The sequence below is a fragment of the Hyperolius riggenbachi genome, chromosome 8 (genome assembly GCF_040937935.1).
Source record: "Hyperolius riggenbachi isolate aHypRig1 chromosome 8, aHypRig1.pri, whole genome shotgun sequence".
NCBI classification, from domain to species: Eukaryota; Metazoa; Chordata; class Amphibia; order Anura; family Hyperoliidae; genus Hyperolius; species Hyperolius riggenbachi.
Window position 1 is genome coordinate 260,264,014 of NC_090653.1, and position 59,995 is coordinate 260,324,008.

Sequence of the window (59,995 nt, forward strand, 5' to 3'; positions counted from 1 at the left end):
ATTTTTGCCAATTTGGCAAAAAAAATTACCCGCCAGGGAGGTTAAAAGAGCCTAGTTGGATTCAGTAACTGTTTTCTCCGATAACTGGCATCTGATTAATTGGCTGCTGGCTCAGCTCATTGATAGTTTCTGGATTTGATGAGACCCTCTCAAAGCACCTGTCCCACCAAGTCAAGTTTCTGCCAAGACAGAATTAGCAGGTTGCTTGAAAGAGAAGGCTAATAAGATCAAGATAATACAGGCAAATTCAATGCAAAGTGGCTAAAGCTCTGACCTTTACCATTTAAATTAACTTCTGCTTTTCCTGTTTTTAGTGATTGTCATCAGTCCATTGATGCCTCACAACTGCAGATATTCACTTTTAAATGTGCCAAGTGGGGACGGTCAATATGATGCTAAATTGAGTTGATACTAATTGTATTCAAATTCTTCTGCATTTGATGGGTCTCTTACAAAGCTGAAAACATTTTTGCACAATTTGCATAATTATGGAAATATTAGCATCTCATTGACAATGCTTAAAGAGAAACTGTGACCAAGGATTGAACTTCATCCCAGTCAGTAGCTGATACCCCCTTTCCCAAGAGAAATCTATTCCTTTTCACAAAAGATCAGGGGCTCTGTATGACTGATATTGTGGTGAAACTCCTCCCACAGTGTGATGTCAGGACCATGGTCCTGACAGTTTCCTGTCTGTGAACCTCATTGCATTGTGGGAAATAACAGCTGTTTACAGCTGGGTCCAACTGACAAAAAAACAGCAAGCAGCAACTCCTTCCACTGAAATCACCTGCCGGCAGTAAAAATGTCACCATGTGTTAAATGTCAGAATGTAAATCGGGGAGAGGAAAGCTTTTACAATGGGAAATCACTGACTAAATCATTTATACAGAATTATTGTAAAAAAGTTTTATTTTATTTGGCCTGTTGAAGGTGGTCATCACGTATGCTGGTCGCAGGCTGTACAAACTGTATAGTAAATGAATAAAGGTACTTTTCTGGTGATCATGATGATGCCATTGCATACAAAAGAGCAGAAGTGGTTGGTGTTAGATGGGGTGATTTATGGCATTGCCAGCCGCGAAGATGCAGTGTTTTAGTAGGGGCAATTAGGTTAAAGAAGTTTTTATAGTAAAAACCTCATTTTTAGGAGACTTCAGAGTCTCTTTATGGCTTCGTTCACAGTGGGCATTGCGGTCCCTGTAAAAGTAGTAAAGTTGCATTGCGTCACGTGGAGTAGATAGTCAATGAAAAGTATATTTCCCTGTTGTTGGGTGTGTTTTTTGTTTGTTTTTTTGCACCGGGCTGTGGAGTCGGTACAAAAATCTTCCAACTCCGACTCCTCAGTTTCTGAAACCATGATTCCGACTCCTCAGTTTCTGAAACCATGATTCCGACTCCTCAGTTTCTGAAACCATGATTCCGACTCCTCAGTTTCTGAAACCATGATTCCGACTCCTCAGTTTCTGAAACCATGATTCCGACTCCTCAGTTTCTGAAACCATGATTCCGACTCCTCAGTTTCTGAAACCACGATTCCGACTCCTCAGTTTCTGAAACCCCGACTCCTCAGTTTCTGAAACCCCGACTCCTCAGTTTCTGAAACCACGATTCCGACTCCTCAGTTTCTGAAACCCCGACTCCTCAGCCCTGGTTTTGCAGTAGTTCCCTGCTTTGGGGTGCCACAACCCATTACACCACACTAACTGCACTGCACTGTACGTTGCATAGGTGGTGCATTGCAATGCAACGTTCCAGGTTACAATGCGGTCGTTACGCTGCAATTCACCACTGTGGACTTAGGCTGATGGTTTGTGTTGAAACCATTGGCATCAGAGGCTGAAAATAAGCTACTTTATTTGGTTCCAGAAAGGAACGTGCAGGTAAATGGCAACGGGCTGCCTGTCCCCTTGTCTGCTGTTGTCCAGTGGATCGCCCTGATAATCGGGGGTCAGAGATTTTTGATAAAGCAACTATTGTAAAATGACCATACAATTCCTCCACTACTACGGTTTACATTGTCCTGTTGTGGAACAAAGTCAGTACTTTCCCTGGTGTCTCCTGAATGTATAAACAGGAACCAACAATCCACATCAGTACAGATCTTATAGAAATGCAGCACAGTGCCATCTACAGGCCAGATATATGAACACCACACTTTCAGTATATTCTGCGCCTGACCTGAACGCTTCTCTTGCAGGCACGAATGGAAGTGGACGCTGATGGGAACGGTGCAAAGATATTCGCTTACGCTCACGAGAAGTTCAAAGGAAGAGGGTCCGGCCGGCTGCTGCATGAACTGCTGTGGTGAGTATTGAAGTGTGGTGAATTTTGGGGCTTATCCTGGAGTCACTGATTGTGTGACTAATCCATAGGAAGTTTACAGTACATTGCCTCTCCTTGTGTTTGGGTTGTATATACCTCCTCAAAGCTAAAGGTGGCCACTCATATTACAATTTATTTTTTTTTCAGACTAAACTGATGCAATTTTTAGATTGAAACCTCTAAAGTGATGCCACACACTTGTTCGAGATTGCCACAATTTGGTTAAAAAAAAAGAAAAGGCAAAGTTGGATTGAAAAAACTTTCACGTGTTCAACTTCTTACCTGTTTGACGCAACATCTGTACATTAATATCTCGTGATCATCCTGCTCTGTTTAGCATTACAAATACCACTGAACTACACATTGCTACTTACAGTGGGGTGTAACATCTCTGTACATCTATCAATATCTCCTGCCATCCTCATACTCTGTTTAGCACTGAATCACCACTGAATGGTTCTGTATAATTTATTCATTACAATTTGACAATCTATCACACACCGTACAATTCCTGGTAAAGTTGGTGTGAAGTTTTCAACATGCCCAATCGAGAAATTTAACATTCGCTAATATTTCTCAGTAAGATAAACTTTAAAGAAAAGATTTTTCTGTACTACCGATCGTTTTTATGGAACAGAAAAATTGTAAGGTGTGTGTGGCCCTTTGAAGAGGGAGACTGTAGTTTGGGCCCTCGTCTGCTACAGCCACAGTACATTATGTCTTTGACATACTGAGGCCAATGAGCATTGTGGGAATGGGATCTGCAGAACTGGCCTGAATTTATTAAGATTCAGCTATTAGGTGCAGACGGTGCTCTGAGTCTCGCCTGGATACTAGTGAAGTATAGAGTGATTTGCTGCGAGGATGTTGGAAGCATATGGGACCTTTATCTCCACACACAGTATAGCTGATTTTTCTCACGACTCTGCACATTTGTATGCAGTAGAAGCCATGTGTGCACCAGGGGATTTTGGTTGCCCAGCAGGTAGTAGTGCTGTGCCAACTATGTGTCACTAGCCTCCAGGCTAGTGGTATCTGTTCCTTTAAAGGGGGAGGGAGGGATGGATGGGCAGTGCACAATGTGGCTTCCCACGAGCAGGAAAGTGGGGTGAATAATTCAGTCTGGGAGTTCTCAAGATCATGGTCGGTCAATGAGATGAGAAATGATTGTGTTCATGGATTATGCAAACTTTGAATGCAAATGTATGCAGCCGGAAAATGAAGCACTCAAATCCATCTGAGGTAAAATTCACTTAGTCCGTTTTTGGTTTTTTTTGAAGCTACATAAATTTGCATACAAAATTTGCATAATCCCGCATTAACATGAAATTTGCATCTCATTGACATCTCTACTCGGGATCGCAATAGACGTGCCATGCTGGATCTTTAGCGGATTTTGGGCGGCAGCTGTACTCTTGCTGGAGTCAGTCACGAGTCTCGGTTGAGACACTTTATCATCTGCCATGGGGCCAAGTTAGCAGGCACAATGGTGGCCGACCAAAAGATGGTGCTGGAGGGAAAATACAGGTAGCGGAGGGGGCAAATTGGAGAACAGAGGAGCGATGAGCATCAGGCCAGCTCCCCATACATGCCTGCTCCCCTGACCTCCCCCAGCCCCCCCCGGGTTTCTCATATTCATTTGGGATCTAGTATCCTCTAAGCTGCATAACTTTACTGTAAATAGTTCAGGGGACTTGGCATAACCTTATCGCGTATTGTCTGTTGCAGGCAGCGGCACAAGGGCGGCATAGCTCCCGGATTCCAGGTGTTTCATCTAAACGGCATCACGGTGGATAACCGACTAGATAATCTTCAAGTGGCACCTCGGGGCTGGAAACCTGAGGTGGAAGAAGTATCCGGAAAGCAGAGGTAAGGAATGGTGCAGAATTGAGGCCACAGATCGCTCCCACGCCGCTGTCCCCAGACTTGTCCAGTACCGGCTTCCGTAACTTCCTCCAGTCCCGGCCAGTCTACGCAGGAGAAGTGCGCCCTCTACGTATCTCACCGGTGGCTGCTGGAGAGTAAAGAGCGCACTACGCTTGCGTCATTTTTTTTTTTAGATATAAAATTAATTTGCCTAAAAGCTTTTGTTTTTGTTTTTTGTTTTTGTTTGCTTATTTATTTTTTGCTAGTAAAAGCAAATCATTGACTAATTTATAGAGGAATACTGGTATACTGAGCAGGTGGCGACATGGGCATTAGTTTTACACCCATGTTTTCTATTCCAACATAACAAACTAATGCCTTGTTCACATTGGTTGCATTAAGAAAAGTATTTAAAGCGGATCCGAGATGAAAAACTAACTAACTATAATAAGTAACTTGTCTATATATCTTATGTAAAGTTTAGTTTACACAGCAAATCTAGCTGCAAACAGCTTTAATAGAAAATGATTATTTATTCCTGTGATACTATGACAGCAGCCATGTTTGTAAAAATTACAAACAGGCAAATTTTTTTTCACTCAGCCTGTGAAAAAAACTTAATCCCCCCCCTAATCCCTCCTCCCTTCTGAAATCAATGGCTAGTAACACCACCTCCTCCTGCCCAGACTGAGCTCCCATGAGCCCTTGCTACTGCCAAGGCTCTCTGAAAACCTGTGGGCGTGGTTTATTTAGTTTATAGGGAATTAGAGTATTAAAACAAACAAAATTATTTGGCTTGAGAAATACCCTATAAATAATAGGAAAGGAACACTATTATGCAATGATTAAAAGTTCACCTCGGATCCACTTTACGCTCATGATAAACACATGATGCATGTTTCAGTGAGTTGCAGGGTTTTTTTTTTTTTTTTTTTTTCTAAAGCAGACCCAAGCCTTTACATGCACTTAAACGTGTTTTTGTTAAGCGTATTTTGCGTATTTGATGTAGCAATTGTCAGATTTAAATTTTCATTTTAAAGGTTTTTTTTATTTAGGGGTAAAAGCGCATTGCTGTGCGCTTCTATGCACTGAAAAAGCGCACCCACTTGCATTGCTGTGCTGTATGCAACGCATAGAAATGCAAGCAACAACACCTTAACGCTGCGCATGGATGTGAACGAGGTACATTAGAATCAATGGAGATAGCTGTACCTAACAAAATGCACAGCACAATGCACTGTGAAAGGCGTACAGTTAAGTCCCTAGTGTGAACAAGGCCAAATAGTTTGAAACCGAAAATGGTTGCATTTTTCATCTGTCCAGTGTGATCCCAGCCTTACTCCTGTACCAAACAATAAGTGGGGCTTCTTCCAGCCCCTTGAAGCCTGTGTCCCTCGCCGCAGCTCCGGGCTCAGCCAGTCTGCTGGACTGGAGCGCATGCGCACAAGCCACAGATCTGGCCAGGAAGGGACCCCAGGACCCTGGATGAGAGAGAGCTGTAGAGAGGGGCACAGAGGCTTGACTTTAGTGATGATTTATGTTAGATGTATATGACTGACAAACCTGTGTATGTCTTCATGGTAATGATGGCAAATGTCTTTTGTAGGCTTGAGCAAATGTCCCCTTCATACATGGGGGAGGGGGGGAGGAGTTGGGGTAGAAGGACTGGGTTTCTGACGTACGGGTTTTTGTGTTGCAGGGAACAGTCGCTCTATTGGCTGGCTATACAGCAGCTTCCCACTGACCCCATAGAAGACTTATTTCCGTTGCTGAACGTTGCCCGATGTTACAACGCTAATGGAGAGGTTGTGCAGGAAGAGGAGAACGCCTGCACCTACTATGAATGTCACTATCCACCTTGCACCATGATCGAGAAACAGGTAATTGGACTCCTGATCTTTGCAGTAGTAACTACCGAAACACACCCAACAGCGGGACAGGGAACTGATCTGAATACTGCAAGCTCCAAAAGTACGAAATACAGCAGACTGAGGATGAGTCTCTCTTCCCAGCTCTCCTCTGCATAGGCCACCCCAGGCATGGGCAAACTCGGCCCTTCAGCTGTTACAGAACAAGTCCCACAATGCATTGCAGGAGTCTGACAGTCATGACTCATAAAGGCAAATGCATTGTGGGACTTGTAGTTCCGTAACAGCTGGAGGGCCGAGTTTGTCTGGGCCACCCACCGCACCTCACTCGTATCGTCGGAGGTTTAAAGGTGTCAAGGAATCAATGCAGTAGATCTGGCTTTCAGACGCTGTTGGCAGATCCTGGGAGTTGGTTGAAGTCAAACTCTTCAACAGAATTCAGTGCAGCTGCTTTGGTCTGGTGCCCACTAATGAAAGGCTGTGAAACATAAGTGCCCACTAATGATACAATCATTGATTGTACAATCGTATTCACTCTATGAAGCAGAGTAAACTGTACAATCTTTCCAACTCTATGTAATATGAGGAAATGTTCAGTTTACTCGACTTAATAGATTTGGTAAGATTGTACAATCAAGATTGTATCATTAGTACTTATGTTTCACAGCCTTTTGTACATGCCTTTCTGCAAATGCCAAGGTTCAGTGCTCATCAGACCTCTATCGAATGCTTGAGGGCTAGTTCACAATCGGAATGCAAATTGTGATTACGTCCCAATTTTGCCACAATTTGCGTTGATTTCCATTCAATAGAACATAAATCACATCGCAACCTCCCCCAAAGCACCGCATGCAGCACAATTGCGATTGATGCACATTGCAAAGGCTGCAGTGAGAATGATCCCATAAAGGATACAGGTGAAACTTGAAAAAATTAGAATATCTTGCAAAAGTGCATTTATTTCAGTAATTCAACTTCAGAAGGTGACGCTAATATATGCAATGGACTCACTAAATGCAAAGCGAGATATTTCAAGCCTTTGTTATAATTTGATGGTTATGGCTTACAGCTTATGAGATGCCAAAAACCAAAATCTCAGACCGTTAGAATATTGTGAAAATGTTCTAGGCTTAGTGTCATGCTGGGCATACACGGCTGGATTCTCCCGCTCTATTCCGCAGGCAATCCTCATCTTCCGCTCGTTTTTTTCTTATCTTTTTGCATTATTTTCAATGCGGAATCGAGCAGCGAAACGATTGGGCCGGAGACCGGACATGTCGGAAATGATCCATCGAGCCATCTAAATGGCTCAGAATCGAGCTGTGTATTCCCAGCATCAGACTCTACACTGTATTCCGCTAATTAATCCAAAATACCTGCAGAGGGTTCCTATTTCATATATTAGTTACACCTTTTAAGTTGAATTATTGAAATAGGGCTTTTGCACGAGAGTCTTAAGTTTTCGAGTTTCACCCGTACATTATTAGCAGCGCTTTGCTGATCGCCGGCGAACGGCAAAGCGATGAAAAACATCCAAGTGTATACTCAGTAAAATGTTCCTCAAAGTTGCACACAATCGTGTCCGCGTTCCCATTCATTGATCTAAGTCCGCGGTAGAAAAACCGACAGCTTCTCATCAGAAGCCACGGTCTTTCTGGGGAAAAAAGAGCACGTCCTCCTTATAGTTCCTGTGAGCGAGCGAGCTCGCTTGCAGGATAGAAAAACAGAAAAAAATCACTGGCCAAATAGTAATGCTTACATTTTTAGCACAAAAAGACACAATAAATTACATTTAAAATTAACTGTTCACCTCCCACACCCAAATACTCACAATTTTTAACCAAAAAATAAATTACAATTTAAAAAATAAAAACAGTTACCTAAGGATCTGACCATTTTTAATATGCATGTGAAAAGGGTATACAACTAATAATTTTTAAATTTATAAGCTTGTAAATAGTGATGGATGCAAAACTATAAAAAAAGAGAACTTTCTTTCCAAATAAAATATTGGCGCCATACATTGTGATAGGGACATAATTTAAATGGTGCAATAACCGGGACAAATGGGCAAATACGTAGGTTTTAACCACTTAACGACCAGCTAACGCCCATAGGCGTCAGCAGGTCTTAAGTGGGTTACCATGGAAACGGCCGCTCGATCGAGTGGCCTTTCCATGTCAGTTCACGGAGGGTGTCTCCGTGAACAGCCGGAGAGCCGCCGATCGCGGCTCGCCGGCAAAATGTAAACATGCGGGGAAGAAATCCCTGCTGTTTACATCATACGGCCGTAAGGCAGATCGGCAATCCCCGGCCTCTGATTGGCCAGGGATCGCCGGCATCTGATAGGCGGAAACCTATCCTTCAATGCGCAGGACAGAATTCCGTCCTGCGCATTACGTAGGGAGAGGAAGGTAAGGAGCGTGAGGGCGGAAATGGCTGCGGAGGGGGGCTTTGAGGAGCCCCCCCGCAAAACGCAGATGGCCGGCGGCGATCAGTCCCCCCTAGCAGGACATCCCCCTAGTGGGGAAAAAAAGGGGGGGGGGGAAGTCTGGTCGCCCTGGCTTCAAAGTGATCTGTGCTGTGGGCTGGAGAGCCCACGCAGCACAGATCGGATCAGCATAGGCTGGTCCTTAAGTGGTTAATTATGGTAGCATGTATTATTTTAAAACTATAATGGCTGAAAACAGAAATCATTTTTTTCCTTAAATATTCCTGTTAAAATGCATTTAGAAAAAAAATAATTCTTAGCAAAATGTACCACCTAAAGAAAGCCTAATTGGTGGCGGGAAAAAAACAAGATCTAGATCAATTCATTGTGATAGTTATTGGCGAATGAATGAGGTGAAAATTGCTTGGATGCATAAGTTGAAAAATGACTGAAGGCTAAAGTGGTTAATTTTGCCAACTATTTTTTTTCTTCCAACCCCCCTTGCAGTTGCGTGAATTTAGTATATGTGGAAGATGTCAACAAGCAAGATACTGTGGTACACAGTGCCAACAAAAAGACTGGCCCGCTCACAAAAAGCACTGTGCGGAGAAGGTGCGCATCTCTCAGTATGAGCCGGAACCAGAGCGGTGACCTCAGCCGCTTCACTACAGATGCCTCCGTTTGTGGGAAGGGGACGTGTTTTGCACACACAAGTGACTGGTCACTGTCGCCAGACGCACTGAAGAGAATCCTGTGATGCTTGAATGGAAGCAGGGTGATGCTGGACTACACTGCCTCTGTGGTGGGGCAAGGACTGGGGCCTTCCATTCCAGTATTGCATCTCACAGGCTACTGTGAAAGCCTTGGCCCGGGGCCTGTAATTTATGTTTGTAAAAGTTTATTATTGTACAGTTTTCGGTTTGTTTTTGTTATGTTTGAGGTTTTAAGCAGTTGATCCCCATGTCATGGACTCAAATCACTTTACAGATCTCGCTTGTCCGCCGCTTGCAGATTTTATCATTGGCTTAATCGGTTTCTGAGGAACAATGCAATGTGTGGTGGGATGTGTATGGTCTGAGCTGCTGGGATAGTACAATGTTATGCATGGAGATTATTAAAAAAACAAAAAATGTCTGTCGGTTGATATTTGCAATTGGAGATGTTTTGCAGAAGGCAAAGAATTAAACCTTTTGGGAAGACTGCACCTGTTAAAACCTTGTTTTACTTGCCGACCGCTCCGCACCAATTGCGTGAGCACGGCGGCAGACCCAGGACCGCTCCACGCTGATTAACGTGAATGGCCTTCAATGGGGCTAGCAGGAGATTGCGTGTGCCGATGCGCCGCTCGGAGACTGTTAGATGGCGAAACCGCTGTCTGATTACCCTGTACAGCGCTGCGAACAACCGTGTGACACGGCAGGGAAGTGAATATGGGGACTGGCATATTTATTCCTTTTTAAACCGTACCAGTTGCCTGGCAGCCCTGCTGATCTATTTGGCTGCAGTAGTGTCTGAATAACACCAGAAACAAGCATGAAGCTAATCTTGTCAGATCTAACAATGTCAAACGCTTGATCTTCTGCATGCTTGTTTAGGGGCTATGGCTGAAAGGGGCAAGAGGATCAGCAGGACAGCCTGGCAACCGGTATGGCTTAAAAGGAAATATGTCAGCCTCAATATCACTCTCACCTTGGTTTTGCTTTAAATGGTTTCCAAGTTACAGGAAGGGTTAATACAGAAACTTCTACCCCACTCAGAAGCTAATTGATATGATTGCCATAACAAAATGATCAGATTTACTTTAGCTATACTAAGCTGTGTGAATGATGCAGAATAACTTCTGCTGTACCGAGGTGGGGAGGAGAGAATGTTCGCTCTACTTTGTTTACACAGCATTACTTAGCGTATATACTTGAATATAAACCAATCTGAGTAGAACACAAGGCACTTCTTTTTTTTCCTTCAGGCTAGGTTCGGAGTGTTCAGTTGCATAATGCACATTGAGTGTGAACTGCAGTGGAGACTGGACGTAGACTTAATACAAAGCCTGCATTCAACGAGTTAGAATCGTGATCAGTTACATAGCAATTATGTGAAGAGCCCCATAGAACTGTATGGGCAGTGAGTTGACATGCAGAATTATTCTGAGGCCTGCTTCACATTAGTGTTTCGAGCCAAAAGGATCCGGTGAGCAGATCCGGTCTCCGCTTCACCGGATCCGGATGGCTGTCCGCAGCTCGGCTCACATAGCGAAAACTGATCTGATCAATGATTGATCGGATCCGCTTTCACTCAATTTCGCCAGCAAATACATACATAATATTCTGTAGCAGCTGGCGGTAGAGGCTTCCCCTTCCGCTGTAACTACACAGCGCGTCATGTGACTAGTCACATGACGTGGAAGACGACGGACGCCTCTACCGCCGGCTGCTACAGAAGATTAGGTATGTATAAACCCTCCCTCACCCACCTGGCTGCTGCACCCTTCCTCACCCTCACCGTCGCACAGGTCTGTGTCGGCACATGCCTCCATTCCCTGTGGAACGGTCTGTTTCTTCACTAGTGTGCTCCAATTGCTGCAGCATTTTTTTTTTTTTTTTTTTTTTTTTTTTGTCTGGATCCGTTCTGCTGGGCAGAACGGTCCGGAAAATTAGGGCCTGCAGCAATTTTTAGATCCGGGTACCAGAACGTATCTGTACCAATGGACGCATGTGAATGGATCCTTCCACATCCATTCCGTTTGTACAGTATACTTTCCGGTTCCGATCCGGAAAAAACGCTAATGTGAACTGGGCTGAAAAAAGCACTGTGAACCAGCCCTTAAATACCAGAAAAAAATGTTTTGCCTAGTATAAACCTAAGCAACAAATCCAGGCCACTACTTTTAACATCCCCATATTGCTTCTTTAGTGGTTCCCCCCCCCCCCCCCTCCCTCCCTAAAAATATAGCAGTCTATGGTGTTTCCATCTCCCATACAGTGTACCTGGTGACCACTTCTCCCATAGCTTGTTTCCCTGGTGTCTAGTGACCACCCAACCTCCTCTATGTACCCTTGCAGAGGATTGACTGTGGAAAAGCATGTAACCTGATCGAAGGCAAGACGCGTCACACGACTCCTCCTGGTCTCCCTTTGCTGTGGACTTGTTTCTAGTGTTTAGTGAGTAAACCATAGAGGCCAAATCCTACATAGAGGAAGGTGTGGAGGAGTTCCGTGCAGCGTGTCTTGCTCCAGGTCAGGTAAGATGCTTTTCCATCACCTTCACTGGCAATATATGTAAGAGGGAGGAAGATCTGGGGACACTAGACACCAGGGAAACTAGCTATGGGAAGAAGACCACTGGGTATACTGCGTGATGGAGGAAGGGGACCACTAGACACCAGATATGGACTGGCCTGAGTCTGGTGGAGGCATTTTAGGAGAAAATCTATGCTAGAGACTCCCAAGTTCTCACTTTATACTCAAATATATGGCAATTACAAGTAGATAGCCCGAACGGTTTGCAATCGAACATGAACTTCGGTGGTTTGCGATCGACCGTGACCTATATGCGAGTTTGACCTGCCCCCTATACTACATCATTAGGCTCAACTTTGACCCTCTACATCAGTCAGCAGACACATGGTAGCCAATCAGGCTACACTCCCTCCTGGAGCCTCCCCCCCCCCCCCCCCCCCCCGCCCGCTTTACCCTTATAAAAGGCAGGCAGTGTCGGCCATTTCCCTGACTCGTGTGGCTGCAGTAATTAGAGAAGGGAGAGTTGCTGCAGAGACATAGGAAAAGCTTAGTTATGCTTGTTAGCTTATCAATGTAACATTGCTAAAAAGCACCCCTTAACAGCTCTTTTTAGAGCTAATGTTGTTGTGATCCATAATTTGTGTGTGTGTGTGTGTGTGTGTGTGTGTGTGTGTGTGTGTGTGTGTGTGTGTGTCTGTCTCCCACTGACACTTACATGTACAGCCCCGTCAGTTGCAGCTGGCCCTTTGCTAATTCCTACTGTGCCACTGCCAGGCCCAGCACATTCAGTGCCTACTTTTTCAGTGCACGTGTGTGAGACAGCTGCACATTTGTAATACCAATCACTGCATACCTGTTCATGTTTACTGCTGCTGTGTGACAGAAGCACGCAATGTTATACCAGTCACTGCACCTGTTCACGGTACCTGTATGTGTGACAGCTGCACATTGTATTGATACCAGTCACTGCATACCTGTTCAGTGCGCCTGTGTGACAGTACGCAGTGTTATATTATATCCTAGTCGCTGCATAAGTGTTTACGGCACCTATGTAACCGCACATTGTTGTACCAGAAGTCACCTTTTCACTGTGCCTGTGTAACCGCACATTGTATTAGTCAAGTCAATGCATTCCATTCCCCCCCCCCCCCCCCCCCCAATATGGACAAAACAAGAGGCAGGCCACCCGGAAGGTCTGTTCGAGGTTGTGCTGTCGTGATTTCTTGTGGCCCTCGTTGACCAAAGTACAGTGTTCAGAAGAAGGAACGTACTATTAACCCCCAATATTGTCAGGATGTAGTTGACTAACACAGAACACCTCAGCTTCCGCACGGAAGCGTGACATATCTGCCTCCTCCTGTTTTGATTCTGGCACCCCACTTAACACTCCGTTGGCAACCATCCCCAAAGTGCCATCATCCCAGGGCTCAGTGGTGTGGACATTTTTTTTGTGTGTCTGCCTCAGATGAGAACAATGCCACCGAAAATTGAGGGCTTGTTTCCACTGTAGCGGTGCGGAATCGCCTGGATTCCACCGCTGAAGAAATCGCATGCGGCTGCGTTTCCGCATGCAGATTTACCCGCGATTTCGCATGGCAAGGAGCCATGCGAATTTAACCATGTCACTGCCTGTGTTAAGTTCCATTGGCTTTCATGCGAAATCGCGGGGAAATCCGCATGACAAAGCCGCATGCGATTTCCCTATTGAATACATTAGCGGCGATTCGCCCGCATTCCTGCTGCACGCGAATCGGTCGTGCAGATTTTCCCTGCACCGAAAAACGCCGCCGCACACGTGGAAACAGCCCCATCCACTAACATTAAGTATGCGAATCCGCATGCAGTGCCCGCATGCGGATTCGCTATAGTGGAAACGAGCCCTGAGCCGTGGAAAGACCAAGACCTGCGTAGGGACAACTACCTTATGAAGGCACATGATTACAAAGCACAAACTACAATGGGATGACCACCTGAGGAAAAGCAGCACACAAAAGCAAAGCCACACACCGCAGTGTAAGATACAATACCCAAACTGTACCGTGATGTTGAAAGGCAAGTGGTGTCATCTCTGGCACACAGTGTTGGGTCAAGGGTCCATCTGACCACGGATGCCTGGTCTGCAAAGCATGGTCAGGCCTGCCCCACTTTCGTAACAATAGGGGGTGCGACCCCTACCGTCGCTGGGGGGCTCTGGGCCCACTCAGGGACTTTTGGGGGGCAGGAGGGGTCGCAGCATAAGAGGAGAGTGTGGCAGATCGGTGGGGAGGGGGGAAATTGCCCCATCTCACCTCGGGTTCTCCTCTCAGCGCTCCTCCTCCTGCAATCATTGGTGGTGTTTGTGGCAGCGGCGGCGGTGGTGGCAGGATGACTCATTACCTCCTTCTCGTTGGAGGACTTCCGTTCTCTAAGTGCTTCATTCAACTTCCTGTGTAAACAGGAAGTTGCACTTAGAGAACGGAAGATTTTGGCATGTATCCCACTTCGCTATGCCCACCTCCAGGTGTTAAACCCCTTGAAACATCTTTTCCATCACTTTTCTGGCCAGCATAAATGTTTCTAGTTTTCAAAGTTCGTCTCCCCATTGAAGTCTATTGTGGTTCGCGAAAGTTCACGTTCGAGGTTCATGAACTGAAAATCGGAGATTCGAGCCATCTCTAATTTCAAGACAAAGTGATCATTTGTCCTGCAACAGGCAACGTTATCCGTTCACTTCAGTTACTTATAAAACAGGTGTTCGAGTTGACATATCATCGGTCTTTTACGGTTTTCTGCTATTTGTTGTTTAACCACTTCTGGATTCTCGGTGCGTATATATAGGCCCCTGAATCCTGAAGTGTATACGAGCGGCCGTTCCATGTCAGTTCACGGAGGGTGTCTCCGTGAACACCCTGCGAGCCGATCGGCGGCTCGCAGGGTAAATGTAAACACACGAGGAAGATCTTCCCCGGTGTTTACATGCATACGGCGCTGCTGCGCAGCAGCGCCGTAGAGGAGATCGGGGATCGCCGGCATCTGATAGGCTAAAGCCTATCCCAGCAGGCGCAGGACGGAAATCCGTCCTGCGCCGCTCACAGGGGGAGGGAGAGGGAGGGAAGGGGAAGGAGGCCAGGAAGCGCTGCGGAGGGGGGCTTTGAAGAGCCCCCCCCCCGCAAGCGCAAGCAGCCGGCGGCGATCAGACCCCCCCAGCAGGACATCCCCCTAGTGGGGAAAAAAGGGGGGAAGTCAGATCGCCCTGGCTGCTAGCTGATCTGTGCTGTGGGCTGGAGAGCCCACGCAGCACAGATCAGCACACAATTTCATGGTGTGGAAGTGGTTAATGGTTTACAGCAAAAAGTTTTGTACAGTATGTGTAACTGAGTACAGTATGTTTACATGTGAACATCTTTTAAATACGTTTAAAAATTGTCTTGTAACCTGCTGCATTCGTTTAGATCAGGGGTGCCCAAGGTAGATCGTAAAGAACTGGGTGAATTCCATGAATCCATGAATGAAGTTGTTTTAATATTGATGATTATTTTGGCATACAGCTCATGAAAACCCAAATTTCCTATCTCAAAAAATTAGCATATTTCATCCGACCAATAAAAGAAAAGTGTTTTTGAAACAAAAGAAGTCAACCTTCCCTGATGCTGTGCAGAGCATGATGGGATTTCCTATGTTGTTATTCACGTTGCCTAGCAACTGGGAGAGGCGCTCAGGACAGTTGGAACTGTGTCTCATGCTCCCTGTCACCTCCTTTCAACCAAAAAGATGGCTGCCATCATGAAATCAAACATTTGCCTGTTCTTTTAAAACAGGGTGGGTAAGAGATTATATTAACTATCTATTTTAATTAACATAACTAATGTAACTTAATGACAGTATGTTTGTTTAGGCTGAAGTTCCTCTTTAAGCTCATCCAGAGTGTTGGGTCTTGCGTCTCTCAACTTTCTCTTCACAATATCCCACAGATTCTCTGTGGGGTTCAGGTCAGGAGAGTTGGCAGGCCAATTGAGCACAGTAATACCATGGTCAGTAAACCATTTACCAGTGGTTTTGGCACTGTGAGCAGGTGCCAGGTCATGCTGAAAAATGAAATCTTCAAAAGCTTTTCAGCAGGTGGAAGCATGGATTCACTTTTGAACCAGAAACAGCGGCAGAAGCACCTGACCTGGGCTACAGAGAAGCAGCACTGGACTGTTGCTCAGTGGTCCAAAGTACTTTTTTCAGATGAAAGCAACTTTTACATGTCATTCGGAAATCAAGGTGCCAGAGTCTGGAGGAAGACTGGGGAGAGGGAAATGCCAAAATGCCTGAAGTCCAGTGTCAAGTACCCACAGTCAGTGATGGTCTGGGGTGCCATGTCAACTGCCGGTGTTGGTCCACTGTTTTATCAAGGGCAGGGCAATGCAGCTAGCTATCAGGAGATTTTGGAGCACTTCATGCTTCCATCTGCTGAAAAGCTTTATGGAGATGAAGATTTCATTTTTCAGCATGACCTGGCAGTGCTGGCACCTGCTCACAGTGCCAAAACCACTGGTAAATGGTTTACTGACCATGGTATGACTGTGCTCAATTGGCCTGCCAACTCTCCTGACCTGAACCCCATAGAGAATCTGTGGGATATTGTGAAGAGAAAGTTGAGAGACGCAAGACCCAACACTCTGGATGAGCTTAAAGGGGCCCATACACTCAGCCGATTTTTTGGCCGACCGATCGATCCCGATCGATTGATTGCAAATCGGTTGGCCAATCGACCGATCGATGGCCGATGTCGATCGATTTCGATGGATTTCCATCGAACTAGCAGGGTGGAAAATTTAGGTCGATCTGATGAGATTGCTTATCAGTTTGCATTGGCCTTAACCTGCTGAGCGGTCTGGACGAGCTCAGCTCGTCCAACACCGCCAGAGGCTGCCGCTCAGGCCCTGCTGGGCCGATTTTTGTCAAATAAAAAGTAGCACACGCAGCCGGCACTTTGCCAGCCGCGTGTGCTGCCTGATCGCCGCCGCTCTGCGGCGATCCACCGCGAGCAGCGGCGAAAGAGGGTCCCCCCAGCCGCCTGAGCCCAGCGTAGCCGGAACAAAAAGTTCCGGCCAGCGCTAAGGGCTGGATCGGAGGCGGCTGACGTCAGGACGTCGGCTGACGTCGATGACGTCACTCCGCTCGTCGCTATGGCGACGATATAAGCAAAACAAGGAAGGCCGCTCATTGCGGCCTTCCTTGTTTATTCTGGGCGCCGGAGGCGATCGGAAGATCGCCTCCGGAGCGCCCTCTAGTGGGCTTTCATGCAGCCAACTTTCAGTTGGCTGCATGAAATAGTTTTTTTTTTATTTAAAAAAAACCCTCCCGCAGCCACCCTGGCGATTTAATCAGAACGCCAGGGTGGTTAATGGAAATCTGATGGCAAAAAAATGCCATCAGATCGAATTTCAATAGATTTCAAACTGAAATCTATTGGAATTCTATCCTGGTAAAAAATGTTCTAAAAACGCATCAGATAGATCATCAGATGCATTTCTTATCTATCTGCTGCCAATCTGACGAGTGTATGGGCACCCAAAGGGAACCTTAACTGAACGCGGGGTAAAGAGTTTCACTTACCTGGGGCTATTACCAGCCCCCTGCAGCAGTCCTGTGCCCTCTGCGCCGCTCTGGAATCCTCTGGTCCCCCGTTGTCACTTAGTTTCGTTTTTGACGACTCACCAGTCGCCGGCCGCCATGCGTATTATTGGACGCATTCACCAATGCAATTAGCGCTATTGCGGACCGCAACGCGTACAAAAATACGCGTTGCCGCATATCTACGCGTCCGCAATAGCGCTAATTGCATTGGTGAATGCGTCCAATAATACGCATGGCGGCCGGCGACTGGTGAGTCATCAAAAACGAAACTAAGTGACAGCGGGGGACCAGAGGATTCCAGAGCGGCGCCGAGGGCACAGGACTGCTGCAGGGGGCTGGTAATAGCCCCAGGTAAGTGAAACTCTTTACCCCCCATTCAGTTAAGGTTCCCTTTAAGTCCGCTATCGAAGCATCCTGGGCCTTCATAACACCTGAGCAGTGCCACAGTCTGATTGCCTCCATGCCACGCCGCATTGAAGCAGTCATTTCTGCAAAAGGATTCCCGACCAAGTATTGAGTGCATAACTGAACATAATTATTTGAAGGTTGACTTCTTTTGTTTTAAAAACAATTTTCTTTTATTGGTCGGATGAAATATGCTAATTTTTTGAGATAGGAAATTTGGGTTTTCATGAGCTGTATGCCAAAATCATCAATATTAAAACAATAAAAGGCTTGAACTACTTCAGTTGTGTGTATTTGAATCTAAAATATATGAAAGTCTAATGTTTATCAGTACATTACAGAAAATAATGAACTTTATCACAATATGCTAATTTTTTGAGAAGCTCCTGTATATATATATAAAATCGGATGTGTGTGTGTTTGTGTGTATGTATGTATGTGCCGCGATCACTCGAAAACGCGTTGACCGATTTGAACGAAACTTGCTATAGAGATCCCTTACTACCTGGGATGATATGTTCTGGGGGTCTCGCGTCTCCCCTGCACACCTGGGCGGAGCTACAAACAGCAAATCAAATTTCACCCATTCATGTCAATGGAAAAAATGTAAAAGGCTGCCATTCTCACAGTAATTGAGCCAGAGTCCCCACACTTGGCACAGTTGGTCACTTGGTGACCGAGGTTACACATCCAGGAAAAGTGGGCGGAGCATTAAACAGCCAATCAAATTTCAGCCATTCATTTTAAATGGGAAGATGTAAACTACAGCCATTCTTAGACTGTAAATCGCAGGGTTTTCAAACTTGGCACACTTGGCCACTGAATGGCTGGGATTAATATTCCAGAAAGTGGGTGGTGCTTACAACAGCCAATCAAAATTCAGCTACTTATTTTCAAGGGGAATATTTAAACTGCTGCTATTCTTACACTGTTCAAACTTGCTACAGTCGATGATTGGGTGACTGGGGTCCAAATTCAATAAAGGGGCAGGGCCACAAACAGCCAATCAGATTTCTTTGGAGGATAAACTGCTTCCATTCACACATTTTTGATGCCAGGAACCTGAAAGTTCACAAACTTGGTCATTGAGTGACTGTGTGTTCAGTTTACAAAAATTGGGCAGAGCCAAAAACAAATTTTCAACAAGGATCACTCCCAGGAGAGGAGAAAAGGACAGCGCTCCACAGTAATATAAGTATAAATATATAAATTTGCACCAATGTCACCAATTATTGTATTGGGGATCCGCAGACTTCAACCGAGTACACACACTCTCCAACAAATTCCAGTCCACCAAACGAAGTTGCGATCACAATCCTGCCTCCCCAATAGGAGCCTAGGATTTCCCTTTTACAGGGAAATCCTAGGCTCCTATTGGGGAGGCAGGATTGTGATCGCAACTTCGTTTGGTGGACCAAAAACAAATTTTACTGGGAAAATATAAACTGCAGCCAGTCTTACACCGTTAATGGTAGGGTTCTCAAACTTTGCACAGTTGGTCACTGAGTGAATGAGATTAAGATTTTGGAAGGTGGGTGGAGCCTACAACAGCCAATAAAAAGTCACCTTTTGACTTTCAAACTGAATATTTAAGCTGCTACCATTCATATACTCTTAATAGCAGATGCCTCAAACCTGGTACAGTTGGTCACTGGGTGACTAGGGTTCAAATTCAGAAAGGGGGCAGAGCCACAAACAGCCCATCAGATTTGTTTATTTTTCAATGGGAATATACAAAGTATTGATACCAATGACCCCAAAGCTGATAAACTTGATAATTGAGTGACTGTATGTCAAGGTTAGAAAAAGTGAGCGGCGCCAACAACTTAATTTTTTGTATGGCAGCGGTCCCAAACTTGACACAATTGGCAACTGGGTGACTGGGATTAATATTCAGAAATGTGGGTGGAGCCTACAACAGCTAATCAAAATTCACCAATTGATTTTCAAGGGGAATAATGGCAGAGGCCTCAAACCTGATACAGTCAGTCATTGGGTGACTGGGGTCCAAATTCAGTAAAGGGGTGGAGCCACAAACAGCCAGATTTGTTAGAGTGATTTCAGTCATTCTGTTATTGGCAGGGTTCTCAAACGTGACACAGTTGGCCACTGGGTGACTGGGACTAATATTCAGGAAAGTGGGTGGAGCCTACAGCAGCCAATCAAAATTCACCTTTTGATATTCAAGGGGAATATTTACATTGCTGCCATTGATACACTCTTAATGGCAGAGGCCTCAAATCTGGTACAGTCAGTCAATGGGAGACTGGGGTTTAAATTCTGAAAAGGGAGCGGGCCAAAACAGACAATCAGATTTGTTTAATTTCAATGGTAAAATGCAACTTATTGATGCCAAAGACCCCAAAGCTCATAAACTTGGTCATTGAGTGACTGTGTGTCAAGCTTAGAAATAGTGGGCGGAGCCAAAACAACTAACTTTTTACATGGGGAAATATAAACTGCAAAAGTGGAGAAAAAAGAGCGCCACTTTAATAAAACAAATTGCGCAAATTAAAATACACTTACTAGATGTAAGATGAGTACAAACATGTAGTTAGGCTAAAAGCCTTAAAATCCTTCCTAGGTGGGAACACCCTCAGACTGCCGTGGCCATCGGAGTAGAGTGGATCTGGTGGAAACTGACCCTGAATTCCCCACCAAGGAATATACGTGTGCTGGTGGCGTTATTACGCGTTTCGGCGTTCCACGCCTTCATCAGATAATGCCGCCAGCTCACACACAAAGGGCCAGATGCAATTTACTTTTTCTCCTGAGTTTTCTCCTAGGAGATCATTTTTTATCTTCAGTTTAAAACAACTTTTTAGCACTTTGCAATGGAAAAAGTACCAAACAATTGGTGAAAAAGTACTGCCAAAATAATTTTGAGCATTTGTTTGCTTTCTGGTGGTTGAAAAGAATTTTATTTACAAGTTATGAAAATATCACTTAGGAGAAAACTCAGGTGAAAAAGTGAATTGCATATGGCCCAAAGTGTTTATATACTTGAAGTTGGAGGGAAAATGGTGGTGGGGGCCGGGAAATAACCTGGCCCCTCCCTACTGGGTGGGAATGGGGCTGCACATTTTGATAGGTGGATTGAACTGTCATACAACCACTGAAAAAGTCCCATCCCAGCGAGGGATAAGCAATAACCCATTGTCAGTACAATCTAAATAAGTATGAGCTGCAGGATCTTACCTGAAATCTGAAGCGGAGTATCGCTTTGTTGGAAAGGAGATAAGGATCTAAAGTAGAGCTTCAATAAACGCTCAGCATGGAGCTCATAAAAATATATGTATGTCCGCTACTGGCTGATGGACTGTCACTGTGCATGTGCTGTAGTTGTGCCAGTTGACTTCTGTGCTAAAGCTCCTCCTCAAAGACTAAAAGTCATTGGCCAAGAATGAGCGAATAGATTCTGCAACTCTGGTGTGATTCCGCTGGCTGCACGCTTGCTGCAGGTGTGTGACTCGAACACAACTGAAGCCAGAAGCTTTGCATGAGTCAGGCAACTGGCCTTGTTTACTAGGGAATGAAGCCTCCATATATCTCTCACTTTAGGTTCCCTTTAAAAGGATATCTTGGGGCAAAAGCAATTTAAAAATGAAGGGGGGGGGGGGGGAGGAGGGAGGAGAAGCATATTTAGTTGGCTTTCCTCATGCCCTCTGTTTCCTCCATTCTCCTCTGTCCCCCTCCCATATTGCTTACCGATCCCCCAAACGTCCTGGTCAGTGTGGTTGTGGCTGACTGTGCAGGCTCTGCCCGGCAACACGCGTCCTGGAGGGCTCTGCGCATGCGTACTATGTAGCTGTGACTTAGTGCGCATGCGCAGGGCACTTGCGGGCGCGTGCCGTGACCAGGAAGTAAGTTTGGGGGATTGGTACGTGGTAGTGGAGGGGGACAGAGGAGAATGGGGAGTGGTGGGCATGAGAGCCCACTACGCATGCCTGATCTCAACAATTCCCCCCGCCCCTCCCAAAATAAGTGCTGGCAGCGTGCTCTAGCATTAAGTCTTGCAAACTGACATCTTGTAGAAGGAAGAAAGCTGACACTACTGTAAAGCACTAGACTTAATTCATTAAAAAGTTTAGTGCATTACAGCAGTGCCAGCTTTCTCTTTTCTACAAGATGTCAGTTTGATTAAACTGGACTGAGGACTGAGTCTTATGCTGGGTACACAAGTTATGGTTTTTCATGCGAATTTGCGACCCGATCATATTTTTGGCACGATTCCACACTCGATTCACTCAAGAAGTGATTGGAAATCAGATCGGTCATGTTGGAAATAGTTGAACTGGTAGTAAATCTCATCATGTGTACCATGCATAGTTGAAAATTGTATACTTACCTAACAGTAATTTTCCTTTCCTGATGCATCCATGGCAGCACATTGGGTAGTTGTCCCCGCCCCCCTACCCCATTGGACCAGTGAATATTTAAATAGAATTAAGAGGTGGTGCTCGCTGTCTTTGTAACTATTACTCACTGTATAATGGGGAGGGATCCATGTGCTGCCATGGATGCATCAGGAAAGGAAAATTACCGTTAGGTAAGTATACAATTTTTTCGCTTTCCTTATGCCTCCATGGCAGCACCTACGGGATCTAACTAGCATAATAATAAGGGAGGGAAAAACCAAGTTTGCTGGTGAAACAAAAATAAATTTATTCCATATTCAACATAGAGGAGGAGATGACTGCTCTCCCAAATTGCACCGAAGTGCTTGCAGATACATCTACTTTGTAATGAGAAATAAAAGTGTTAATTGACGACCAATTTGCCACCTGACATTTTCGATGCTGAAACATTACAGTAGGCCGCCCAGGACGATGACATGCCTCTGGTAGAGTCCGCCCTGATGTCGTCTGGAGGCTTCACATTGATAGCCCGATAGGTGCCTTGAATTACTTTCACAAGCCAGGAAGCAATAGTTCTGGATGAGACCTCATGGCCTTTACGGTACCCTGCCGGAACAAGGAACAGATGATCCGATTTACGGATTTCCTCTGTAGCATTTAGATAGGCTTTTAAAACTTTTGACACATCAAGGGAATGTAAAGTATTATTTTCCTCATTATGGAAAGCAGGTAGAGACCATTCCTGGTTAATATGGTATGTCCTTGTTACTTTGGGAAGGAAAGAGTCCATAGGGCGAAGCTGAACCCAGTCACGAAAGAATGACAGGAAAGGTTCTCTGCAACTCAGGGCTTGTAGCTCCGAAATTCTTCGGGCAGATGTTATCGCTACCAAAAAATATGTTTTTAAGGTTAGATGCCATAATGAACAGTCCTCCACAGGTTCGAATGGCGCAGAAGAGAGGTAAGTAAGTACCAATGGTAGATCCCATTTTGGAAATATGGCTTTCCTTGGAGGTCTTATTTTGATAGCAGCTAGCATAAACTGTTTTATTAGAGGGTGTAGAGCCCAACATTGATCTGTAAGGGCAGAGATAGCCGAGATCTGTACTTTTAAGGCATTGTAAGACAACCCTTTTTGAACACCCGTCTGTAGAAAGGCAAGGAGGTATTGAGGTGATGGATGTAATGGATCAAAAGAAGAGGATTTGGCAAAGTCATCAAATCTGTTCCAGATCCTGTAGTATGAGGCGTTTGTTGAAGGTTTTCTGGCTTTCAGTAATGTTTCAATCACTTCTGAAATACATCCTAGACTCTGTAGTTTCCTCCTCTCAACCTCCATACCGCTAAGTTCAATCGCGCCGGATTGGGATGTAATACTGGACCTTGGGTTAGGAGGAATTTGCTGTAAGGCAGAACTAGAGTGTCCTCCGTTGCCAACTGGTGGAGCATTTCGGGATACCCCCACTTCCGGCAGATCAGATCAAAGGAAGATTGGTTTGGTGACCATTTGTTGTTGTCCAACGAAGTCCGACTCAGAAAGTCTGCTTCCACATTCAACTTGCCTGGTATATAAACCGCTTTCAGAGATAGGAGATTGTTCTCTGCATTGATAAAAATCTCATCTGTTACTTTGAGGAGAGATTGACTGCGTGTGCCCCCCTGTCTCTGAATATATGATACTGTTGTGCTGTTGTCAACCCTCACTAAACAGTTCTTGTTGGAAATTAATTTCTGAAAATGGTGAAGGGCACATAGAACTGCTGTTAATTCTCAATGATTCGATGACTGTCTCGATATCTTCAAACCCCAGAGTCCCTGGGCCAGTGCTGCTCATCCGGATTCCGGATATCCGGTTAACCCGCATATCCGACCTTTTTTCAGCTATCCGATTCTGTTTCAAGATTCTGGATTTCTGTGGAAATCCGGATAGCTGTCTGCGGATAGTTGGCTGGCAATGCGGATATCCACAGAAATCTGACTATTCAGATACTGTATGACATCAGTAATCTTGCAAAGATTTTTATCTGATGGGGAGTTCAGCTCAATAGAATAGACTGTGTAGAGTATGGCTCTCCTACCACATGGAAGGGGGTAAAATTGGTCTGTGATCTTTTCCAAAGACTTTTATCTCAAGTGTGTATGTAGCAATAGTCTATGATATCTGCAGATCCTCATACACACCTTGTTTAACAGACATTCATCTGCAGATCATCTGCAGATCAGGTCCACCAGGATGGATTTTTAGATCTGCATATGATTGTCAGATATGCAGATGAAGTCTGTTAAAGTGAACCTTAAAGGGAACCAGAGACGTTGGGGGAAAGGTTTTATACATACCTGGGGCTTCCTACAGCCCGATAAGCCTGGATCGCTCCCACGCCGCTGTCCTCCGCTGCCTGGATCCGCCGGTACCGGGTCCCATCATTTCCGCGAGTCGGCCAGTCGGCTGGCTGACGCGGCCAATTGTCCGCATCACAGGGGCTCCCTCCATATACCTACGTGTGCGGCTGCATACTGCGCAGCCGCATGCGTAAGGGTATGGAGGTAGTCCTGTGCATACGGACAATTGGTCGAGTCCGCCGGAAGTGACGGGGCCCGGTACCGGCGTTACAGGAAGCGGAGGATTGCGGCGTGGGAGCGATCCGTGCGTATGGGGCTGGAGGAAGCCCCAGGTATGTATAAAACCTTTTCCTATTTTTCCCTATCCTTCCTCTCTGGTTCCCTTTAAGCCAACAAAAAAAAATGAGTTTTACACACCTTGGGCTTCCCTCAGCCCCCTGCAGCTGTCCGGTGCCCTCGCAGCCTCGCTCCAATCCTCCTGGACCCGACGGCGACCACTTTCGGTTTCACCATTCGGACCCGATAAGCTGGGAAGAGAAGGGAGAGAGAGAGAGAGAGAGAGAGAGAAGGAGAGAGAGAGGGAGAGAGAGAGAGAGAGCGAGAGGGAGAGAGAGGGAGAGAGAGAGAGAGAGAGAGAGAGAGAGAGAGAGAGAGAGAGAGAGAGAGAGAGAGAGAGAGAGAGAGAGAGAGAGAGAGAGAGATGTCATGTTCAAGAAACCAATTTGCAATGATTCGAGCTTTGTGACATGGTGCATTATCCTGCTGGAAGCAGCCATCAGAGGATGGGCACATGGTGGTCATCAAGGGATGGACATGGTCAGAAACAATACTTTACTGTAACAATATTTGAAATCTGCTACACAAAAACGCTCCAAAAACCGCTTTCAGAGCAGTTTGAGCTTTTCCTATACTTTACATTGAGGCAGAAACGCATCTGCAAACCACAAAAAAGCTGCAGGATCCACGTTTGCGGTTTGCTAAAAACCTCAAACCGCTGGTGTGCACCAGCCCATTGAGATACATTAGCCAAGCGTTTTCACAGGTGGCAGCGGTTTTAAAAAAGGGTACCAAAAACGCTTGGTGTGCACCAGCCCTAAGAAGGATTTCAGTGGCGTAACTACATTTCATAGGGCCCCCCAGCGAAACTTTGATGGGCCCTACCACTGGTCACACCCCTTCCCTTGCCTCCCCCTGGTGACCCTCACGGCCTTGGGGCCCATCTCACAAGGGTCATAAAACAAGTGTGGTCATCATGGTCTTCCCACCCATAACAAGTGTAGCCACAAAATCACCTGATCTGTAGTACAGCCCCCTGTATCGGAGGCAGAAAAAGTCAGTAGTTGGGGCCCCACACAGCTCTGGGCCACCCTGCGACCACAGGGCTGCACCCCTCTAGTTACACCCCTGGAGGCATGTCACAAGGGCACAGCAGGCACCCCCTGGTGGGGATGAAGACAGAAGGTCACAGACTGGAGGTAGTTAGTGTTGTAACAGAGCTGATTAACTACCTCTGTGGATTTCTACAAAACATGCACTGTTGGTGGGCCTTGAGGACAGGGATGGGGAACACTGCGCAATATCACTTTGAGCTTGAGGACGAGTGATATGAGACTCCATATTTTTTCCCTCTTAACCACTTGAAGACCGCAGTGTTAAACCCCCCTAAAGACATACCTCCCAACTTTTTGAGATGAGAAAGAGGGACACTTAGGCCACTCCCCTGCCACACCCCTAGTCATGCACACCATAAAGATTTCATAAGAAAAATATGTTGTTTTGTAATTTAAATCACACTGGTCCTTTCTACCCTGGTTCAATTTCCTTCATACTAACATTGAAATTAAGAAATACATCAATCTAAAGGATGGGAATGACAATCAACCACATTTTTTAGTAGAGAAATGTATATCTTTACATAGAAAGAGGGACAAAGTCCTGAAAGAGCATAGCTCACAAGTGTCCCTCTTTTGGAGGGACAGTCCCTCTTTGGGAGCCCTGTCCCTCTGTCCCTCTTTCCTCCTCATTTGTCCCTCTTTCTATGTAAATATATATATACTTCTCTACTAAAAAATGTGTTTGATTGACTCTTAACTTTATTCCCATCCTTTAAATTGTTATATTACTAATTTTAAAATGTTAATATGAAGGAAAATGAACCAGGATGGAAAGGACCAGTGTGGTTTGAATTATAAAACAATATGTTTTTCTCATGAAATCTTTATGGTATGCGTGACTAGGGGTGTGTCGGGGGCGTGATAAGGGGCATGGCTTAAGTGTCCCTCTTTCTCATTTCAAAAAGTTGGGAGGTATGAAAGAGGGACAAATGAGGAGGAAAGAGGGACAGAGGGACCGGGCACACAAAGAGGAACTGTCCCTCCGAAAGAGGGACAGTTGGGAACTATGCCTAAAGACCAGGCCATTTTTCAAGAAATAAGCCACTGCAACCTTAAGGCCCCGCTGCAGGGCCGCACATGTCAGCACACAAGCGACCCCCCCCCCTTTCTTCCCACCAACAGAGCTTTCTGTTGGTGGGGTCTGATCGCCCCCAAGATTGTTTATTTATTGTAAATATTTATATGATTATTTTTATGAAATGTCCCTATTTTTGTTTTTTATATTCCCCCTCCCTCCCTTCGCCGTCCAATCCCCGTGGTCAGCTGTCATAGGCTTCAGCCTATGACTGCCGATCACCCCTGAGCCTCTGGAATGGACAGCCGTGTTACACGGCTGTCCCCAGTACAGCACTGCCTTAGGTTAGATCGCAGCGCTGTACGGGGTAATTAGACGGCAAATTAGATGGGATTTCGCTGTCTAACAGTCTCCAAGCGGCGATCGCTGTTGGGAGACGAAGGCGGGGCGGAGCTCTGCCTACCAAGTGGAGATTCGTGCGAACTCCTGCAAAACAGGCCAGCGGGACCTTACGCCTATCGGCGTTAAGGCGGTCATGGGGCTGCCACTGCGGCCATGCCCATCGGCTTGACGCGGTCGCCAACAGGTTAAACCACACTAGTTGCCTGGAATCCTGCTAGACTCTTTGGCTGCATTAGTGTCTGAATCACACACCTGAAACAAGCATGCAGCTAATCCAGTCAAATTTTAGTCAGAACACCCGATCTGCATGCTTGTTCAGGGTCTATGGCTAAATAAGTACGGTATTAGAGGTAGAGGATCAGCAGGTTAGCCAGGCAATGTGTATAATGCATAAAAGCAAATAAATATGTCAGCCCTGACTGAGCCTTCATATCCCTCTCACTTCATGTCGGCTTTAAGGTTAGTTTAAAAACTATCAGCTGGATTAAAATGAAAATATAATTATTATTAACACAGGCTTGTTGCAATTCACTTCTATAAGGAAAGTGACATTTCCCTCCATGCAGCTACCCTGAATCAGCAGTGCTGCAGGAAAGAGGCGGCTATTGGCTGAGGCGGCTGTCAGTCAGTGCGGGGGGCGGTCCCCTCGCCGTGCAGAGAGCCGGAAGTAGAGGAAGCTTTGCTGGCAGCTGCTTGCAGGTGAGTCACGTGTGTGTAGTGTGTGTATTATGTGCACATGTATGTACTATGTAGTGTGACTGCAGTGATCTGTGATGTGCTTGGGATACAGACCCTCCTCACAGCTCTGTCTACACTCTCCACCAGCAACATTATCACTTACTTATATTTATGTACAAGGCCCATTCAGGCAGCAGGGATATGGTGATAGTCATTCTAAAGGCTGCCCATGCTCAGCATACCTGCGAGTGAATGTTCTGCTGCACTGATCTTTAATATTATCATGTATATATATATATAGCACTGTCATCCTCTGCAGCACTTTACAGAGTACATAGTCATGTCACTGACTGTCCCCAGGGAAGCTAACAATCTAATCCTGTTATAGCCGAATGTCCTATTGTATCATTATTATGTATATAGCACTGGCATCTTCTGCAGCACTTTACAGAGTACATAGTCATGTCACTGTCCTCAGAGGAGCTCACAATCTAATCCTATTATAGTCTAATGTCCTATTGTATTATTATTATTATGTATTTATATAACACTAACATCTTTTGCAGCACTTTACAGTGTACTAAAGGTGGCCATACACTTATAGATTTGCAGCAGATTTGACCATCAGATTTCTGTCACATGCCTGTCAAGTTGAATCTGACAGGCATCTATCTGATGTGTGCCACACACTAGGAACCGATTTCCAATAGATTCCGAAATCTATTGGAAATCTATTGAAAATCGATCTAAATGCATTATTGGACCATTAATCCCAATCTACACGATATGATTCTTTGTGCGATTCGATTGTGATTCTATTTACGTTTCAAATAAATCCGACATGTTCTGGATTCGATTAAATTTGATTTGTCATTGCAAAACAATGGCAAATCAAATTGAATCGAATCCAGATCGGATATGTCGGATTTAATCGGATCGTAAATACAATTGTAATCGAATTGCACAAAGAATCGTATTGTGTAGATGGGGCTTTAGATCCAATGTATACACCATGGCCATACACTTATAGATTTGCAGCAGATTCAACCATCAGATAGATTTCTGGCAGATGCCTGTCAAGTCCAATCTGAGAGGAATCTATCTGATGTGTGCCACACACTAGGAACATATTTCCAATAGATTTCAGAATGACATCTATTGTAAATCTATTGAAAATTGATCTAAACTCATTACTGCACCATTAGATCCAATGCAACTCTATGGGCCATCGATCTGCTGCCAGCAGCAGATCAACCTAGATTTTCCATCCTGTCAGATCAAATCCATCGAAATGAAATGGGGAATTTGATAGAATCGATTTTTGATCGATCGATGGCTGAAATCGACCAGTGTATGAGCCCCTTATGGGCCATCGATCTGCTGCCAGATCGATGACTGAAATCGATCAGTGTATGGGCACCTATAGTTATGTCACTGATGTCCTCAGAGGAGCTCACAATCTCTACCGATAATCCCTACCATAGCTATGGTCTCAAATCCCTATCATAGTCTGTGGCTCAATTTCAATAAAACTTATTCCACCTCCTAGAACCCCCACTATCGTGTGCTGGGCTGTCATACTCATAGCATTAACCTCCCTGGCGGTCGATTAAAAACCGCCAGGGGGCAGCGCAGCCGTTTTTTGTAATTTTTTTTTTAAATCATGTACCGAGCCTAGGCCTCGCTACATGATAGCCGCTGTGCAGCGACATCCCCCTACCCTCTTCGGTCGCCTCCGGCAATCTCCGATCAGGAAATCCCGTTCAAAGAACGGGATTTCCTGGAGGGCTTCCCCCGTCGCCATGGCGATGGGGCGGGATGACGTCACCGACGTCATCGGGAGTCCCGATCCACCCCTCAGCGCTGCCTGGCGCTGATAGGCCAGGCTGCGCAAGGGGTGGGGGGATGTGCGCGGCGAATCGGCGCGGGGCGGCTATTGGTGTGCTCACGCAGCTAGCAAAGTGCAAATCGGCCCAGCAGGGCCTGAGAAAACCTCCTGCGCGGCTTACCCCGGGGTTACCGCCAGGAAGGTTAATACACATTACTCTGGTATACCCTGGTGGTGTGTATATATTTCCTCCTCTGTACAGCGCTTATTTCCTGCAGTCTCACTCGCACAATTGTCCTCCATCTTGAAATGCCATCCTGATAGTGTGCGTGCGCCTTTCATTTGCATGAACGCAAAATTCTTAAAGGGAACCTGTACTGAGTAAAATTATTTAAAATAAACGCATGAGGTAACCTCAAATGAACACTACATAGTTACCTAGCTATCAGTTCCTCTCAGAAGCTCACCATTTTTTTCTGACAATGATCCCTTCCAGTTCTGACAATATTTTGTCAGAACTGAAATATATCAGTTGCTGTCAGTTATAGCTGAGAGGACAACTGATGTGCCAAGTAATGTCTATGTTTCCCTATTGCTCAAGTGGGCGATGTTACAGTTTAACTGTGTGCTGACCAGGAAGCTGTTATGGGGTAATGGCCATTTTCAAAATGGAGGACGGATAATTCCCTTGATCACAGTGAACAAACAGGACGCGAGAAAGAGATTGAGGATTAGGCTACACGGGAGGCAAGTATGACGTGTATATGTTTAATTTGACTTTTAATTTTCAGTTCAGGTTTTCTATAAGCCTCATACACACGCCTGACTTAAAGAGGAACTCCAGTGCATCATTTTTACAATAATTATGTATAAATGATTTAGTCAGTGTTTGCCCATTGTAAAATCTTTTAAATCCCTGATTTACATTTTGACATTTATTACATGGTGACATTTTTACTGTTGGCAGGTGATGTAGCTGCTGCATGTTTTTTTGGCAGTTGGAAACAGCTGTAAACAGCTATTTCCCACAATGCAGCAAGGTTCCCAGACAGGAAACTGCCAAGAGTACTTACTTTTCTTGTGGGAGGGGTTTCACCACAGTATCAGCCATACAGCGCCTCCTGATGGTCTGTTTGTGAAAAGGAATAGATTTACATAGTTACATAGTTATTTTGGCTGAAAAAAGACATACGTCCATCGAGTTCAACCAGTACAAAGTACAACTCCAGCCCGTCCCCCACATACCCCTGTTGATCCAGAGGAAGGCGAAAAAAACCCCACCAGGCATGGTCCAATTAGCCCCAAATGGGAAAAATTCCTTCCTGACTCCAGATGGCAATCAGATAAAATCCCTGGATCAACATCATTAGGCATAACCTAGTAATTGTAGCCATGGATGTCTTTCAACGCAAGGAAAGCATCTAAGCCCCCTTTAAATGCAGGTATAGAGTTTGCCATAACGACTTCCTGTGGCAATGCATTCCACATCTTAACCACTCTTACTGTAAAGAACCCTTTCCTAAATAAATGGCTAAAACGTTTTTCCTCCATGCGCAGCTCATGTCCTCTAGTCCTTTGAGAAGGCCTAGGGACAAAAAGCTCATCCGCCAAGCTATTATATTGCCCTCTAATGTATTTATACATGTTGATTAGATCTCCTCTAAGGCGTCTTTTCTCTAGACTAAATAAACCCAGTTTATCTAACCTTTCTTGGTAAGCGAGACCTTCCATCCCACGTATCAATTTTGTAGCTCGTCTCTGCACCTGCTCTAAAACTGCAATATCTTTTTTGTAATGTGGTGCCCAGAACTGAATTCCATATTCAGTTCTCATGTAAAAGGGGGTATCAGCTACTGATTGGGATAAAGTTTAATTCTTGATCGGAGTTTCTCTTTAAGGCAGCCAATAACGACCACCACAGCTGACAATCAGGCGTGTGTACGGCAGCTGGCGACTTCCGACCTACGAGCGATCTGCCGGGCTGATCTACACAACCCCAGAGACGCCAATCCCTCCGCCTGCCATGTGATGTCCCTCCTCCCCCCACCCCCACTCCTGATAATACACAGTGGGCCGTCGGGGCTGCAGGCTCTGGGTGTTGTTTTCTGACTTTTAACACTGTCTACAGCACCACTGTTATGTATCTTGTCAATACTGTGGGTTAAAGTGTTTTTTTTTTATGTTTCTGGTTTTATTGAGTAAGATTTTATTCCTGCTTCTACTTTTTCAATTATTCTGAGCCTGGTATGTGCCAAACACAATTCCAGGTATGACCCAGTCGTGCTTGGCGAATAAACGATTTCTGATTCAGTAATGTGATCCTTCAGGGTTGATTTGGCCCACCAGCTTCTCTGTTTTTCACGTAATATGATCTGAATGACCTGATTGAAAATAAAGTTGTTCTTTACATATTTTACCATTAATCAGCTTTAGAAATTCAACTTAAAGTGTGGAGAAATGGTGCTGCGTTTGAATACTTAAAGTGAACCTGAAGCCTAATTAAAATGGAAAACTAATACTCACCTAAGGATGGGGGAGGCTCTGGGTCCTATAGAGCAGTGATGGCTAACCTTGGCACTCCAACTGTGGTGGAACTACAAGTCCCATGAGGCATTGCAATACTCTGATAGCTCTAAGCATTACTCGGGGAGGCAGAGGCATGATGGGATTTGTAGTTTTGTCACAGCTGGAGTGCCAAGGTTAGCCATCTCTGCTATAGAGCATTCCCATTCCTCTCACGGTTCCCGCGTTGCAGCGTTGGCTCCCCTGTTAGCAGTCTCCAATCGATGGGTCCTTCGTCCAAATTCCCCACCACAGTAGGCTTCGGGAGCCTGGGTGCTCATGGAGACGAGCGGATCTGTAGTGCGCATGCGCGAGTGCGCTCTCTTGTGCACTTGCGCATGTGCAGTACAGACCCCGCCCGTCTTTGGGAGCACTCAGGCTCCCGAAGACTTCAGAAGCCTCCTGCGGCAGGAGATTTGAACGAGGAACCAATCGGTTGGAGACAGCGAACAAGGGGACTTTAAGGCTCCCTGCACACTGCATGCGATTCTGATTCCGCTTTTTAATCGTTTTTTACATCTGGTTCCGATTTTTAATCTTTACTGCATGCTGCGTGCAGTGTTCTCCCCAGAATTTTTTTGCAGCTGGGTGGCATGAAATAGTAGCCGGGTGGCATGAAAAAGTAGCCGGGTGGGGCGAAAGGAGAAAATGCAGGGCCGGGGCTTCTATGAGCAATTATGCTTACAGCATAGGAGGAGGTGAGCCGATGACAGCCGGGTGGTCAGCGAAACTAGCCGGGTGGAGCACTAGGCTAAAAGAGCCTGGGGAGAACACTGGCGTTTTTTGATCCCTTTTTCTGTTGAATGTATTCAGGGAAAATCGGAAAATGGATTTTCAGTGCGCAGGGAGCCTAAGAGGAACGGGAAGGATCTATAGGACCCAGAGCCTTCCCCCTCCTTAGGTAAGTATGTTTTATATTAATTAGGCTTCAGGTTTGCTTCTAGTGATAATATTGTGCTATTTTAGGAGAGGTGATGTCCGCAGACAGACATGGCGGTGAGCAGCAAGGCCCAGACGTTGCAGGTGACAGACACAGAGTACAGCGCGGACGCCGTGGAGTGGTGCCCCCTGGATGACTGCGGCACGATCCTGGCATGTGGCACCTATCAGCTGAAGAAGCCAGACAGTGATGTAAGTCCTTCATAGAGATGGGTCGTGAGATAACGTAAGAATGTCGGCTTATGCGGAGATTCAATTCAGATTGTCCACAGCTTGGAATTGGGCCAACCCAAACTTAAATCGGCAGCAAGTTCATTTCATTGGCCCATTTCCTACCTGAGTATTGATCCCTGAAAGAGGTAGTGAATAAAGTTTCAGCAGCGGGACAGGTCCTCTTCAGTGTACAAGTGCCATACAGCCAATCACCATGGAGCAGCCGTCAACCTTACATGACATGCAGGGACTACAGCTGAATGATGATTGGCTGTGGGGAGCCGTACTGAAGAGGACCTGTCCCACCGCTGGAAGAAGGTACTGTATAACTCTCCGCTTCCTCATTGCAGTTTGCAGTATGTACAGGAGTGGCCCCCTGTGATGGAAGTAGGCCAAATATGGGGGAAGGGGGGGGGGGGGTCTGACAGATCTCTGCAGGGGGGCCCTTCACAATGCAGTGATGCCCTTGCTTTTAAAGTTCTAAATAATCATTTTATCAGGGGTTCCCCAGTGTCTCAACAGCTACCTGGCCCAAAGCATCTGACACCAGTAATAAATGGCTCCTGAATTTACTACCAATTTCAGCTGACTGTATAGGAATCTGCTCGAAGTTTCGATCAATGTAAGATTCATTCCTTGTTTCTGAACATTTGGCTTCGATCCAATAAATGTTTGGAGTGGTCAAAATGCATATAGATTTTAGATCGATATTCCGCTACAACTCTTAACAGTGATTATTTGAGTGTATTCAAAACAGCTCTGCGGGGAGTGCATATGTACTACTCTGTAACTTAAAGGACACCCAAGGTGAAAATAAACTAATGAAATAAACAATTGTATCTGTCCTCCTTCTCCTAAAAATGACTTTTTAAGATATTCCACAGTTTTATTTCATATTTTAATCTACTTTTTACATTTTTCCCTCCCCCCCCCCCCCTCAATGACACATTCATTGAAGTATGCCAGAGCTAAAATCTATGAACTTTTGACCCTTTTTATCTGTTTCCTGCTCTCAGAAGCCATTTTCTTCTAGGAAAGTTTTTTTTTTTTTTTTTTTTTAATAGTTGTAATTTCTTATCAGAAATTAGTCTGACTCAGTCCTGACTCAGACAGGAACTGCCACTTACATACCTGATGTTTAACTCTTTCAGGCAGAGAAAGAAAAAAATGAACACAGCATAGTTATTTGTGTGCTTGGCACTGTACATACCCATGTCTATCTCATCATGTCATATGTCACCTCAGGTATCCTTTAAAGGGTACCTGATACAAATTATATAAAAGTTTTATACATACCTAGGGCTTCCTCCAGCCCTCTCCACACTAATCGCTTCCACGCTTCATCCGCATCCTCGTTCTCTCGCTAGAAGCCCCGTAAGTTTGGCCAGTTGGGGCGCATTGCGCATGCATGGCCTGGCCACATGCGCAGCACTACTGCACAGGCGCAGAATGCTCATAGCCGCGGGAGTGAGACCGGGGAGCGCGCGCAGCCGCACTACGCATGCGCCACCTGACCCTGACTGGCCAAACTTATGTGGCTTCTACCGGGAGAACGAGGAGGTGGTGGAAGATAGCGTGGGAGCGATCTGTGTGGAGGGGGCTGGAGGAAGCCCCAGGTATGTATTAAACTTTTATATCATTCGTCTCAGATACCCTTTAATCTGTAGTCACCAACCCCAAATTTACCATATCATATTAATTCATTCCATGAGCAAAGGGGACTGCATAAATTTGCATACAAAATTTGCATAAACCTGCATCAACGCATATTTATTTGCATCTCATTGAGTATTCCTACTCGTGACACAACGGTACTATTCCATTAGCCGGGCGCAACCACTAGATGGCTATAAAACTCCAGAGTTGGAACAGTGCTGGGGGAGCTCCGGGCGCAACTGAGCTAAGTAATGTAGAATGTAATCTCCCTCTGCCTGCAAAATCCCAACGGCGATAATTACTATTCCCCTTTCCAGGCCGCCATGGATAGTAGGGAAAGATGTAACTCAGCTGCCAGCGATCTCTGGCGACTGGCGAGGGAGATTACATTCTACATTAATTAGCTCAGTTGAGCCCGGCTAACGGAGTTTTATCACCACCTAGTGGTTGCGCCCGCCTAACGGAATAAATTTATTCTTACAGCAGAGATATATATATATTATTTATGACGACTATTATCTGAGAAATAGAACATTTTATCATATTTTCTCTTTTAAAGGGATACTGTAGGGGTGTCGGGGGAAAATGAGTTGAACTTACTCGGGGCTTCTAACGGTCCCCCGCAGACATCCTGTGCCAACGCAGCCACTCAACGATGCTCCGGCCCCGCCTCCGGTTCACTTCTGGAATTTCAGACTTTAAAGTCTGATAACCACTGCGCCTGCGTTGCCATGTCCTCAATCCCGCTGATGTCACCAGGAGCGTACTGTGCAGTCGCAGACCATACTGGGCTTGTGCTATACACTCCTAGTGACATCAGGGGGAGCGAGGACACGGCAACACAGGCGCATTGGTTTCCAGACTTTAGAGTCTGAAATTCCAGAAGTGAACCGGAGGCGGGGCCGGAGCATCGGTGAGTGGCTGCGCGGGCACAGGATGTCTGCAGGGGACCATTAGAAGCCCCGAGTAAGTTCAACTCATTTCCCCCCGACCCCCCTACAGTATTCCTTTATTAGTTTAAATTTATTTGGTGCTTTTTTTCCCAACTGGGACTCCACAGCCCTGGTTTGAATACACTTGAATGTATCCTTTATTTTCTCCTTGCCAACACCACCTCTTTCTTCTTCTCCTTCCAGAATAGCGAGGAGCCCTGCGATGACCCCCATCTGCGGCTGGGCCGCCTCTACCTCTATAACTATGACCCCCGAAAGCTGTTCTCACCAGTCTCTGAGCTCCAGAGGATAGAAACGGCTGCCATACTGGACATGAAATGGTAACGCACCTTCTGTTATCCACATATGCTTCTGGAAGGGGTAAAGAGGCGCCCAATGTAGTATAAAAGAGTTAAAAACACTCAAATCTAAAAAGTTGAGGTGGCTTACCTCATAGACGACAACTCCCTTTAAGAAGAGATATTTATTTATAAGCACAGGCAACGTGTTTCGTGGGAACTAGCCCACTTCCTCAGGCCAAATAAAGTGCCTATGCTTCTGTATGAGACTAACTTTTAGAACATGGTGTACTAACAGAATGGACAGGGTGAGATATCGAGTTTTCAAGGTTTCATGCACATCTGCCACCATCACCACTACTTACTCGAAGTTAAAGAGGAACTTTAACCACGGATTGAACTTCATCCCAATCAGTTGCTGAGACCCCCTTTCCCATGAGAAATATTTTATTTCCAATAGATCATTAGGGGGTCATTGTGGCTGATATTTTGCTGAAACCCCTCCTACACGGTCTTGACTGTTTCCTGTCTGTGAACCTCGTTGCATTGTGGGAACTAATGGCTGTGTCCAACTGCCAAGCAACCAGTATCTCCCTCTGTGCATATGTACTGTATATCTATAAAACAACCTTTTAGCCTATTGCATTAATAGGGGGTGTGGTTAGCAGTTGGTGCTGTCTAGTTTTTTTATGTCTGCCAGTAGTAAAGATGATGACATGCAGGCTGATTGTGAATCAAACAACGCAAACAAACTACATGGCGAATATCAATCATTTCATCTCTCTTCTATTTTTTTAACTTCTCACTTTGCAGTGTATTGATTTTTTTTTTTTTTCACCTTTTGCTAAAGTTACTCTTTAAAGGAAAAATGCAAGTTAAATAAAAAAACAAAATGCTACTTGCCTGGGGCTTCCTCCAGTCCCTGGCAGTCGTCTGGTGCCTTTACCGCAGCTCCACTCCTAGCCGGTGGCCTGGGGGTCCCCTCCGGAGCAGATGCCGACGGGCATCTACTGCGCCTACGCGAGAGCCACTCGCGGTCGGGCTGACATCATCTACAGTGTTCTGCCCTGGCGCAGAACGAATACGCCTGTGCAGTACACTCCAGATGACGTCAGCGCAACCCCGAGCAGCTCTCGCGCAGGCGCAGTAGAGGACCCCGGGCCACTGGCGGGAAGCGGAGCTGCTGCGAGGGCACAGGATGCCTGCCAGGGGCAGGAGGAAGCCCCGGGTAAGTAGATTTAGTGCCCACCTACAGAACTCTTTCTGATCAGCACTCTAGGAGAGTTCTTGGTCCTTGAATAGCCCCCTATACCCCTCCCCCCGCCCCAGCCTTTTTATTTTTTTTTTATTTTTTTTTACTCCATTGATCAGGTCATTCCTGGGTAGGGGGGGTTAGGAGAGGTAGATCTAACTCAAGCTCCTCATTCACTATATCTAGGTAAATATAAAGATGGAATGGAGGAAAAGGGAACCTCTGACCAGGTCTTTCATCAGCCATGCAGGTTATAGTTTGTATCAGAGGAAAAGGTTTGGGAAGTGAGGAGAAATCCCATCCAGCAGGAAGACGGGCAGCAAATAAAAAACAGAGAATCTAACTATGGTATTCCTCTTCCTCCAAAGCTATAAAAGTTTAGGCTGGAGTTTCACTTAAAAAAGGAGAGAAGTGATCAGTGATTGTGTTTTTCTCCTGTCTAGGTGTCATGTTCCTCTCGCAGATTATCCTGTGTTGGGCGTCGCTAATGCTAAGGGCACTCTGGAACTGTATAAATTAATGGGCAGCAGGGTAAGTGTTTGCCTGAGTGCTAAAAAACTGTTCTCGGGGCAAGTATTGTAGTACAGCCTTTACTAATAGACTTAATGGCATGGTGACATATCTCTGTGACAGTCAGGAGGACATTTACACTTGGGGCGGCCAGCCTGGCAGCAGAGGCGGCGCAGCTGTCATTGTACAGTAATGTGTTGTTTCTTGCAGTTGAGGCCTCTGCAATGATTGTTTTTTTCAGTAGGAAAGCTGCCGGCTGGAGCCTTTGTGCGGCATAGATGTGGGCGACGAATGCCTGGCGCTGTCGCTGGATTGGTCCACAGGAAGACGAGAAAGGCAAGTCATTAAAACACAGCTGGTAGGAAGTGGAGGCTTTGCTTAAAGGGATACTGTAGGGGGGTCAGGGGAAAATGAGTTGAACTTACCCGGGGCTTCTAACGGTCCCCCGCAGACATCCTGTGTTGGCGCAGCCACTCACCGATGCTCCGGCCCCGTCTCCGGTTCACTTCTGGAATTTCAGACTTTAAAGTCTGAAAACCACTGCGCCTGCGTTGCCGTGTCCTCGATCCCACTGATGTCATCAAGAGCGCACAGCACAGGCCCAGTATGGTCTGTGTCTGCGCAGTACACTCCTGGTGACATCAGCGGGAGCGAGGACATGGCAACGCAGGCGCAGTGGTTTTCTGACTTTAAAGTCTGAAATTCCAGAAGTGAACTGGAGGCGGGGCTGGAGCATCGGTGAGTGGCTGCGCCAACACAGGATGTCTGCTGGGGACCATTAGAAGCCCTGGGTAAGTTCAACTTATTTTCCCCCGACCCCCCCCCCCCCCCTACAGTATCCCTTTAAAGTGTACCAGAGACGATATATATATATATATATATATATATATATATATATATATATATATATATATATATATATATATATATATATATATATATATATATATATATATATATATATATATATATATATATATATATATATATATATATATATATATATATATATATATATATATAGTAAGTTTTATACATACCTGGGGCTTCACCCAGCCCCATGCGCACAGATCGCTCTCACGCCGCCGTCCTCAGCCTTAAGTATCGCCGGTACTGGGTCCCGTAACTTCGTCCAGTCGTGGCCAGTCTGTGCAAGAGAAGTGCGCCCTCTACGTATCTCTCTGGCGGCTGATGGACAGATACGTAGAGATCGCACTTCTCCTGCTCAGACTGGCTACAAATGGCTGAAGTTACGGGACCCGGTACCGGCGATACAGAAGGCTGAGGACTGCAGCGTGGGAGCGATCCGTGCGCATGGGGCTGGGGGAAGCCCCAGGTATGTATAAATCTTTTACTATATATTGTCTCTGGTTTCCTTTAAAGTATACAAGACATTTTAAATCAGGATGATACCATTTATTGGCTGACTTAGAGGAAAACAAAAAGTAAGCTTTCAGGCTAATAAGTCTTCTTCAGACTTTGTTCCTGGCCCGCCCTTGTTTTGGAACGTGGAAGTACTTGGTGTCGCTGCGTCCAACACCATCTGAGGGGAAGAGGATGTGCTAGCCGCGTGGATACGATGCGGTTTATACAAAGCGAGTCCCAGCTGTTTAATACAACGTGGCTAACGGCGGTATCCTGGGCCTAATAACACGCAAGTGTTCAGCATTTTTGACAGGTACATAGGTGGTTGCCATTGATGACCTGGAGGCGTGGCATTTGGTATATGAGGAGTCTCTGTGCACAAAGGGGGTCAAACAGTCTTGAGATAGCCCACATTGCAGGACGAAACGATCGTTGACCCTCCTATACTACTGCATGTGCTCATAAGTATACCTTTTACATGCTATCCTGATTTTAACAAGTTTGGATTTAAGTTCTGGAACTTTTAGCAAATCCAATACAACGTTTTTGCTCCTGGATTCTGTTTCTACTTGAGATTGATATACAGGAACAAAGTCTGAAGATGGATTAGTAGCCAAAAGCTTACTTTCTGTTTTCCTCTGTTAGCCAATAAATGGTATCATCCCAATTCAAAACTTCTTGCTCTTACTGATGGCTAACACAGTACAACACTCTACTGCAATCCAGCATTTTTGACAGCTCTCTCTTGGTTTTTATGGTTGTTTACTTATTTTGTTTGTCTTATCTCCACCCATTGTGACTGTTCTATGTGCCGCTCGTGCTGTGCTCTCTCCTGTGCAGTAACTGCCCTGTGAAGATTATCTGCAGTGACTCGAAGGGTCGTCTCAGTTTAGTGCATGTGGAAGAGTCTGGCCCATCCCTGGATGTCCTGAGTCAGTGGGGGGCTCATGGCTTCGAAGCCTGGATTGGTGCCTTCAACTACTGGGATACCAGCCTGGTCTACTCAGGTGTGTGCTGGAATGGATAATACCAAATATGGGTATTCCCCGGTTAACAAACAAGATAAGGATTGTAGGTTAGTTTTAGGTACCTAAATTATAAATTACAGCTAGCTTTAAACCTAATAAGTTGGCAAGGTATATTAAAGAAAATCTGTAACGAAAAAACATCCCCTGGGGGGTACTCACCCTCGGGTGGGGGAAGCCTCCGGATCCTATTGAGGCTTCTCCCGTCCTCCTCGGTCTCACGGCGGCGGCGAAAATCCTCCCGGAACAGCGGCGATGTAAATATTTACCTTTTGGCTCCAGCGCAGGTGCAGTTTCCGCTTCTTCTGGCGGAGATGAGCGGAAATAGCCGATCTCTGTCGGGCCGCTCTACTGCGCAGGTGCAAGTCGCCTGCTCAGTAGAGCTGACCCGACGGAGATCGGCTATTTCCGCTTATCTCTGTCAGAAGAGCCGAAACAGCACCCCTGCTAGAGCCTGGAAAGGTACATTTTGCACAGGCTGTCGGATTTGTCACGCCGGCTTTGAAGGGCTGCAGGGAGACCCCCGTGGGACAGAGGAGGACAGGGGGAAACCTTATTAGGATCCGGAGGCTTCCACCTCCCGAGGTGATTACCCCCAGGGGACATTTTTCTGGTTACAGTGTCCCTTTAAATCACACATAATAAAGTGTGATTTTTCTCACCCCCAGGGCCCATATTTCACATATGGTCTTGACATCCCCGCCCCCAGTGTGAAATTAGGCCAGGGCAATTTTTTTTCCTTTCCAAACCATAGGTGCAAAGGATGCTGGGGGATTGATGTCATAACTCCACCCCCCATGTCCTGCTCCCAGCCCAAAAGCACTGTGGAAAGAGATGTAATTTGATCCAGACTGGCAGAGTGCAAGGGAGAGGAGTACTAAATGCTGAGGGTGTACTTGCAGGATATCAGCATGAGGAGAAAGATGGAGGTGCTAATACAGATATAAATGTGCATCTGTTCTATCCATTACGATGTACCAGATGAAAAATGTATATGTTCATCTAACTGTACACACATGGGGGGTCGGCCTCACAATGTATTCCTACAGGCAGCAAAAAGTCTAGGACTGGCCTTGGATGTAGCGAACAGAGTGTAGAACAAGGTGGATAGGTTATCACTATCTTCACTTTATTCCTCTGCACAGGTGGAGATGACTGTTTACTGAGAGGATGGGATACTAGAGCCACACCTGATCACCCGACTTTTACCAGCAAACGGTGAGCCCAGTCAGTCTGTGGACTGATAATTATACAGCTGCTATCCCGTTACTTGTACTGAATGATATTACAGCTCCTGTGCTACTCACCGTTACCATGTAGGATGCTAGAATTCCTTATAGTGATGAGCAAAATATTATTACCCATATTTTTCGGCATATAAGACGCTCCATAATATGACACACCTATGTTAAGAGGGCAAAAACCAGGGGGGAAAGCATACTAAACCTGGACTGGTTCTTCCTGGATTGCTTTCTAGATGTTCTCCCCCAATTATTGTGTCCCCCATGTGTGTCCTTCTGTCCCCCATGTGTCCCCACTGCTCACCCTTGTGTTCCCTCTGCTCTCCTTTGTGTCCCTTCCGCTCCCTGTGTATTAGTTACAAGCAGCGATAGCATGGTTCGTCTGATCCAGCAGCAATCAAAGACAACTCCTCTCCCACAATGCTCGCCTAGTGCTGGCTTCTGCTGATTGCATCATCAACCGAAGCCAGCACTAAAGGAGCAGTGCAGGAGAGGAGAGGTTGGTGATTGCCTCTGGAGCCGATAGATCAGGTGTTGTCGCTGCTTGTAACTAATACACTGGGTGTGAAGGGCACACAAGGGGGAGGCAAAGGAGGACACAGGAGTCCCCGACATCACAGCGGATCACTGGGTGATCATAAGTCAGGGACTGCCTGTATTTGGCATATGAGACGCAGGGACTTTTTCTCCCCCTTTGTGGGGGAGAAACAGTATGTCTTACATGCCAAAAATACAGTATAATTATTTGAGCAAAATCGGGTCAATGAAAGCCAGCAACTGCTGATATATGAACTGGCAGCTGGTTAAGTTAATCAGCTAGTAGAGGCTCTGATTGGATGGATCTGGTTTCCTAGAAAATCTATCATACAGAACCTTTGGTTGGTACTGGCCACTGCTACAAGTGAGCTGTAATTGTCAGTGTGATGGTTTGACAAATTGGCTTGCATATCTCTCGTTATCAGACATTCCATGGGCGTGTGCAGCATCCAGAGTAGTCCTCTTCGGGAGAACATTCTGGCTACTGGAAGGTGAGTAATCTGGATAATAAGTCGATTTTAAATCATTTCTGAAGTAAGCTCTTTTGCTGTTGCTTTCTTTGTCTGTAGTACTCATAAAGAAACAGCAGGTGGCAGCATGGCACGTCATACTTTTAGAAACAGGCAGTGGTTGTGAGAGCAATAGACAGTATATAGTATTCAGGGGTGTAGCAATCGGGGTTGCAGAGGTTGCGACCGCATCGGGGCCCGTGTACTACATCGAGCAGTACAACACTAGCAGCTGCAGGGATGCCGTAAAAATTAGACAAGATTTCTACTGAATATTGAGCAGGGCCTCGCTTTGCCTCCAAACAGCCTCAGCTCTGCATAGCATGGATTCCATAAGATGGTGGAAACATTCCTTTCAGATCTCCTCCATGATGACAAGTTCTTCAGATTTGTTAGCTGTACATTCGTGCTATGGTTTTCTCAGCACAGGAGTGGAACAGGATGTGGTGCGACATTACCTTCTATGTAGTCTACTCCTCAATCTTTCTCCTGTCCCACGTCCCGTTTGTGATCAAGAGATTTCTCCGTCCTCCATTTTGAAAATGGCCATTACCTTATAACAGCCTTCTGGTGAGCACACTTAAACTGTAACATCGCCCACTTGAGCAATATGGAAACATGGACATTACCTGGCACATCAGTTGTCCTCTCAGCTATAACTGACAGCAACTGAGATATTTCAGTTCTGACAAAATGTTGTCAGAACTGGAAGGGATCATTGTCAGAAGAAAATGGTGAGCTTCTGAGAGGAACTGATGGCAAGGTAACTATGTAATGTTCATTTGAAGTTACCTCATATGTTTAATTTAAATAATTTTACTGAGTTCAGGTTACCTTTAACCCTTTAGCAGCCAATTTAGAGGCTTGCAAGTACTCCAGGCCAATTTATTTCAGCCAATTTATTTTTTTACTTCTTTGTTACATTTCCTTGCTTCTAATTAGTACTGCTGTAATGTGTATTTATGGCCACTTGTCACTAGGGGGCAGTGTGAGGCAATAACAGAGGACTTCTGCTTTCAGTTTCTATATTTTCTGCTAGTAGAGAGACATCAAAGCATTCCAAGAATTTACAGCATAAAGAGTTCTGCCGACTGTGGTCAAAAGCAGTGCAATTATCTCAACCGAGATGAATCTATTGAAGCTGTTAATGGTTAATATAGGAGGCTTTTCTGCAGGGCTGTGGAGTTGGAGCAATTTTGGGTGCCTGGAGTTGGAGGTTTCAATAAACTGAGGAGTCGGAGTCGGATGATTTTTTAACCAAATCCATAGCCTGTGTAAAAATTAGACTAAGGAGTCGGAGCAATTTTGGGTACCTGGAGTCGGTGCTTTCATAAACTGAGGAGTCGGATGATTTTTGTACCAACTCCACAGCCCTGCTTTTCTGCCAACCACAATTATAAAAATTGGTTGTCAGAGGTACCGTAGCTTTTCCCTCAGCTCAAACCAATCTGGCCATTCTCCTCTGACCTCTCTCCACATGGTGTTTTTGTGCACAGAATTGTTGCTCGCTAGATATTTTTTTCAGCACCGTTCTGAGTAAATTCTGAGAATTCCAGATCACCAGCTATAGCAATAGTCAGCCATTTCAGAATCAGTTTATTTTCGCCAAGTAAGTTTGCACCTACAAGGAATTTGTCTTGGCAGTTGCTTAAAGAGGAACTGTAACGACAAAACGGCCCCTGGGGGGTACTCACCTCGGGTGGGGGAAGCCTCAGGATCCTAATGAGGCTTCCCACGCCGTCCTGCGTCCCTCGGGGGTCTCGCTGTAGCCCTCCGTACAGCGGTGACGCAATATTTACCTTCCTGGCTCCTGCGCAGGCGCTCTGATGGCTGTCGGCGCCGAACTACACGGAAATACCCGATCGCCGTCGGGTCTGCTCTACAAAGTTTCCGGCGCCTGCGCAGTAGAGCGGACCCGACGGAGATCGGGTATTTCTGTCTATTTCCGTGCCGAAAGTCGCCACAGCGCCCCCGCTGGAGCCAGCAAAGGTAAATATTGAACTGACAGTCGGCACAGTCGCCGGCTGTTCGGAGGGCTGCGGCGAGACCCCCGTGGGACAGAGGACGGCGTGGGAAGCCTCATTAGGATCCCGAGGCTTCCCCCACCCGAGGTGAGTACCCCCCAGGGGAGGTTTTTCATGTTACAGAGTCTCTTTAACACAAACAAAAACAATACAAGAACAGACAGTGTGTATATTACAAGTCAAGGACATTATGCAAGTATAGTGGCAGTAAGCAATGTGAGAATTGTTCATTTACAGTTCTGTGCTGATTACTTTCAAGTCCTAGCAGCTCTAGAGGGGTTCTGCATTTAGTATGGCTACCGCTTGAGGAAAAAAGCTGTTCCTGTGTCTGGAGGTTTTGGTAGTGATTGACCAGAATCCTGAAGGCATGCGCTGGAAGATGGAGTGAGCTGGGTGAGAAGGGTCAGAGGAAATTTTGGTTGGGATATAAGCATAAAATGAAACCCCTGACCTGTATCTGCATGGTTTTCTGCATGGCAATGTCCCCACATGATTGGTTGATTAGATAAGTGGATGAAGTAGCAGATATACGGATGTTCTTAGTAAAGGGCTCCAGTGAATGTATATATGAACATTATATCACCCCTGTGTAATAACTGTATTCTATGTCTTTGAACGTCAGCTATGATGAGCATGTTCTCATCTGGGACTTGCGGCAGATGAGGCAGCCTCTGTCCGATACTCACGTTCAGGGTGGGGTGTGGAGGCTGAAGTGGCACCCAACGGATAGCGCCCTCCTACTGGCGGCCTGCATGCATAGCGGCTTCCACATCCTAGACTCTGCTTCTGGTAAGCGCACAATAAGAAGTAATTCCCTTTGTAGGAGATATCATTTTTGGGGATCTGACCTGCTGCTTCTGTTGGAAAATCCAGTAGTGGAATTTGCGGATGGGACTTTAAAAATTGGTTGATTAGAAAAATCAAGAGAAAAAAAATGAATAACGTTTGGTATGTACTAAATAGTTATAATTTTTTCTGGTTGTATACAATTTCACAATCCATCCCACACCATACAATTCTTGATAAAATTGGTCTGAATATTCCAACATGTACAATCTCAAAAAATAAAAGTTTTCAATTTTTCAGAACATTTATGGAATTGGTTTAAAAATTGGATCTTTTAATTGTATGTTGTGTGGCCACTAATGATACAATCTTTTCCATCCAATCTTACCAAATCTCTGTAGTATAAGGGTAAATTGAGTGACTATATTGAATGGAAAATTCAGGCAGTTCCCTTATATTAGATAAAAATGGTAAGATTGGATGAAAAAGGTTGGATCATTAGTGGCCACCATACGTTTCACAGTGGGACTTGCATTGCGTTCCCTGTTGCAGCAGGAAAGCAATGGAACAGGAAAGTCGCATCACGCGTTGTCACTAAAGACCACACACCATACAATTTTTTTAAACATCTTTTCAATTCAAGAATTGCAATCAATTTTTCTGACTGATTGTTAAATTTTCCCCAATTATGAAAAAAATGATTGGAAACTCTTAAAAAATTGCTTGGGTCTGTACATCAAGCAATCTGCTCACCTGTATCGCACTACAAGTTACATAGTTACATAGTTATTTTGGTTGAAAAAAGACATACGTCCATCGAGTTCAACCAGTATAAAGTACAACACCAGCCTACTCCCTCACATATCCCTGTTGATCCAGAGGAAGGTGAAAAAACCCTTACAAGGCATGGTCCAATTAGCCCCAAAAGGGAAAAATTCCTTCCTGACTCAAGATGGCAATCAGATAAAATCCCTGGACCAACATCATTAGGCATAACCTAGTAATTGTAGCCATGGATGTCTTCCAACGCAAGGAAAGCATCTAAGCCCCCTTTAAATGCAGGTATAGAGTTTGCCATAACGACTTCCTGTGGCAATGCATTCCACATCTTAATCACTGTTACTGTAAAGAACCCTTTCCTAAATAAATGGCTAAAACGTTTTTCCTCCATGCGCAGATCATGTCCTCTAGTCCTTTGAGAAGGCCTAGGGACAAAAAGCTCATCCGCCAAGCTATTATATTGCCCTCTGATGTATTTATACATACAAGTACTTCTTCGGAGATGGGGAGATAACAGCGCGGGGGTCCCCATATATGTCCGCCTGAACCGCCGTGTAATGAGTGTGGCTGCACCCATTGCGCCGACCAGCCGTGCGTGGTGACGCACGTACTGGTCAGCGCATAGCCGCGTATATGATAATAAACTAATGTTGGCTGGGTCCGGGGCATAAAAATAGACAAATAAATAAAGTTGGGAAAAAAAAGAATATTTGAATGCAACAATCTCCGACGAAGCACCTGTAGTGCGATACGCGTGAGCAGGTGCAGCAGCCGGTGCGCGGTGTGTGACTTGGCTGGTTCCTGGGTGAGTGAACATTGGGATCCACTTTTCAATTGTAGTTTTTTATTGCACACCCCTTCATTCCAGTTGTACTGCAGCACTTACTGGTCTGTTTCTAGAGAAGGTATTTTCATAGCATATTAGCATTTAGGGCTGGTGCACACTACAAGAGCTTTTCTCTCACAATAGTTTTTATTGAAAATTTTTTCAGCATACCCGTTATGTAAGTATCTAATGGCATAGTGTGCAATATGTGCAAACAAATAACAAATAAACAATATATAAAAAAGTTTTTCCCACATTAACATATAAATTTTCACTATAAAAATAAACTCAGTCGTATAACTAGCTTATTATTAAGTTAAATGTCACTTTGAAATAAAGTTGCAGCTTTTAATCATGGTGTAGAATAAAAAGAAACACTTAATAATACTGTGTGGATTGTAAATCCGCTTAAATCTGCATTAAATCTGCATAAAGGTACAGAATCCGCATCCAGATGCGTAAATTCAATGCTACCATGCTGAATTCCGCGTTAGAATTTAAAAAGCTTCAAAATCGCGCAAAAACGCACAAAAAACCGCTCAAAAAACGCGCAAACTCACAAAAACGCGCAAACACGCCGAAAGCGCGCGAAAAACGCGCCAACGTGTAGGACGCACGGAAGACGCCAATTGGTGCGAAAACGCGCTATAAACGCGTTCAACGCACCCAGGCGTGTGATCTATCTATAAATGTGGAAAAGCACCAATATTCACATAAAAATGATGGGAAATTTCACTAAGATATAAAAACTATGATAACAAGTAACAAATAAACAATATATAAAAAAGTTTCCCACATTAACATATAAATTTTCATTATAAAAATAAAACTCAGTCATATAACTCGCTTATTAATAAGTTAAATGTAACTTGAGATGGTGTAGAATAAAAAGGAAACACTCAATAGTACTGTATAGATTGTAAATCCGCTTAAATCTGCATATAATCCGCATAAAGGTACAGAATCCGCATCCCGATGCGTAAATGCAATGCTACCATGCGGAATTCCGCGTTAGAATTTAAGAGCCTCAAAATCGTGCAAAATGCGCAAAAACGCGTAAACGCGCAGAGACGCGCAGAAAACGTGCGAAAAACGCCAATAGGTGCGAAAACGTGCTAGAAACGCGTTCAACGCACCCAGGCGTGTGACCTATCTATAAATGTGGGAAAGCACCAATATTCACATAAAAATTATGGGAAATTTCACTAAGATATAGAAACTATGAAAATTACAAAATTATAACAAATTATTAAAATGCTGTGTATAGAAAGTTTAAACCATCTTCAACTTGATATGATATGAATTGTGCTTACTTACTTACTAGAAATAAATCTGTGTCAAATAATATTGACACAATTGCAACCTCTGGAGTAAATTCTTGATAATGAGTATTTGAAGTTTAAAGTGTACATTCCTAAGATATATTGAGAGAGTATGGAATTAAATTAATGAGAAATAAGGATCCTCTCAACCTGGAAAATGGGGGAGTTAACCCCCTACTGAGATTCCAGGGAGTGGAGCCTGCGAATCTTAGCCCACAGTCTCCAGAATAAACGCTTGACTGAGGATAACTATAATAAGATGCATTAAATTAACTCCAGATAAGAGGTAAGCACAATTTCAGAATAAATGTCTGAAAAAATTAGCAGATTGTAGATTAATGATATTGTACTAAACTAAACTAAACAAAACAAAACTAAACAACTAACTAAACTAATAACTAAACTACTATGCTTTCCATACTATCCAAATTAGTGTTGAATGGTGTAAGTTCAACTTTACCTTTAGGCTAGATTCACAGTGGGACGTTGCGTTTTGATGCCACATTAAAGTCGCACCGCAAGCTTACAACGCAACGCGCCCAAAAAGTGGCAACGCAGCGTTACCGTCGCATACAGCAGATACAGTAAAAAATACAGGCAATGAAAAGTATGCTTCCAAGTCATTACTGAGCATGTGCAAACAGTCCAACGCAGCTAATAACGTGTATAACGCACTGCATGCAGTACTTTTACTTAACGTGCAGCGTTAGACACCAACGCAACGTGTGCACTGTGAACAGGGCATTGATTTTTCATTGCAGTGAGTTATTCTGCGTTAAATGCTGTTTTAACGCGCAACTTTAACGTCCCACTGTGAACTTAGCCTCAGTGAGGTCCAATAGGTCATGTGCATAAGAAGAGCTTCTCTCCAGGGGGGGGGGGGGGGGGGGGAATCGCCAGCAAACCTGAATTTGTATCTGTTGTCTCCAATGCAAGGGGTAGAGGAAGTAATAACTGTAGTAAAAGTAATAGAGGTGAAAAAAGGTAATGAGAGGTAATAAAAGGTGATAGAAGGTAATAGAAGGACCATGGGGAAGAAGAGACAGAAGGAGGGAGGACACCTCAGAATTCCAGAACCCTCGATGCCGTGTACACAGTAGGCCAGAGATCAACCTTCCTCATGAAAGACTGTAAGTTCCCGCATCTGATAGACCAAGCCTTCTCTGCCAACAAGTTAGACTCTACTTTCCTAAGAATCTCTTCTAATCTCGGTATATGAGGTGTTTTCCAGTGTAATGCCAGTTGATTCTTGGTTACAATAAAAATATGGTCAGCAATCAGTCTCTCTTGAGGGGGAAGGTCCCTAGTTCCCAAATGAAGGAGTGCCATACCAGGTGGTATCGTCTGGAGTGACATTGGCAGCTGTCTCAGAAAACCTCCAACATCATCCCAGAGTTTTCTAATTTTGGGACATTCCCATAATATATGTTCTATAGTACCCGCCATGTTACACCCCCTCCAACAAAGTGGGGAACATTTTGAATCAAAATGTGATATTTTTTCTGGGGTCATATACCACTGCCAAATGCACTTAAATAAGCCCTCATGATGACCGATACAATGAGTAGACTTTCTAAAGGACTGGACAGTCATCTCCCATTCCTCTTCATCAATGTCACGTTGTAAATAAGTTTGCCATTTAGACAATTGCCATTGGGGATGTTTTCCTTTCAGATCAAGTAGAATATTATAAAAGGTGGATGTGCCCCTCAGGCCTACTCCCTCCGACTGCACTAACTTCTTAATTTTAGGCAATAATGCAATTGGGCTATATGAGTACTTGTTTAGAAATCGGTTAATTTTGTCATATATCCATTTATCAGTGGATGGGATGCCATATGTGGTCACTAGTGAGTCAAAGGATTTAAGGCCAGAGCTCTCCAACAAATCTGTCACAGATGTTATCCCACAATCAATCCAGTGGTCTAAGGAAATGTTTCTGATGGTAGTGTGGAAAGCTTCAAGAGGGGTTGTCAGAGGTATAGCCAGGGGGTCTTCTCTAGAAAGCTTAACCACCTCCTTCCAAATTCTAAGGGTATTAGCTGTAATTGGATTCTTAATATTTGGTTGGATCTTCCAGGTTAGTCTTGACTGCAGACATAGTTTATAAGGGCTATACGGCAATTGTGCCTCTTCCGTCAGATACCATTGCCTGCTTGTATCCTCCGTCCAGACCGATCTGGACTGATCCAAGATTGTAGCCATATAATAGAGTTCCAAATTGGGGGCTCCTAGGCCTAACTTAGAAATTTGTGTTGTGAGGATTTTGTTAGAGAATCTGGCCTTTTTGTTGTTAAGAATATATTTATTCAGAAGTCTCTGTAGGGTAGTAAAAAATATTTGAGGGACTCTTATAGGCAGATTTCTGAACAAGTATAAAAGTTGGGGTAAAATCATCATTTTAAAGGCAGCAATTCTGCCTGACCAAGAGAATTCTACTTTTGCTAATGAATCTAATTTATCTTTAAATTTGGTTTACAAGAGCTTTTCTAAGCGCTTTTGATTTTAAAAGCTCTTGTTAATGTTATCCTATGTATGGCCTGGTGCACACCAAAACCCGCTAGCAGATCCGCAAAATGCTAGCAGATTTTGAAACGCTTTTTCTTCTTTTTCTGTAGCGTTTCAGCTAGCATTTTGCGGTTTACTGAAGCGTTTTTGGTGTAGTAGATTTCATGTATTGTTACAGTAAAGCTGTTACTGAACAGCTACTGTAACAAAAACGCCTGCAAAACCGCTCTGAAGTGCCGTTTTTCAGAGCGGTTTGCGTTTTTCCTATACTTAACATTGAGGCTGAAACGCCTCCGCAATCCAAAATCTGCAGCAGCCCGGGAGTATGCGTATCTGCAAAACGCCTCCCGCTCTGGTGTGCACCAGAAATACATTACCCTAGCGGATCCGCACCCGCAAGCGGATCGCAAACCGCAGCGGAAACGCTCCGGTGTGCACTAGGCCTTTGTGTTCTCACTGGAGGGATGTGATTTTGTAAAAATCCCCCATAGGATTGCATTAGCAAGAGCTTTTCAAATCTCTGCCGTTTAAAAAAAAAAAAAGACTTCTTGTAGTGTGAATCAGCTCTTTAGGGCTTTTTACACTAAGGGCGTTTTGCTTCTTTTTTTAAGCGCTGGTGATTTTCAGAATCGCCCTAAAAGTGCTTGTGCAATGATTCCCTATGAGAGTGTTCACATCTTTTTCCGATCCGCTCAGCAAAGCGCTGCCTGTACCATTTTTGGCGTGATTTCCCTATAAGGGAAGGTGTAGGGAAATTGCAAAGCATCTGAAAAAGCACTTATTATGGCGATTTTTCCCCAGCGCTTTTAAGAATAAATAGATTGTATTTATTATTTTCCGGGTCAAAGAGTTTACTTCTTGACTTGCGCCAAACAAATCGGTCTGCAAAAGCGCTTAGAAAATCGCTTGTATAAAAAATCGAAACGCGCAGGTAAGAGAGGAAAAAAAAAAATCACTCACCAAATTGAAAATCGCTGGCATCAGTGATTTAGATTTTAGATGTGAACAAAGCCTTAATGGTCGATTTGCCATCAGATTCGACCAACAGACAGATCCCTTTCTGATCGAATCTGATCAGAGAGGGATCGTATGGCTGCCTTTACTGCAAACAGATTGTGAATCGATTTCAGCTATACATTACCTGCTCCGCCGGCGCGTGTCCCCCGGTCTCCGCTGTCTTCTCCTCCGCCATGGGCTCCGAGCCCGGCTCATCTCGGATCCACTTTAAAAAAGAAATGTTTTTCTTAAAAGGTTATTATGCTGTTGCTTATCTTTTAGCGCAAAGAGGAAGTTCTAAGTTCATGTTCGCTTTAATTAGGTCTAGTCTTACCACCTTTTATTCCTCCTCAGATGGCTGCCCCATCATTTCCTCTTATGTCCTCCACAACTCCTTGGCCTATGGTGCTGATTGGTCTAGACTTTCTCCCCCAAGCACCGCGCAGTGCAATCCTGAGCCATCTTCCCAGCACAGGAAGGAGGCGGATGCCGGAGGTTCAGACTCAGCAGCACCCCGACTGGACCAGGCCGTACAAAACCTGAAGATCTTCTACGAGTCGCCCACCGCCAGCTTTGACGTGGTTCTGGAGGATGAGCATGGCGGGTATGTGCCTGAAACAGAACCCGTCATGGACTTGGACAAAGCTGCAGCAAAGAGTGCAACACCAGCCAAATACGGGGCCGCAAACACCAGCGTGGTGGCCACCTGCTCCTTCTATGACCACGTCATGCACGTCTGGAGGTGGCAGTGGCAGAGGATACAGGCTGGAGAGTGACGCCCCCACTGTTCATCATGTGTTCACCAGCCTGTCATACATACCTAGCATACCTATGCTGAGGTTGGCCTTTCTGATTTTTAAAGGACAACTGACCTGAGGGGGATATGGAGGCTGCCATATTTATTTCCTTTTTTATAGAACCAGTTGCCTGGCTTCCTCCTAATCTTTCTGGCATCAGCAGTGTCTGAATCACACACCTGAAACAAGCAAGTCAAACAGCTGATCCGCATGCTTGTCCTGGGTCTATGGTTAAAAGTATTAGAGGCAGAGGATCAGCAGAATAGCCAGGCAATGTGTATTGTTTAAAAGGAAAGAAATATGGTAGCCTCCATTTACCTCTTGCCACGATGGCTACAAATTAAGAGGATATTGCACACCAATGGTAAAATATAGAGCAATGGACATTGTGCTATTATATCTACTGTACATGTTACGGCCAGAATCTGAAGTCTGGCCACTTCGGGTTCTGGCCAGTCAAAACCAGAAGTGGCCGTGCAACTGCGGCCAATGCCAGAAATGAATCAAATCCTGGCGGCTCTGGCTCCTCCCCTGCCCACCTCCTATTGGCTTCTGTCAGCCGGGGATACGCATGCCCCCAGAGTCGTTCCTCGCGGCAGGGAAGCAGGGATTTGTGCTGTTTGTTCCTGCAGAGCGAGTGCTGGTAGAAGCAATGTCTGCAGCGTTCCCACTCTGCTTCCCTGCTGCGACAAACGACTCTGGATGGGAATGCGCATGTCCCTGGCTGACAGAAGCCAATAGGAGGTGGGCAGGGGGAGGAGCCAGAGATGAAGAAGCAGAGCTGCCAGGATTTGATTCATTTTGGGCATTAGCTGCACTGGCACGGCCAGACTTCGTGTTCTGGCCGTAACATATACATACAATGAACTGTATACAATGAGACCAAGTGAAATTTTGCTTTCAATATACTGGTATATGGAATAAGTAAATGAATGGTATAGAATGGCAGAAAGAACCAGACAGCCAAGGTCTAAGAAAAAAATGCTAAATTTAATGCAAATTTGTAAGGAGACCTGAACTAGTAAGGAGAAACATAGTGGGTAGCTAATTACAACAGTGAGCATGATCAAACGTTAAAGGACACCTAAAGTTGGTGCTATATGGAGGATGCCATACTTATTTTCTTTTAAACAATACCAGTAGCCTGGCAGCCCTGTTGGTCTCTCTGGCTGCAGTAGTGTCTGAATGAAGGTGGCCATACATCTAGCAGTTTTGCAACCCGCTCTGTATGGGAGACGACAGATTACTGTCCGTTCAGAGAGAGATCTGTCTCCTGGTCGATCTGCCCATCATCACATTGCTAGATGTATAGACACCTTAAAGAAATTCCTCTGGAGGATACTTGCCTCGGGAGGGGGAAGCCTCTCGATCCTAACCAGGCTTCCCCCGTCCTCCTCCATGCCTCCGTTAGCCTGCCCTGGTCCCACAAAGTGCGGAGATGTAAATATTTACCTCGCCAGGATCCAGCGCAGGCGCACTATCGGCTTTTCGTTCAGGTAAGGCGGAAATGGCCAAACCCGGTCAATCCGCTCTACTGCACAGGCGCAAGTCCTTTTGTGCCTGCGCAGTAGAGCGGATACGATTGGGGTCGGCTATTTCCGCTTAGCTCGAAGGAAGAGCCGCTAGTGCGCCGAACGCGGAGATATAAATCATCCCTTGTCGGGGGAGGATTGCGGAAGACGTCGGAGGAGCCAGTGCTGGACGCCTGCAGCTACAGGGATGGGGAACCCTCATTGGGAACCTGAGGCTTCCCCCTTCCCAGGTAAGTACCCCCCCAGGGGAGGTTATTTTATATTACAATATTACAGAGTCTCTTTAATACCTGAAACAAGCATGTGGCTAATCCAGTCAGACTTCGGTCAGAACACCTGATCTGCATGCTTGTTCAGGGTCTTAGAGCTGGTGCACATGGACGTCCGCCCCGTGTTTACCGCCAGTGTTCGGGACTTGTTGTTAAACGCTCCCATTCAAGTGAACAGGAACGTTAGTATCTGACTTTTTTACACGAACGCGGCGTTTCGATCTCGATTTTTCCCATCATTTGAGGTGACCCTGCATGTAGCATGCAGGGTCCAGGGTGGGCTAACCTCCGCGGCTAGTGTCCCCATGTGGAGACAAATGCCGATAGTGATGCAAAGCCACTGAAACCCCGAACGTGCTGCCGCCGAGACACACCGCTTAACGAGGCGCTGCTGTTAGACGGGCGGAGGTCCGTGTGAATCAGCCCTAAGGCTTAAAAGTATTAGAACAACATCTAGTATATTATATCCTAAAAAATGCCAATTGCACTCTCCGCATAGACAGTTCAGCAACAGCCAGTGTGAACCAGTCCTCTCAGTTCCACTTGCACCACTAATCCAACAAACAGCAATCCTTCTTTTTCCTTAGGTAGTTCAATGGTCACTTCCCTCCTATAAGGACAGGCCAGGACCACACCCATTTGTGGTTCACTCACCGCAATTTCTGACCCAATCTAGGGGTCTGAAGCGCCTTGGGACTTTTCCCGGGTCATCCCTCACCACTCAGGTAGTCTTTAAGTCCCTCTTCTTCTTCTAATACTTGTCACTGGTCCACTTATCATGATCAAGCTCAATAAAAAATAGCGCATAAAGTGTGATGCTGCTAAAAAGTTTTATTACAATAAAATCGTTTTGCACTCACATGTCCCAAATCGTATAAAAGGCGTAGAGTTTTACAGAATGGGCTCTCCCCTGTATGTTAGCCGTCTGGCAGGTTTCCGTATCCAGGCTCAATCACGTCACCTCCGCCGCACGCTCGGTCGGTGCATGTGCTCCTGTGTAGTGTTGTCGCCACTGTCCACTGACACGCTAAACTCGCTTCTGTATCAAGCTCTGCCCTGGGGAGGACTGGTTCACACTGGCTGTTGCTGAACTGTCTATGCGGAGAGTGCAATTGGCATTTTTTAGGATATAATATACTAGATGTTGTTTTATGGACTAGATTTAAGTGGATAGTATATGCAAACTGTGAGCGTAAGAGGAGGTGAACCGGTTTATGCTGATATCATATTATATTATTATAGCTGTGAGCGCATACCTCTTTTTTATGAATAGTATTATAAAAGTATTAGAGGCAGATCAGCTTAATAGTTGAACAATCTGAAATAGTTGAACAATCTATAGGGGACTTTTTTCGCTTCATATTCTCTTTAACTACTCTACGACCGCTCCACGCCAATGGGCGTGGCCGCAGCGGCAGCCCCAGTGCAGCCTAGCGGCAATTGGCGTCAAGTCTTGGTGCCGGCTACTGCAGGAGATCGCGCTCCTGCTTGGGGGGCGGAGCTCCACCCCGCCTTCAGTCTAATAGCAATAGCCGCTCGGGAGACTGTTAGACAGCGTGATCACCGTCTATTTACATGCACAGCTCTGTGATCGGCAGCAGCGCTGTACTGGGGACAGCCGTGTGATACGGCTGTCCCCTCCATGGGCTAGGCAGTGATCGGCTGTCATAGGCTGAAGCCTATGACAGCTGATCACCCTGATTGGCTGGTGGAGGGAGGGAGCAGGGGGAATAAAAATAAAGCGCATTTTTATAAAAAATAAATAAACAACTGTGGAGCGATCAGACCCCACCAACAGAGAGCTCTGTTGGTGGGGGGAAAGGGGAGGGGGAATCACTCATGTGCTGTGTTTTGTGGCCCTGCAGCTTGGCCTTAAAGCTGCAGTGGCCAATTAAGTAAAACATAGCCTGGTCTTTAGGGGGGGTTTAACACTGCGGTCCTCAAGTGGTTAAAGGAAATCTTACGTCTTAAAAAAATAAATAAAAAAAGTCTAACTTACCTGAGGCTTCTTGCAGTCCTCTGCAGTCATTCTGTGACCGTCCCATCCTTCGGTGACCCTCTAGCCAGCAGCGGCGGCCCCCGTAAAGCTGAAAGGAGCATGGTTAGAGTGCAGACAGCTTGTTGGCTGTGCTTGTGCAGTAGCCTGCAGCTGGCCAGCTTTGAGGGGGTTGCTGATGGAGGGTGGCACAGGATGACGGCAAGGGGCTGCAAGGTAAGTTAAACATTTGTTTTTATTTTTTTGTAATAGCTTCCTATATTTAATCCTATAGCTGTTCTGGTTTCCCTTTAAACAGACTACCTCCTGTTGTGCTTCTATCCCAAATACATATTCATCACGACTTTCAGTAGTTGTTGGTCGCTGGAAACGCCTCATATAAAAATCCTGCTGGAATAAGAGTTTTTATATAAAAAATTACAAGTTAAAAAAAAAAAAGTTTAAAGTTGAGGAACTTGCCTCTTTCCTTGCATTAGAGAACCTGTAACAAAAAAAAGGTCCCCTGCGTGGTAATCACCTTGGGAGGGGGAAGCCTCAGGGTCCCAATGAGGCTTCCCCCTCCCCTGTTGCTGCAGGCAGTCCAGCGCTGGCTCCCCCGAAGCATCCCGCAATCCTGGCTCGACAAGCCTGACAAAGCTTGATATATTTACCTTTCCTGGCTCCAGCAGGTGGCGCTGGTGCGGCTCTCCGACTCGGAGATAGGCTGAAATAGCCCATCTCTGTCAGGTCCGCTCTACTACGCAGGCACAGGACTTGCGCTACGCGATCGGCTATTTCCGCCTATCTCAGAGCGGAGAGACGATCCTGCGCTGGAGCCGGCAAGGTAAATATTTACATGTCTACTGTTCGGAGGGCCAGAGCGAGACCGCCGTGGGACACAGGAGGATGGGGGAAGCCTCGATAGGATCCGGAGGCTTCCCCCACCCGAGGTGAGTACCCCCTATGGGAACTTTTTGTCATTACAGGTTTTCTTTAAATACACGAGGCGATGTAAAGTATAAAAATGAGATACTTACAGAAGAAGAGGGAATCCTCTGGATCCTGCAGAGGTTTCCCATGTACTCCTGGACCCTAACTTTCCCGCTTGCGGAGCCCCAGAGCATATCCATCGACAGCTCGTTGGATATGTTACATGGCCACACTCCTCTTCCTGCATGAGCGCGGCTGTACTGCGCCTGAGCGAGTATGGCTACGCCTGTGTAGTAAGTAGGAGCCGCTTGTCCATGAGCAGCTTCGTGCTACTGCACAGGCGCGGGTGCAGCGCGGCCACTCGCATGCAGAGGAGCATGGTCGCGATCTTCGACAGGGGCCCGGACCCCGGTGGTGGTCTCCAGGATGTGGGAAGCCTCCGGATCCTTCCGCTTAGGTATCTAATTTTTTCCTTCAGGTTCACTTTAATGCCAAATATTACTTCAACTTGCCTACCTTAGAGTTGTACGTGTAAAACACAGCTATTCCACAATGATCCTAATGCTGGGAATACACAGCTCGATTCTGAGCCATTTAGATGGTTCGATAGATAATTTCCAACATGTCTGATCGTTTCGCGTCTCGATTTTGCATTGAGGACAATGTAAAAAGATAAGGAAAACAAGAAGAGACCAGAATCGCCTGCGGAATTGAGCGGGGAATCAATTGAGCGGGAGAATCGAGCCGTGTATGACCAACATCCGGCTGTTTTCCCACTTCAGCTAAGAACAGATATTCTTTGTCCGTTCTCCAATCACTGTAATGTGTATCAGGCTTTAGCTGTACACAATTTGCTCACGAGATGGAATTGACATTTCATTGACCATCTCTGATCATAACCTTGTGTAATGCCTAGTACACACTATACAATTTTCTGTTAGATTATTTTCTGTAGAGACTGGTCATTATATCTGGTGCGTTGTCTTCTGGTTATCTCCTGAGTAGAGGAATGCCTAATTGCTGGGCAGATACATGGTTAGATAGATAATTTCCAACATGTTGGAAATTATCTATCTGGCAGGCAAATCTAATGCTGGGCGTACACGGTAAGTTTGTTGCTTATCAATCGAGCCGCTCAATTGATAATATCCGACAGGTCCGATGACCCGCCGGATAGATTCCCCGCTCGATCCTTGCGGGCGGACAATAGCGGGGAATCGAGCGAAAGATAAGGAGCGCCCGCGGGGATCGATACGGGTGCTGGTGGGGATGCGCCGGGATCGAACCAGCGCATAATTGCATCCGCGTATGCCCAGCATAACAGAAAATTGTATGGTGTGTATGGGCATAAAGCCCCATCTACACCATACAATTTTTTTTGTTTGATTGGGTTCGATTCAATCCGACATTCGAATCCCGATCAGACAGGTCAGGTTGAATCGAATCAATGGATTGAATCGGACAAAAAATTGTATGGTGTAGATGGGGCTTAAAGGTTCCTACACACATCCAATTTGGATTGGCCAATATTACCACTACAATGGCTATCATTCATAAAGCGTTCCCGCATGCGGAAATGCTAAAACCAGCCGACTTTACCGAAAAATAGAAAAATGTGTATTCATAAAGGCTGTTTCTGCATGTGAAGCTGACTTTCCCGAGCAGAGTGATAAATTACCGCATTGTGCAGTGATTTTATGCGGAAATGTAACAAAATGTAAATTCATAAAAATTAACGCAAGCGGTATGCGGACGGGGATTACCACTCCCCTGGATGTAGCGATAGGCATGCGGAGTACATGTAAGTGAATGGGACAGACCTCCCAAGCAGCAGCAGAGAGAACACCGCACGGAGGGACTCGGCCAGCTTCTCCTGTTTCCGCATGCCTAACGCTAGTCTACAGCGGGATATCTCCTCACTCCTATCGCAACTAGAAACATTTTTATGAATGACCACCCAGAAGGCTGAAATACCAATAGCGGTGTTTCCCCACACGGATTTACCTTACCGACAGCACTTTTCATGAATGATAGCCTATGTAATATGAGAGCATACTTACCATCTGTTCTTGGTAGGTATTGTATACCTACCATCTGTTCTTGGTAAAATCTTTTGGTCCTCATACTACATAGAGGTGGTAAAAATTGGATGTGTGTATGCACGTTAAAGGTGCTATTATTCGATTTTCCTGCTTGATCAACTATTCCATTCAATCATTTTATCAGATCAGGGGAAAATCGATTATCATCCATTCTCATCGATCAATGGAAATTGGCTTCCGGTTACCTGGCCGAATCAACCAACTGGCAAATATCTGTTCACATGATTTTAGTTGGATCGATTTTTGGTTTCAGAGTGTGGAGGTGCTACATGGATACAAGTGAGAGTCGCATAGGATCTGGATTGCAGTGTGTGGGCCACTAGTTGATTGGTCCATTTCCAAGCTCCATAGATTTGCA

The 59,995-nt window shown here is 45.4% G+C and overlaps 2 protein-coding genes across 2 annotated transcripts in view; both read left to right on the plus strand.

Moving 5' to 3' along the window:
* Positions 1–9,624, plus strand: part of ZMYND19 (zinc finger MYND-type containing 19) — a 13,065-nt gene extending 3,441 nt beyond the window's left edge. Inside the window, exons 3-6 of the mRNA XM_068249868.1 lie at positions 2,201–2,307; positions 4,054–4,194; positions 5,891–6,071; positions 8,998–9,624. Of these exons, the coding sequence (XP_068105969.1) occupies positions 2,201–2,307; positions 4,054–4,194; positions 5,891–6,071; positions 8,998–9,141 (573 nt within the window). The 3' untranslated portion in view covers positions 9,142–9,624. The remainder of the gene's footprint in view (positions 1–2,200; positions 2,308–4,053; positions 4,195–5,890; positions 6,072–8,997) is intronic.
* An 18,255-nt stretch (positions 9,625–27,879) lies between these two features.
* On the plus strand, positions 27,880–53,566 carry DPH7 (diphthamide biosynthesis 7). Its single transcript, XM_068249869.1, has 10 exons — positions 27,880–27,943; positions 33,279–33,443; positions 36,257–36,393; positions 38,047–38,134; positions 38,358–38,449; positions 40,319–40,485; positions 41,649–41,721; positions 42,707–42,772; positions 45,437–45,603; positions 52,387–53,566. The coding sequence occupies exons 2-10, from the start codon at positions 33,303–33,305 to the stop codon at positions 52,806–52,808; spliced, it is 1,353 nt and encodes a 450-aa protein (XP_068105970.1). The 5' UTR covers positions 27,880–27,943; positions 33,279–33,302; the 3' UTR covers positions 52,809–53,566.
* Positions 53,567–59,995: the final 6,429 nt, after the last annotated feature.

What these genes read in the sequence shown, in the direction of transcription:
- DPH7 (XM_068249869.1), top strand. Translation starts at nt 33,303, where the DNA reads ATGGCGGTGAGCAGCAAGGCCCAGACGTTGCAGGTGACAGACACAGAG. An exon ending in TCCACAGGAAGACGAGAAAG is followed by an intron (nt 38,450 to 40,318) that starts GCAAGTCATTAA and finishes TCTCCTGTGCAG; the next exon opens with TAACTGCCCTGTGAAGATTA. An exon ending in TACCAGCCTGGTCTACTCAG is followed by an intron (nt 40,486 to 41,648) that starts GTGTGTGCTGGA and finishes TCCTCTGCACAG; the next exon opens with GTGGAGATGACTGTTTACTG.